At 33.0% G+C, this 72,089-nt stretch overlaps 3 protein-coding genes across 4 annotated transcripts; all 3 read left to right on the forward strand.

The window, feature by feature from the left end:
- Positions 1–19,273: 19,273 nt before the first annotated feature.
- LOC141695256 (TMV resistance protein N-like) lies at positions 19,274–32,158 on the forward strand. Of its 2 annotated transcripts, XM_074499511.1 has the most exons (6): positions 19,274–20,045; positions 27,211–28,306; positions 28,519–28,806; positions 28,907–30,691; positions 30,899–31,446; positions 31,882–32,158. In XM_074499511.1, the coding sequence occupies exons 1-5, from the start codon at positions 19,540–19,542 to the stop codon at positions 31,349–31,351; spliced, it is 4,128 nt and encodes a 1,375-aa protein (XP_074355612.1). In that variant the 5' UTR covers positions 19,274–19,539; the 3' UTR covers positions 31,352–31,446; positions 31,882–32,158. The 2 variants fall into 2 exon arrangements, with proteins under 2 accessions (XP_074355612.1, XP_074355613.1); XM_074499512.1 differs by lacking the exon at positions 30,899–31,446.
- Positions 32,159–34,010: 1,852 nt separating this feature from the next.
- LOC141696403 (TMV resistance protein N-like) lies at positions 34,011–46,317 on the forward strand. The gene is made up of 8 exons (XM_074500548.1): positions 34,011–34,653; positions 35,055–36,150; positions 39,189–39,673; positions 41,038–42,133; positions 42,716–43,003; positions 43,090–44,028; positions 44,546–45,182; positions 45,994–46,317. The coding sequence occupies exons 1-7, from the start codon at positions 34,148–34,150 to the stop codon at positions 45,008–45,010; spliced, it is 4,875 nt and encodes a 1,624-aa protein (XP_074356649.1). The 5' UTR covers positions 34,011–34,147; the 3' UTR covers positions 45,011–45,182; positions 45,994–46,317.
- LOC141697668 (disease resistance-like protein CSA1) lies at positions 36,443–38,093 on the forward strand. The gene is made up of 3 exons (XM_074502159.1): positions 36,443–36,655; positions 36,745–37,380; positions 37,487–38,093. The coding sequence occupies exons 1-3, from the start codon at positions 36,461–36,463 to the stop codon at positions 37,922–37,924; spliced, it is 1,269 nt and encodes a 422-aa protein (XP_074358260.1). The 5' UTR covers positions 36,443–36,460; the 3' UTR covers positions 37,925–38,093.
- Positions 46,318–72,089: the final 25,772 nt, after the last annotated feature.

The raw sequence follows: 72,089 nt of genomic DNA on the forward strand, positions 1-72,089 counted from the left end.
TCAGATATTCACTTCGGGGTGATCAGAATTTATTTTGGGTAACGATTTCGAAATTCCGCCTTCGTACTTGTGTATATTATAGCATTTTAGTGTTTATATATTTATTTCGTAATTTTCAGAAGTTGTTATAAAAGTCGCTTTTGGCCGTATTTTTCATTTCTGGCGTGTTTATATGGGCAAATATAAATTATTGTGTGTTTTAAATTTATTAATTTTATTAGAATATAGTTTGATTGCATTGTTTAGGATTGATTTTGAGGGGTTCTGACCTCAGGAAAAGTCTGTTTTATAAAGATGTTATTTCAAATTTTTTTGTAAAATGTCTATTTTAATTTCAAATCATTATCATTTATTATTTTCGAAAATCATAATTTGAATTAATTATTTATAATTTATTTTGATTAATAATATATTCATTTAATTAATTGATTAATTTATTTAATTGATTAATTTTATTTATAAATAGTTGAATGAAGTATAATTATTTATAATTAAGCCAAATAATATTCTAAAATTATTTTGAGCTTTTAAAATTATATAAAGGTATTTAAAATTCAATTAATATTATTGTTAATTGAATTAATCTTATCTTATTCATAATAAATAGACCGTTCATCCGTTTAATACAAAACGAACGTGTCTAGACTCAGAAAAATATTCCGCTTGCATTAAAAATACTTTCGAGATATAAATTCTTTTGTTTCGAAAGGTCGCTTGAATTGCAAGTCTGTTCTGAGTCGTGTATTTATCGACATGTCGTAGTTTGACTCAGTTTCAGTTTTAAACTACCGAGTCGAATATTTTGTTGGATTGAGTCATGTATTATTGAATTATATGATACGTAAATTATGTGTTTACTGCAAGTCAAGGCAGATTTTCTTATGTGTTTACAACAAGTCAAGGCTGATTTTGTTTACTATATAGTTGATTATTGATTGAGATTGGAAATAGGTGGATAGTCCAATAAATAGAGGAAATGCTGCCGAATTTTTGGTAGATTTCATATCCATTTATTGGATATGAATGAGTTTGTTATATAAATAAATTATCAGTTTATATATCATTGGAACATGTGTACGTGCGTATATGAGTCAAGAGCCTTGTGTCTGACTGTTTTCTTTATATGTGGGTTATCCATTGGGTAGACGATAGAGTTTTGACGCGCAGTTTGTCGAGTAATTATGGTGTAGACAATTAAGAGTGTATCTTTTAATTATAGATACGAGTTGTTCAAGACGATCAAGATGAAACTTTGGGATCCAGAGTAAAGTTGAACAGTAATGCCTATCAGGCTTTTAGCAATCGCTGGAGCAGCATATCAGTGAATTAGCGAAATAGGAAGACGGTGATGCCATGAGAAGTCAGGATGAGATATTTTGTGTTACTGCGAGTGTGCTTAACCGCTAAAAACCAAAGGCAAGTATTCCTATACTATTCTAATTCCAGAATAGTTTAATGTTTTACTTATCAAACTGCTTAGATTTTTAAATGTTTACATACTCGAAAATTTAGAGTATTTTATAAAAAAAATTGGAGACATTCCAGGCATATAATCATTGGATTATTGAAATCATGCTATTCTAGAAATTGTTCTGCTAGAATATAATTCATTTCCAGATAGATAGTGAATAACTATTCTATCAAGATTTACTCTATACAGTGGAACTTGATATTGATATTTAGTGAATAACTAATCATTCTAGTTATTTCGCCATCATTTGTTGAGATTACTCCGGACCATGTGAAATGGGGAGTAGATTATGAAAGGATATTGATCGATTCGATTCCTTTATAACGGAAAATGATTTTGTTTGGAAGATACGTAAGTGGCCCGGGCGCACGGTCCAGCATTTAGGGCGTTGTGCTAACTGAAATATGTTAATATAATTTTGTCCTTTGGCCACAGTGTGCTTTTTTATTAAAGTATATATCATAAGTATATATCGGTTATGACCGGTATGTAGCTCTTTTGGAGTACTCATTTTCGGGATCTAAATTCTATGAATTATGATTCAGCTCTATCACAGTGGTTCATCAACATGTGATAAGGCATCCGCCGGAATTTTGTGATTTCCAATCTAAAACTTATCGCTTACTGTTTTATAAGCTTATTATTAGCTTCACTTATTATTCAGATATCATTGATTATATGTTGTTCTTTCTTTATCAGCATAATACTGTTGTTGATAATCATATATAAATAATTTATCTTGTGCTTCTATTTTGAATAAAAAGGAAAAATGCAGTTTTGATTTAGTTTCTTGTTGATGTTGATATTTAGTTTGTTGTTAAATATCAAAGGTGGTATTAATATAGATGATTGATGTTGACTTCAGTATGGGATGTTGTTAGCATCAAAGTTCGTATTAATATCTAATTTGATATGACATTAAAATGAGTATTAATTTCAAGAGTTGGGTTTTGAATGAGTTTATGATTCAGTCTATAATCACTGTTTCATATTGTGGTTTACGATATTTCTGTAAACATTATTTTATGAGTTTTATTCTCATCGAGATTTAAAGTATTGCTGAAGCATTTTCGCTCAAAAATATCAAAATGGTTTTGAATACATTCAAGGAACCAATTCTGGGGTTCCTTAACAAAAAATTTCTGATTCAGCAGTTATGATTTTAAATGTTCTGCTCTATTGCAGATATCGGCTTTTATATCAAAAGACCATATATATGCTATAACGAACTTGCTGAGCATTTCTTTCGCTCATACTTGCCTGTTTTCAAATTTAAACTCCAGAGAGGATTAGCTTGCGCTTTTTAGCCGCGTAATTCAAGGAAGCAAAGAAGAAGCTTTTGGAAGGTGGTTGGTCCAAGGTTTGCGGACTAGTGTAAGTTTATTGTTTAAAGTTGTGTTTATATATATGTATTAGCTATGTATTGAATTGTGGGTCTAGTATACTTCTTTTCGAAGTTATACTAGCGGGTTTAGTTTTGACTTTGTAAATTATTGAGAAGAGTTTTAAAAGAAAGTGAAAAATTTATTGGTGGAATTTGGAATTCTTGTTTCTAGAACTGTAACCTTAAAAGATCTTGGATTGGTTTGGGGTCATAGATGTTAAATATCTTCTGCTGGCATTTGTTTATTAATTTAACAGGTTAATTTGGATTGAGGTTTCATAGTGACGACCAAATCCCTTGACCGCGGATTTGGGGGCGTTACACCCCTGCTGTGATGCATTCATCTCTGCCACTGCACGAGCCAACTCCTCAGGATCTAAAGCTCCTAAATGGCCTTCAAGGATACGAAGAATCTCCGGATCTCGACATATAGCCCTCGCACAGTCAGCCGGAGTGTGAACAGATGGTTGGCTCGATGGCTATGAAGACTGTGTGTTAAATGAGGAGCCACAGATGGATGGGCGTCGTCGTTGTCCTTGACCTTTGACATAGTTCTTCTTCACATTGGATACTGTCTCCCACAAGTCCTAATCAAAATATGGACGCTCAGTGCCCTCACGATAACGCTCATCAAAAAGACGCCGATAATCTTCCTGTCATCATCAATTAAAAAAAAAATTAAACTACTACTAAATTAAGCATGAACGACGCTAATATTACTATAGTGTAAAATATAAATTAATTAATACATTGATAATTCGAAAAAATTAATAATTTTTAATACCTAGAAGGAACAAGGAAATTTACCAAGATTTTTATTTAGTTGGTATATTCTTGTATTTTACATGTGTGGAAAAACAATTAAAATGTAATCTCTCATGCTTCGTAAGATCATGGTTTCCTAGTTTCTAAGGTCTATGTGTCAAAATTTAATTTTCATAATAAAGGAGTAGGAAGATCAAACTTCCATGAGGTTTATTGTATAAGTTGGGAGAACGCGTTTATATCGGCAAAATCATTAAACAGAGAAATTAAAAACGGTATATTTGTTCTTTATACACATTTGACTTGAATATATTAAATGCCTGAAAAAGATTTTGGCAACATGTTTTTCTATACTTGTATTAAAATTATACCTTTAGCCGCATATAATATTCATTATGTAGAGTGAAGACAAATGAAAGGTGACATCACAAGTTAGAATTATATTTAAGTTATATTGATTTGATTTCGAGCTACTAATTTTAGTCTAAATCTTACTAATTATTACATTACTATTAAATACACTAAGGAAAAAAAACTTCAATTTAGATACAATAAAAAACAAAATATAAATCTTATTACCGCTATAGCAACAGACTATATAATTAAAATCATTAAAAATATTATATTTTACCATATTTTCCACTATCTTAAATTTAGACTACACAACCAAATTTAATCGTATGCAGATTGTCATTACTGTACCTGCGTAAAAACTATTTTGACACCAACCCCATTAATTTTACAGAAAAAAACACCTGAACAACTTCCTGTAAGCTGCAGAGTGTATGTACTCTTCAATACAATAATGTCAATGTATGCAAATTAGAAGAGTCACATATACAACATACTAAAAAGTACTAAATATTAAACTATTCTCCTTTGATATTCCAGCCTGTATTCTGATCAACATACATGAACTAATTAGAGAAGATTAAACACACAAGTATTACACAAGCATATCATATATATTTTGAAATTGACACAAGAATATTACAAGTATTATCAAGTATAACACAACATACACATATATTACACACACAGAGGTTGTAATTGGTAATCAAATCGGTTGTAATCTACATAAATACGTATTGATTACAATAAAATATAGATAATATATATAGAGAGACAGAGAGATATATAGAGACAGAGAGAGGGACACTTAAATAAAAGATTACATTACAAAAGCAAGAATCGAAAGAACGATTACCTGGAGTGAGAGTTTGGAACGGTGTTGTGTGGGTAGGTTTATAAGTAGGAGCAGATGAGATAGATGAGATGATCGAGAGTAAGGGTTTGGAACCGGCGTTTGGAAGTGGGAAATGAGAACAACAGAATAAATATTTAGTAGCTATGGGCCAATTAAAAGTATATGTTCTATATATTATCTAAAATTTATACTTTTATAATTTTCTTTAAATTTTTGGAACTAATAATATTTATGTATACATATATTCATAATCATAATATAGATATATCATTATTCACAATAACGTGAAAGTTGTAATATTTAAAAAATATTATTTATAATTAAATAATTCAATTTTTAATATTCAGTATCTCTAATATTTGCATTCGGTCGCAGATGTTCTTTGGTCACTAAAAAAAGTGTCTGCGGTTCAAAACTTGAATTGGCAGTACCATTTTTTTCTATTTAAAAAAAATAAACTTTAATTATTTATTAAATTTTTTTAATATATATTTTAATAAAAAATTAAATTTCAAATTAAAATTATGTATTAATTTATTTTTATATTATTTTTAATCCTTAGTATCTAAGAATGCATTCAGTCGCAGATGTTCTTTGGTCGCTAACAAAATCGTCCCAAATTTGTATTTTCAAATTAAAATGAAGTGAATTTTAAATTTTTTTATCAAGAACAAATTCTAAGATATATTTTTATTAATAATATAATTTTTTTGAAATAAATACTATTTACAATTAAAATATTAATATTTTCAATACTTGGTATCTATAACTCTATTTGGTTGCATATACTCTTTGATCATTAACAAAACTGCGCTAAATTTTTTATTTTTTTACTAAAAAAATTTAAGATATATTTTGAATAATAATTTTATTCAAAAAAATAAATATATATATAATATAATTTATAGTTAAAAAATAATATTTTTAATACTTTGGTGTGTATGACTAGATTTAGTCACAAATGGTCTTTAGTCGTTAACAAAAGCGCACCATATTTATATTCCAAAATATAAAAGAAATAATATTAATTTAAAAAAATTAAATTTTAAAAAATATTTTTAATAATAATATGATTTATAAAAATATATTTAAACAAATAATTTTTATAATTAAAAAATAATATTTTTAATACTTGGTATCTCTCAATGCATTCGGTCACAAATGCTCTTTGGTCGCTAACAAACTTACGCCAAATTTTTTCCCATATTTAAAAGAAAAATAAATTTTTAATTTTTTCATTAAAAAAATTTAATAAATATTTATAATAATAATTTCATTTAAGAAAATTATATTTAAATAAAATACTACTTATTATTTTAATATTTGATATCTGTGACTACATTCAGTTGTAAATGTGGCTCGATCGCTAAAAAAAGTGCATCAAATTTTTTTCAAAATTTAAAAGAAATAAATTTAGCCTTTTTAATTAAAATAAATTTGAAGAATTTTTTAATTATAATTAAATTAAAAAATAATATATGAATAAAAAAACAATTTATAGTTAAAAAATGGTATTTTTAATATTTTGGTATTAGTGACTAATGTCGGTCGCCGATACTCCTTGGTCGCAAATTTTATATTTGTTTTAAACTATCTGCGACCGACTGCGGTCGCTGACAAAGACATTAGTCAGTTGTCGGTTTTAGCTATGGACGTCGGTCGCGGTTTTTATTGCTGATGTGGCACATTCTGCAACTACACTCGGTCGCAAATAAGATTCAGTAGCTAATCAACTGGCGCTAATTTTTTCCCGCATTTTTTCATGAAAAAACAAATTTTCCTACCGATTAGCGACCAACTGCATTCGCTAACTTTAAATTAGCGACGACTTCAACGGCGGTCGCTGAAACCCGTCGCTGATCCAAAACAATAGCTACTACTTTTGCGGTCGCTGATAAACTTGTTCGCAGATAGGCATTTTTCTTGTAGTGTTTATTAAATCTGAAAAATTTATTCTGAACGAGTAAAAATTCTGAACGAGTAACACATCTGAACGATACCATTAATATCATTTGATAAAAATAATTAAAATTTTTGAACCAAAAAGTTAAAACATTTTAAATTGAAGCATAATATCTATTTATAGAATGTCTAACCAAATTAATTGTTGAAATCATATTGTAAGTATTCCTATTTTTATTTCAGCTCCATAATTCTATTTCTGATACGACTCTATATAACGCTAAAGTACTTTTAAATAAAATAAAAAAACTTTATATTATTTTATTTTTAATGAAATAACTAAATTGTTAAAATCGTATTGTTATTATTCCTCCTTTTATTTCAGCTAAATAATCATATTTCTATTTAAAAATTATTTAAATAAATTAACTCGGCCCGTACTTTGCACGGGTTATCAACTACTACCTTTGTCCTATAGGGTTCTATATGTTAACTGTTTGCACGTATTTCGAGTCTTCTATAAAATATAATTTCATAATGTTTTTTTAAATATTTTTTTGAATAAAGTTTAAACATAAAACCTTTATTCAGAAAAAATATTGTGGAGTTATGTTTTAAAGGAGTATTGAAAAGCGTGTCAAAAAGTAATGTATAAAATTTAATGGGAGAGAGGGAGTAGTATCTAATAAAACATACGTTCTACATTCAATAATTAATAATTAAATTTTGTGATTTGAAGCATAGAGGGTGATAATAATATAGGGTTTAGATTTTAACTAAATTAATAAAAAATAAAAGAAGCTCTCAAATATATCTATAAAAAGTTATTATGTCAATATAGGAATGGAAGGGACATGTGGGCACAAGAAGCTACATGAAATTCTGGATGGTTCTGTCAAAAAAAATAATGACTGGTTCATGAGATTTGTGACTCGTCCAGCAATAATATGTTTTAAACAAACAATCTTAACAAGGAACTGTAACCCATTCAATTCACCCATTAACAAATGAGGTCTTACAGTTTTGCGTTTGGGTAGGGTTTGAATTTCCAATTTGTATTTTTGTTGAGTATTTAAACGTGCAAATGTGAAGTTTGTCAAAAATAAAGAATGTAGGAAAAATCAACTAGTTTCAATATTTAAACCTTAAAATATTGCTCTTATTCAAAATATATATTGAACGATCCAACCATACAGATGTAATATAAATTTCATTGAACACCGCTATTGGTGGAATTTATTTTAAAATCGAGAAAATCAGATTTCAAAGTTTGTAATATAAAAAGTTAGAAATGTGTGCAAAAGATTATATTTTTCCAACATTTATTTTCATAGAGACCGTAGAAAATATAAATTTATACAAAATAATATAATGGGATATTATGAAAATATGTATATATACAACATAATAATAACATTCATTATAACTACAAATTTATTTGGCACAAAAATATTTGTGACAACAGAATTTTGATTTTATTTTATTTTATTTGATACTTTTTCAAAATTCATATATATGTTGTTAATAAAAAATTTACGATAAATTTATCAAAGTTGTACGTCCACCTACTACATTTACTATTTTTTTTGAGAGGGAATTATTGAGTGATAATAAATTCTTTCTTAAATCGCTACACTAAAGTAAAGTAGACAGCAGATGTGTACACACGAACCGCTCAACCGCTCACAATCTAACCGCATTTTGAGGATAATCGCAAAACGCAGATTGGTTGCGGATTTAACTTTTAATAATCGCTTATTCGCGGTTTGGATGCGGTTTTAAATTTTTTAAAATCACAACCGCAATCCCAAACCGCCACATATATTTATAATAAAATATATTTTTAAAAATATACTCGATATCATATAAATAAAACATTTATTTTTTTATAAACGTTATTCTTTAATATTCTAAGATTACCTAACCTTTGTTAATACTTAATTGTCATGACTTCAAAAATTCAAACCTAGCCCAATAATTGATACCAAATTAAGTCATAACAGTACTACTAAGTACCCAATAGTCCAGTTTGTGCATTTAAATGTAGATGAAGACTTGAATTGCTGATATTTAACGCATAAATTGAAGTCCCTCGAAAGTTTTATTTTAGATGCATATATGAAAGTTTAACTTGTAATTTAACTTTGCTTCAAAAAAACTTGTAATTTAACTTCAGTCCAGTCTAGTCCCGACATTTATCCAGTTCAGTTGACAATTGACTAATTTAAGTTTATAATTTATTCAGTTTTAGTTTAGTCGCTAAGATGCAAAATATGCGACTTGATTTTCATGTTTCATAATTCACTGATTTTAGCTTTGAATGTAAACTTATCAAGTAACTTAAACTTAAATTTATTAATATTCAGAATTTATTTTTTGAGAAATTATTAATTATTTTATAGTAAGTGGTTGACAGCAAGTCGATCCGCAATAATCGTAAATTTACAACCGCAATTGACGCAGTTAACCACAAAAGCGGTTGCGGTTGACAATTGTCTAAAATCGCTTTTCGCGGTTTGTTCAAATTTTACCCCAAAACTGATCTGATCTGAACCGCGTAAACCCCAAGTACATAATATAGTTACATATGTAGTTTAAGGTTAGGAGTTATGTGTTAAAGGTTTAGGGTATGGTTTAAGGTTTGAACTTTCAATTTATATTGCAATTTTTTTACATAGTCCAACCGTACGGATGTGAAAATTATCAAAAATAAAGAGCGTATAGAAAAGCTTAATTTATTGAAATATTTACATCTTAATTATTTTTATAAAAGCGAATTTAGGGTTTGAGATCCTAACCCTAGAATGTTACTCCAATTCAGAATAAATCTTAAACGATCCAACCGTACGGATGTGAAAATGGTTAAAAGAAAGTATTATATACAAAATTTCAAGATTTTTTTAATAATTAGACCTTGATTATTTTAACAAATAAAGCATAATTAAACTTAATCATAAATTCTACTGCATACTCTTATTTATGAAATTTATGATAAAGTCGACCAAAATAACAATTTTAAACTTTTAAATAAAAAATGAGATGTTAAAATAAATTATAAATATATAAAAATATAATATTTGTAGGAAAAAGATTAATAAATTATAACATTTATTTCCTAAAAATTATAAGAAATTTTAATTTTCATAACATAAAATGGGTGATAAATTTAACTGAACTCCGTTGAATATATAAATAACACTCCTAAATTCGACCAACTATGATTGAATTTAGTGTCATGTCAGGATGGGAGTGGTTGAGGAAGGTTCTAAGGATCTCCTGGAACGTGCCCTGATTGTGCTCATGATTGATGAATGACAGTTGTCCCTATTATGCGCTTGGGGATGTGCCTCACGTGCTGGGACTTCCCAAGGTTGGGTTGCCAGGACTAGACTAGTCTGAACTAGTGATGTGTGGGACTGGATGGAGTTGGGAGTCCGGACCTGGTCCTTCTAGGAGTTACATGTACTATCATCCTCATCACACAACCTACAATGATATCAATAATTCATAAGTTGTTCATCAATTTCGTCAACAACCAACAAAATTCAAATAGCTCGAATTTTTCATAAACCAAAATCTACCCAAAATTCTAATACATAGTGATAAATAACATCATATGACTCTATTACGCTAATTTATACTATATATAACATCAAATTATGCAGGTGAACAAAGAACATTGGCGGCACAAAAAATTTCCAACAAGGCTAATTTGAAAAATAAAAGTTGTCTTTTATTATTCGGAACTTTAAGAAATATTTTTGAGAGTTAGTTAATATTTTATATTTTTTTAAGATGCCATGTCATAAAAAACTAAATGTGTTACATAAAATTCAACGTAAAACTGCGATAAAAAAATTCAAAAATTTAATTACTTATAAATTTAAGTCTATAATTTAGGGACCTAAAAAAATATTTAATTATAATTCAGGGACGTTGAAATTAATTTACGCCATCTTATAATAACCTTTACTATAGATTCGTACAGGCTATAAACATGTGCCTATGCATGTATTATATATATTTTTAAAAGTACAATAATAACTGAAAAATATCTTCATTTATATAAACTTATTTTAATTGTTAAAATTATTCTATACATGTCCAAAAAAAATAAATTTGTTAATTTCATCTAAATTTATTATAAAAAAAATATTTTTCTTCAACTTGTAACTTTTTTTGTTATCCAAGTGTCTAGACCAATTTATGTGCACCTCAAATTTATAATTTATTTAATATAACTAGTAATAGACCTGAAAAAATGGGTTGGGATCCGAAGAACTGAACCAAAATTTATAAAAACGAGATCTGATCCTAGATTCGAATCATAAAATTCTAGAATGATCTGTATTCAAACTGATCTGAAAATTACCCGAATCGAAAATGATTAGAACTACTAGATTCGATTATAACTTATAACCGATCAAAATTGAATAATATAATATCCAACCCGAATATGACCCGAAGTATGCGATATGATATAAATCCCAATTAGAAAAATGAGAGAATTGATTTTAGTCTACTTAATGTAGTTTAACGGGTCATAACTTCTTCCATATACATTACATGTTAAGAAAAGTAAGAATGCCCAAAATACACCACTTTTGGCCTTAAACTGCCCAAAATACCCAGACGCGCGCGGACCGCCCAAAATACCCAAGGAATACACATTTCAGGAATGCGTATTCACTTTTGCTTATTCACTTTTGCTTTTAAGAAGAATGTGCATGTTCAATATGCCTATTCACAAAAAAACAAAATGTGAATACGCATGTTCAACATGCGCATCCTTTGTTAATTTTTTAAAAGTTGAATACGCATTCCCCACATGCGTGTTCCGTGGGTATTTTGGGCGCACGGTACCACCAATTGACATTTTGGGCATTTCTCCCCAAATGGCGGGTATTTTGGTTTTTCACCCTTAAGAAAATTCTAATTTTATAAAAAAGTTCCACACTTATGACAATTTTTTAGGGTTACAAATGAATAGAGTCATTCGTGAATAAAACTCGGGATCGGCTCATTTGGTTGAACTAGGTTCGGTTACGTTCCTTAAACGAGCCGATCTTGAAAATAAAAATAAGTTCGGATGACTAGACGAGCTGAACAAGTTTTTTGTCTATTCAGCTCGGATTCGACTCGTTTAACTCGGAATCGGCTCAGACTCGGATAACTCGAGTCGGCTCAGATAAAATTGTATATATATATAAATATTACAAATAATAAATTCTTACTAACTACTTGTATAAAAAATTTAAATTATTTTTTATTAAAATTGAACACATATTTATTCCAGGATAATTCTAAAAAATTATACTCCATCCGTCCCACTAGATTATTTACATACTTTTTCCTTATGCTTGGCACGCATTTTAACAGTACTATAAAATTTAGTTTTATAATATATATTTAGAATTTTCTTTTTCTGTATAAAAGTTTAAACATTAAATTTTTATTTAAAAGAAAAAAATATTTAATATTATTTAGGAAACCATGTTTTACGGGAGCCTTAAAATCCCCCGTCCCCCAATGTAAAGAATCCAGTGGGACGGGGGAGTAATAATCAAAGTATAAAAAATAAAGAAAGAAGTAGTGAAGTTCAAACCTCATTATTAACGAAGTATTAACGAACTATAGATATGAAATTGTGATATAACGGAGGAAAAGATGACATTTTCTGATATGCTCCAGATTTGATGAAGGGAAAGTGTGAACCGAAACTAAAGAAAGAACATAATAAGAAAGTAAAGTGCAAAGTTTATGTACTTTGATTCAGGGGGAATGGTAATATCCGGGAAAATTCTGTAAATATTTTGTGATAAATAATTAGATATTTTGTGTTAATATAAGTTTAAAATGTTTATTGTCATGATAGGTCATGCGGTAGTTGTTATATGTGGTCCCGTAAGGACCAAAAAATTTTTTGATTATTTGTTACGTATTTAAATTGCAATCGTATGAAAGAATACGCGATATAAACGCATGTTTATTAGCATCTTTATCGAGATACTTGTTTTATCTTGTTTTGTGTGTGTTTGCATACATTATATGTGTTTTCGGGGTTTTTTGTTAATTTAGGAAATGTTTCGGTTTCTCAACAATTAACGGACCGGAACCATACCGGGACGTCAAATCCTACAAAAATCGTATTTTCATTTTTATAAAATTGTGGAACTTTCAAATATTTTTATATTTTTGCATTTTTGAAACATTCATAATTTTTTGGCAATTTTGGCATATATATTGTATTTAATTAAAAATATTATTTTATAAATTATTCCTCATAATTATTATTTTTGGGCCTAATTATTATAATTAAGGGATTAAAACACCATTAATTTATTTTTGGGGTATTTATTTTAAGAAAATATAAATAGCTGGATTTTTCTTTTAATTTTCATAATTATCCAAATATTAGGAAAATAATAGAAAATCCAAGAAATTGATTTTGGGGGTTAGGGTTGTTCTTGATCTTTGATCCAATCGTTTAAGGTGCTAGAGGTGTTTGTTTGTGAATTTCAAGTAACGAAATTGAAGACTCTGATCTGTACTATCCTATTCCACCATCAATTTCATCCAAGGTTAGTCAAATCGAATTTTTGATTTTTGATTATAATCGATTGAATTTGGGTGTTTGATTTTTAAGTTGTTTTGATTATGTTTGATGCTATATATAGTTTCCTCATGTGTCGTAGAATCGATTTATACCAATATAATGATTGTTTGATTATGGATTTGTATAAACCGAGTTTTCGGTTTTTGTTTTGATTTTTCTGGTTAATTCATAGCAGGGTTGTTAATTATGAGTATAGGAAATGATTGAGCGTAATCAGAGCTTTGATTTTATGTATAACTTGTTGAATTTGGCTTAGAAATCAGGGAATTTATGTTTTGGCCGGATTTTCTTCGAGCTCGTCGGCGGCTGCTTTGTTTGTGATCGGAATTAACGATTCCGAGTTGTTGTAGCTATGCTGAGGTTGCTGGTAGATTATTGAAAGGACTAGGATCGGTTTGTATAAAAATCGAGTTGATTGGTGTGTTTTTGGCCAAGAAACGGGGATGGCCGGAGTTGTGGATGGCCGGATTCTGGGAAGAAATCCGGCAAGTTCATCTTGACCCGGTTTTTATTTTTACCTGACCCATTTCCTTTAGTTAATGACCCGGTTTTGATTCTGATTTCCCCAAATTCCAAAACCAAAAACTGTTTCTGCCTTTTATTTTTTTTAAAAAAATCAAAATTCATTATTTTAATTTCAAAAATTGTTTTTAATTCAAAAATTAATTTAGTTAATTATTTTAAATAATTAACTGAATTATTTAAATTCCAAAAATTATATTATTTTATTATTTTCAAAAATTCAAATTTGATTTAATTATTTATAATTTATTTTAATTTATTATTTATGGATTTAATTGATTGATTAGTTCATTTAATCAATTAGTTTAATCTATAGATAGTTAAATAAAATATAATTACTTATAATTAAGTCAAAATTCTTAAAAATTATTTTGAGCTTTTAAAGTTATATTCAGGTATTGAATATTCAATAATATCATTATTAATTGAATTGTTCGTATTTTATTCAAAATTAATAGACCGTTCCGTCCGTTTAATACGAAACAAACGCGTCTAGACTCAGAAAAATATTTCGCTTCCAATAAAAATACTTTCGAGAAATTAATTCTTTTTTATCGAAAGGTTGCTTATGTTTCAAGTCGTTCTGAATCGGTTATTAATCGATAAATCATATTTTCAATGCGATTTTAGTTTTAAAAGTACCAAGACCTATCTTTTGACGATCTGACTGATGTGTTACATGAATTATGTGTTTACGTACTATGAGAAGCATGTTTATCTGTTTTAACAGTTTAAATGCCATGATTAGATATAAAAAATCGGGTAGACATCGAGACGTTTTGTTTCGTCAACTGAGTTTTGTTTTGTTAATTTAAATAGTACTTTTGTTTATAGAATCGAGTGGAAAGGATTCCAGTTAGGTGTTAGACTGAGTTGGTAGCTAGCAGTTATAAGCTGAGGTTATAGTGAGGAATTATTATGCATACCAGGCAAGTATCCCTACTCTATTCTAATTTCAGAATAATTAAACATTTTACATATCAGATTGCATAATTATGACCATGCCAGTTTTTCTGCACTATTCTAATTCCAGAATAGTTTAATGTTCACATATTCAAAATATTAGATTTGTTTATAAATATTCTCGTGATGCATTACATACAGACAATCAGTGATTTATTGAAATCATTTTATTTTAGTAATTGTTCTGCTAAAACAACTTTTTTTTGATAGATAGTGAATAACTATACTATCCTGATATACTCTATACATGGGAACTTTGTTATGAGATTAGCCAATAACTATTATACTTGATTATAATACCTTGCTAGACCAATGTGTGCCTTGGGTGCCCCTTTATTTAGTTGGCTATGCTTCGGGATACTGGTGTTGCTCCGCGGCTGATCACCGGCGGCAACACACCATCGTTCGAGGATTCCAATCTAAAATATAAAAAGTGTTGTTTATCATTAAAGGTTATATTAGCTTGGGGTTTTAATCTGATATTCTATTTAATTCTGCAAATATATTGTTGTTGTTGTTTCAAGCATAAGTTATGTACTGTTTGGTGAGCATTTCATTCGCTCATACTTGTTTATTAGTCTGATCTTTCAGCTAGGCCGGAGTGGGTATGAGTTCCAGGTTTGATCAGGAGTCGTGTGCTTGTAATTATTTTTTGGTGTGCCTTTCCAGGTAAACTGTTTTGAGACGATTGACTAGTCTAATGGTTTGTAACAAAATTTGAATAGTTTGTAAAACTAAATAGACTCGTGTGTTGTAATAACTTTTCGTTTGCAGTAGTGTATATTTCATACTATAATCTATGATCGATCCAGTTGCATACAATGGGTCATATTTATTATACTATTACATTATGCATATTATAGTATTGTTTATCAGTTAGTGACTCCCAAATCTAGACCCCGGATTTGGAGGGCGTCACATGAATGAAAAAGTTATCTCCCGCTTAAAAATATTAATATTTTTAGGGTGCTGATTTATGCACACCCTAAATTTATTATGCACACTCTGATTCATTTTTGGACCAAGATACCCCTATTTGAATTTTAGCAAAACAATAATTAATCATCTTGACAAATAATTTTTTCCAATATGCTCAAACAGTACCTGTGTAAAAAAAATTAAAATTTGCTGGAAGATACCAGTCTCTGCTAAACATACATCATAAATATCAAAAGAACACATGAGCTAGATCAAACTCACAAAACTTAAAATAAAGTATAACATCCAATATTTCACTTAAGAGTGCATCTCTAGGTCTCCAAAGTTATTACAAAAGTCCAATTAAAATGCAAAAATAAATTCTGAAAACTCCAGCAATATAATGTCAATGGACAAATCAACTTTGTCATCCAAACTCATACATCTATATTAAACAAATTAAATATAGTAAGTTTGATTGTAGATCACCTGCATTAAAAAATAAAAATATATTATGTTAAGAAATATATGACAGGAACAGTTTAATATAACTTAGATATTGGCTTTAGAAATATTACAATATGCAGTAACTTACTATTATTTTTTGCGTTTATGTTGAGTATTCTCAATAATTTCAAAAAGTGAAGGATCGCGAGTTGTAGAACTCTCATTTCTTCATTTTAGCGAACCAGTTAGCCTTCCATTGTGTGGATAAGTCCTAGGTTCAAGAGTCGGTGGAATAGATAGATCAACAATCTTGAAAATTTGTTCCCTCGCGTCTTTCTTTTGTGTCAGAGGCAATCTTTGATATTTATCATAAAATCTTTCAAGTAGACTTTCTATCTATTCACTTTTGTTATTACCTCTTACAAGACACCTTATGTCAAGTCTTTATTGCGGATGTATGTCATCAAGTTGTAGGGGTTGAACTCGAGCTGTAATTATGTGAGCACACGGAATCCCCATTGAACTCATAAAGTTACCTCTACATGGTGGTAAGATATTAGATTTTTCCAATTCGCATTGCTTCAAAAGTTCTTCAAGTGCATAAGTAGATACATGACCAACTATTTACTTAAACAACAGAATCTGAAATTTATTTGATATGTGTATCTTATTGGATGAAAGTTGGTCCTTGATTTCATGAAATTCATTTTCCATAACTAGACATATTTTTTCTTTGAGCTAGCCCCTCACCTGTGGAAGATGTTAGGGCACGCCCAAAGTAGGAAAGATGGCTTGGATGGAGCTTCAACATGGTTACTTGGATGGATTCTTTGGATGATTCAAGGAAGGAGGAGACAATTATCGCTAACCTATTTTTTTCCGGTACTGTATTGAAGGACTCCTTCCTATAATGCAACCACAGGAAGGTGGTGTCCGTGGTCAGAGACCTCCAGGGGTATGCCTGGACCGAAGGACTCCTCCTGTAGTCAACGAGTGTCCTCATTGGGGATGCGGGGTAAACTCTGGTGTGTACTTTAGGAGCTCTATCTCTGTAGTCAACGGGTGTCCTCGTTGGGAGACTTTGGAGTATCCTACACTTTGCACCCAAAATCTTGAGATCACTTGTCATGCAATCTGGTAGGGGCTCCTTATCCGGGGAACAAGGATGCGTCCAACATTTGGGGTGAACCACGGCTATACCTGCGTCCACGGATTAGAGAAACAGCTGGTAGCGGAAGGTTATCCTTGGTCAGGGAGATGTCTTATCCGTAAAGTCTCAAAGCCGCGGACGAGGCTTGGGCCTTTGTGGTTGAGCCTCATCGGCGGACATTCCTAAGCTAATTGAAGACGGTTTCCAGTAGGTTTCCTACTGGCCTCGGGACAAGAGATCTAAGCCCGTTAGGTTTCTTGTTCCCCAAGAACTACGTTGGCTTGATTTCCTATTAATAGGGATATGTAGGCAAATTGTAAGGGATCAGAAGTTGAGAGCACAAAGGAGCCACCACTAACCCTAAGCAATCTCAACCACCAATAATCACCACCACTGAACACTGTTCACGTTTTTCGATGAAGAACCTCCATCACAAATCTTGTTTCCGGCTACAAACCTCAAATTTTATTGCTACCAAATTCCTCAGTCAACAGGCTGAATAGTTCTGAAAGATTCTCAACACTATATGATTTGATCAAGTCAATTACTTCATTTAATTCTAACAATTCTCTATCTATAATTTGAGCTTGGAAATTTTCTCCTTCAGAACTCTCCATTGATGCAAGGGTTTAACCCTGGAAAAAGTGGAACAAAAGGGGATACTAAACGAATACTAAACGAATATTGTAAGACCTACAACTATTACTTAATTATTAGTAATAAAAATGATAATAAATTGAGTGAATAAAAGAATCTTGGTTAAAAAATAAGTGTATTTTGGTCCAAAAATGAATCAGGGTGTGCATAAATAAATTTTGGGTGTGTATAAATCAGCACCATATTTTTAATGTTAGGTATTTGTACAAATCGTAGTGGTGACTTGCGTTTCATTTATAATTAAATTATTTTTCATTTATATTTATATAAAACAAGTGTAAACTTTGAGTGTGTGTATATCATTGAAAGATAGTACTAGTATTTGATCTCGATATAACTTGTAAAATTATAAATTATACTTTAAGGTTTGGTTGATTAAAAAATATATGCGAATTATTAATGGACAACTCGACTTTTTTCGAACTCGGAACAGCTCGATTGTTCATGAGCAAGCTCGTGTTCAGATTTGGTTCGGCTTATTTATTAACAAGCCAATCCGGAACATCACTGTCGGCTCGGTTATTAAACTCGGCTCCGCTCATTTAAAAAAAAAAAAGCTCGACTCGGTTTGGACATAATTCGGCTCGCATCTGTTTGTTTGCAGCTCAAATTTTTATGTTTATTACAACATAATTTTTTAATCATAATTTTATAAAAAAAGTACATTATATTTATATTAAAAATACTATATTTCATAAAAAGATATTTTTAAAATCTCAAAAATTGAAAATATGGATAATTTATGATCTGAAATATCCAAACTCAATTTAATCTGAACCGAGTTTTGTCTTATTTTAATTCCAATTTCATCCCATTTTAATATGTATTAGACTCAAACCGAATCATATCTGATACGAACAAATTTCGGATATACCATAACTCAAAAATGGATCAGATATGATTATTTGAATTGCGAGGTTTACCTAATAATGTCTTCGGTTGAGCATGCTTGGGCTATCCTATGTGTCTTCCCAAATTGGGTTGGACTCTCAATCATTTAAAAAAGAAAATTAGAATAGATAATTAAATTTAAGTGTATAAAACTATAAGGTATAGCACTAAAAAAGGGCCCAACTACTGTATTTGATATGTGTACGTGTACGTGTATATGATCGGGGTGAATCTAGAAATATATTTTTTGAAAGACATTTTTATAATTTTAAATTTTATGAAATCACTTTCATAAAAATTTTAATAAAAAAATTATAAAAAATTTGATTTTAGGTGTCCACGGCCCTGAGTGATCCTTATTTACTCTCGGGCATTGATTATCTCTCTATCTCTTGTTCTGTTGACTAATTGCAAGTATAAACAACGCATCTGATCACCTTCCAAGTGGCCAAAATATTTAATTTGTGGGTGTATACAGGTCCTCATATTTTTTCCCCTTTTAGTTGTTTGTGAAGCTCTTAATTATAATTTTGGCGCAACTGATGGCTTCTGCAAGTCATTTTCCTCATTAATATTCCTATTAGTTGTTTCAGATCTTCAAATCTTGATATTTGAAGCTCTTAATTATAATCTTGTGTCACAAGTGATGGCTTCTACAATTCATGATCAAACTCTATCTTCTCATGCTTCAACTTCAACAACTTCTCCTGGATGGGAAGTTTTCTTAAGTTTCAGAGATATAGATACTGGGTATAGCTTTTCAGGTCATTTGTATGCCGCCTTAGATCGTCATGGAATTCGAACATTTATGAATGATCCCGAGCTATGCAGCGAAGAAGTAACCTCAGATGCATGGCGCCAAGCTATTCAAGAATCAAAGACTTACGTTGTTGTCTTCTCCGAAAACTATGCTTATGCACCTTGGTGTCTCGATGAGCTTGTAGAGATCCTTGAGTGTTGCAAGTCAACGGGAAGATTAGTTGTTCCATTATATTATTACATTGATCCATCCGTTGTGCATGACCAAAGTGGAAGTTTCAGGGATGCTTTTGAAAAACATCAAACTAGTTTTGATATTCATACATTGGAAAAGTGGCGTGTTGCACTGACGGACGTGGCGAGCCTTCCAGGACATCAAGTCTGTAAGAATCTGTAAGTAATAACAATTTCTATATTTGTATTTTGGTTGACGAAGTGGAATTTTTATGCAGATTTCAGTTTTTGTTTTGTTAATAATTAGGCTTATATGTCTCTGTTCTTGTTTCATTAAATTTTTTTTGGTCAGAATTATTCCATTTATAAAATAACTTGAAATTATACCCAGAAATGTAGGGATCACATGAAATGTGAATTTCAAATATAACAACGAAAATCAAATAAACTGCCACATTTAAAGCAATAACATTAATTATTTAGAACTGCGGAGTGAATAAGAAGTATTGTCCCCAACGTATATTGTTGAAAGTAAAAAGACTCAAACTTGCAGTCAGTTTTACATGCATTTTGATAAGATCTAAAGCAATAACAATAATTATTTAGAACTTCAGAATGTGAATAAAAAGTATTGTCCCCGACGTATATTGTTGAAGGTAAAAAGACTCAAACTTGTAGTCAATTTTACATGCATTTTGATAGGATCTAATGACACATATGATATTTTAGACTGAATTTCATGTTCTCATATCAATTGTGCCATAATTGGCAATTGGTGTAAAAATGAATCGAATAGGTGTGGATAGTACTACGATAAGATTCAGCTGGAATTTACAAACACAAACTCGTTCTGATATGGTCCAAATTCGAATTAATTTTTTTTACATTTTGTTCGGATTCGACTCGTATACAAATATGAATACTTTTCGTATTTGACTCGATTGAATACTGAATTACTCATATCGTCGAGTAATACCAAAAAACTAAGAATGCTCGAATTATTATTTAAACAAAACTAAAATGTGACCATTTTGTAAATATTGTTTTAATATATATATTATACATTATATATATAATTTACGAATTCGAATCACATATTTTTAATAAGTACATGTTTGAGTAGTTCTAAAATTATACGATTACTCTATATATAATTATGACCGCCGAATGTTAGAATGGTAAGATTCGACTCGATATTCGATTGAATTATAAAGTACGTAGGATTCGAATTTGCACATATTTTGAACGAATGCGAATTATATTTGTTTGTAACGAGGGGAATCTGGATTCGAACCCAGATTCAGTTTCAGCCCAAATTGACAATTCCATCAAGGCAAGAGCATGTTTTTATCATTATGCAGATCAACATTGAGATAAAATAATCAAGCTACAAATGAAGAATCATATAGCCACATGTAAGGTGGCAAAGACGCAATGCCATCAAACAGCAAATTCATTCCCCAGATCCCACTATTGCATTGTCTTTAGCCCCAATCATCTTTAAGACTATTAAGAATAGTAGTTGTAGTGTTGGAGAATTAGAATTACAATTAGAAAAAGGATAGAGTAATTCTTGTAATTTCTATTTTTCTTTATTTTCTTTTACAGCTGGCAGTTAGTTATAACTAACTTTGCCACCAAATAGTTTGTATATAAGCTGTAGGAAACAATCACATTGTACAGTTCTTAATTTTCTGCAATATACAATCATTTTTCATTCTTCTTCTTCAATAGTTAACATGGTATCAGAGCTTGCAAACCTAGCTTTCATGGTGAAATCTGAAAAAGGATGATTACGTACTGATCTCAGGTGTTATCATCTTCGTTTATCATCTTCGTGTCTTCCGTTTTAATCGTTTTTTTTGTTGCTTGTTTTGTAATAGCTTTAACGATTTAGTTCGTGGAAATTGTTGCGTAATATTCGTATATACATACATTCTTCATCTGTGTGTATAGATTCTTCATTGTTCTTCTACAAACACCGAGTTCTTAAGTCGAAATTCTACTCGAAATATTGTCAATTGCTATTTTTTTCTGATCGTATCTTGATTCTTCTAAAATCACTTTGTTCTTGATTGAATTGCTAAACAGATTTCTTGTTGTGATTTGCTGATTGTTTAGAAGTCAAAACTGTATTCTAGTTTCTGATTATCACTTTCTTCCATTGAGTCAAATCATCAAACAGTCTCATGGCATTACAAGGTAATCAAGATCCGTCTAGTGTTTACTATATTCATCCTTCCGATGCTAATGTTACGCAATTTGTGTCTGCTAAATTCAACGGAGTTGGATTTCATAACTGGAAAAGGTCTATGATTTTAACACTATCTACTAAAAATAAACTTGGATTTGTTGATGGAACAATAGCAAAACCTGAGATCACGGCTGCTGAGTTCAAATACTGGGAACGGTGTAATAATCTAGTGATTTCATGGTTGTTGGCCAATCTTGATGAATCTATAGCTAAGAGTGTGCTGTTTTATCAAACTGCTGAGGAGATATGGAAAGATTTAGCAGACAGATATGGTTATACATCAATGGCTCAAATCTACTCTTTTGAACAACAATTGTTGGAGATCAATCAAGGAACTGATTCTGTTTCAGATTTTTTCACCAAGATTAAGACTCTCTGGGATGGATTGAATGATGCAAATCCATTGCCATACTGTACTTGTGAATTGTGCACTTGCAATCTATCTCAAAGGCTGGTTCAAAGACAACAAGAACAGAGGGTGTTGCAGTTCATGATGAAGTTATCAGAACAGTTTGCCTTGGTAAGAGGTAATGTTTTAATGATGCAACCTTTGCCAAGCATAGCACAAACCTACAGACTATTTGCTCAGGAGGAGAGGCACAAAGAAATCTCTGCTGCTTCTACAGCATCTGACTCAATGGCATTTTATGCTGATAGAAAGAAGTTTAATCCTTCATACCAGATTAACAGAAATGTGGCTTCTAATACAGGTTCAAATGCAAACTGGCAAAAGAATGGTGATCAAGGATTTACAAGAAAACCAGCATATTTTTGTAATCACTGCAAGATACCAGGTCATAGCATGGAAAGGTGTTTCAAATTGAATGGTTATCCACCAGGTTTTCAGGACAGGCAGAATAGAAAGTTTGCTGCTATGACACTTCAGACTCCTCGACAAGATTATTCTGAGAATTCTGCAACTGAAGAAATGAATAGAAACTCTGAAACTGTAACTAAGGAACAGTATAATCATTTGTTGAACTTGATCAATCAGAAGAATAACAATACTACTGGTCCATCTGATTCTGATGATGGTAAACATGCTCTACTTGCAGGTAAATTTTGCTTATTTTCTGCTTTCAATGGTGACTGGATAATTGATAGTGGCTCTACAGATCATATATGTCCAAGTATTGAGAAGTTTACAACATATAAAATTGTTAAGGATACAAATAATTCCATTACAATTCCTGATGGTAAGAGAGTAAAGGTTTTTCACATAGGATCTGTCAAAATAAATGATGAAATTGTTCTGAAGGATGTACTTCATGTACCTGATTTTCAATTTAACTTGATATCAGTGGCTAAATTGAGTAAGGATTTATCTTGTCAAGTGACATTTACTGATGGCAAATGTTTTATTCAGGGCCATTCCTTGAGAAGGCCTCAGATTCTACTTGGTAACTTGTCAAATGGATTGTATACAATGTCTAATCATGGTTCAGATTCTAGTCTTTCTGTTGTCAAAAGCTGTTGTAATGCTGCCATCTCCAAATCTGTGGAAGAAGCTAAGCTGTGGCATCTCAGAATGGGACATTTGCCTTTCACTCAACTGAAAATACTCATGCCTTCCTTATCTGTAAAAGATTGTTTAGATTCAACAGTTTGTCAAATATGTCCTGCAGCTAGACAAACTAGAAAACCTTTTCCGGTCAGTCATGTAAAGTCTAATAAAGCATTTCAGCTATTGCACATTGATGTTTGGGGCCCTTACAGAACTAAGTCTCTTACTGGCTGTAATCAGTTTATCACAATAGTTGATGATTTTTCCAGATTCACATGGGTGCATTTGATCAAATACAAAACTGAGGTATATTCTGTTCTGCAAAGTTTTCTTAACTATGTAGAAAATCATTTTCATACTACTGTTCAGTTTATAAGATCTGACAATGCAATGGAATTATCTGCTGGGAATTGTGCACAATTATATAAAGATAGAGGGATAATTCATCAAACTACTTGTGCTTACACTCCACAACAGAATGGTGTTGTGGAGAGGAAGCATAGACACCTGTTAGAAATATCAAGAGCAATTTTTTTACAAGCTCATTTGCCACCAAAATTCTGGGGGGATGCCATTTTGTGTGCTAGTTATATCATAAATAGAATGCCTTTGCAATCCTTAGAAAATTCTTCACCATACTTCAAATTATACAATTCTGAACCCTCTCTTGATCACATGAAAACATTCGGTTGTTTGTGTTATGTATCAACATGTAAAATTCAGAGAACAAAATTTGATCCTAGGGCAAATGCAGCTGTTTTTTTAGGTTATCCTAATAATACTAAGGGATACAAAGTTTTTGATCTTAAAAATAATGTAGTTGTCATTTCCAGAGATGTTACATTTCAGGAAGATATATTTCCTTTTCACATCATCTCAGAAACATCAAAGTCTCAATTTCTAAATAGTATTTTTCTTCCCAAACAGTATACAACTGATGCTGTAGATTTGCATTTCCCATCAGACATTGATCTTAATTCTAGTATTATTGATATGTCTGATGATCATATATCTGATAATCATTCATTTGGAGCTGACACTTCAGCTCACACAGATGATACTGCTAATAATTCTGATGTCAGTATCCCACTCAGGTCATCTAGTAGATGCAAACAAGTACCTACATATCTCAATAATTACTACTGTAATCTTTCTTCTACACCATCTGTTTCTTCTCATTGGTGTAATTTAGTCTCAAGTACTCACTTCCCTTATTCTCATTACACTTTTATGGCACAACAATCTGCTATTACTGAGCCATCATGTTATGTTGAAGCATCACATAATCCACTTTGGATTTCTGCAATGCAGAAAGAAATTGAAGCTTTACAGAAAAATAAAACCTGGGATTTAGTGCCATTGCCAAAAGGTAAGAAACCAATCGGATCAAAGTGGGTATATAAGGTGAAATTACTGGCAGATGGTTCCTTAGATAGATGCAAAGCACGGTTGGTGGCCAAGGGATTTAGTCAGAAATTTGGTATAGATTTTAATGAAACATTTTCACCAGTTGTCAAGATGAGTACAGTTAGGTGTATTTTATCTGTAGCAGCTAGTAGAAAATGGAAGATTTATCAACTGGATGTTAACAATGCATTTTTGCATGGTGATTTAGTGGAAGAGGTGTATATGACAGTTCCTGAAGGGATTCCTAATCCACAAGGTTTGGTTTGTAGACTCAGGAAATCTCTATATGGTCTTAGACAAGCTAGTAGACAATGGGCAGCAAAGCTTACATTTGAGTTGATAAATCAGGGATTTGTTCAATCCAAGAGTGACTATAGCTTGTTTATTTATAAAAATGGTGAAGAAATTACTATTTTGGCAGTTTATGTGGATGATATAATCATCACTGGTAGTAATGTACAGCATATTCAGCATATCAAGGAGTATTTGGATACTACATTCACCATTAAAGATCTTGGTATTCTTCACTACTTTCTTGGCATTGAAATCAATTATCTTGATGATGGTATTGTCATGAGTCAACACAAATTTACAAAGGAGCTGCTACAAGAGTGTAATATGGATGTTTCCAAACCAGCTATTACACCATTGCCTTTGAATTTAAAACTTTCTGCTGCAGATGGTGATCTTGTTTCTAATCCTGAGGAGTATAGGTCTATTGTTGGGAAATTGAATTTTCTCACAAATACAAGACCTGATATTAGTTATACAGTTCAATTGTTAAGTCAATTTATGCAATCTCCAAGGACTTCTCATTTTACAGCCTTGCACCATACTTGAGATACTTATCTGCTACAGCTGGTCAAGGAATCAAGTTACAGAATCCAGATAATTTGATCTTACAAGCCTTCTCAGATTCAGACTGGGCATCATGTCCAGATTCTAGAAGGTCTGTTACTGGATATATCTTACTCTTAGGTGGTTCTCCAATTACATGGAAGTCAAAGAAACAACCTACAGTGTCAAGGTCTAGTTCAGAAGCTGAATATAGAGCTATGGCAGGAGCAGCATCTGAGGTTACTTGGGTTGTTCAGTTGTTGAAGGAACTAGGAGTGGATAGTTTGCAGCCTGTCACTTTATTCTGTGACAATCAATCAGCCTTACACATAGCAAGGAATCCAGTGTTTCATGAACGCACAAAACACATAGAGGTTGATTGTCATTTCACACGAGATAAGGTTCTTGAAGGACTTTTGCAATTGTCTTATTTACCAACCAAGAATCAACTTGCAGATGTGTTAACGAAAATTCTTCCTTCACACCAGATGATTGATTTATGTTCCAAGTTAGGCTTGACTGATTTTCATCTGCAGCCTCACTTGAGGGGGATATTAAGAATAGTAGTTGTAGTGTTGGAGAATTAGAATTACAATTAGAAAAAGGATAGAGTAATTCTTGTAATTTCTATTTTTGTTATAACTAACTTTGCCACCAAATAGTTTGTATATAAGCTGTAGGAAACAATCACATTGTACAGTTCTTAATTTTCTGCAATATACAATCATTTTTCATTCTTCTTCTTCAATAGTTAACAGACATATCAAGAAATCTCTCTATTTAACCATTCAGTAATCTATTGAGAGTAGTTGTTTACCGGTATTGCATCTTCCTCGTATTAGGCTAGACTTGGCACCATACATGTGGCTACATGACTAAGTTGTCTGAGGTTTCCTTTGTGAATACGTGGAATCTATGTGAAGTAACTGTGGGATTAAAAGTTAGTAACATGATTTCCTTTGTGAGATAAAAGTAGGTAGACGTAAGTGCACTTCTCAACAGAGCGTTCAAGGAGAATCCCCCAACCTATCATATAATCACAATATCTGAACGTATAGTGCTGTTTCATATAAGCCAAAAAAAACTTGTTCATCTCAAAGATTTGATATATTAATTGGGTTTGGATATTTACTGTTTATTGTGTAGATTTCAATTCATAAGTTCCTGTTTATTGTATCTATGTACAGATTAGTACATAATGTCTGCATTTTTCATATAATTTATTTAAAAAATATATACAGCTAATTAGAAAAAAGATAAGGCATGTATTGTCATCAGACGGCATTAAAATTTTCTTTTCTTCCAAATTTGTATAGATAAATCATTACTATGTTAATGATTGCATTGCTCTAGTATGGTGTCTGACAATGATTTGGTTGCAGGTCTGAAGCTGATATTATCAAGAATGTTGTTGATGGGGTTTCACCCAAATTAAATCCCATGCCTTTAGATGTTGCCAAAGATTTAGTTGGATTGGATTCTCATATTGAGGGCATAGCATATTTGTTGAGCAGTGACCAGGAAGATGTCATTAGAATCGGTATACATGGTATGGGTGGAGTTGGCAAAACAACTCTTTCCAAAGCTGTGTTTAACCAAAACTATCAGCGCTTTCAGGGAAGCTGCTTCCTTGAAAATGTTAGGGAGGTTATAGGAATAGAAAGAGGCCTGGAATGTTTACAACAGCAACTTATTAATGATGTTCTTAAATGTCAGAACATTGAGATTGACAATGTTGACCAAGGAATCGAGATGATAAGAGCTAGAATATGTCCGCTAAAAGTTCTGATTGTTATTGATGATCTGGACGACCCAGTACCACTTGAATATTTAGAAGGGCCATTTGCTTTTGGGAGCATAGTCATGATTACAACAAGGAATGAAGATTTACTGGATTTAGTTAAAGTAGAAACCAGATACAAGGTAAATGAACTAGGTGATGCTGAGTCACGTCAACTTTTTAGCCAACATGCATTTGCTGATAATAAGATATCCGATACATTCATGGAACTTTCCCAAGAAATTCTGGAACATGCTGGAGGCCTTCCATTGGCTCTTAAGGTTTTTGGCTCACAGTTGCTAAACCAATTTGAGGGAGGACAGAGATGCATCAACAAATTGAAACAAGCTTCCATTGACGAAGTTGAGGCGAAACTTTTGATTAGCTTTGATGCGCTGAAATATCTTGATCCTATGCTGCAGGATATTTTCTTAGATATTGCTTGTTTTTTTATCGGATGGAAGAAAGAAGAAGTTGCTAAAATAATGGAAACTTGCTATGCATTTGTAAATCGTAATATTGACATTCTAAAGAAGCGATGTTTACTAACAATCAATAATAGAGATGAGTTGGGGATGCATGATCTACTTCGGGATATGGGAAGGAGAATTGCATGTAACAACTCTCCAAATGAGCCCGGAAAACATAGTAGATTGTGGGAATCAAAAGATATACAGGACGTGTTGAAGGAGGAAAAGGTGTTTTCTTAACTGGTTGTTTAACATGATGTTTTATGCTACAATATCGCCTCATCAATTTATTTTTATTTTTTTTGTAAATGCATTTATATAATTGATTAGAAGATAGAATTATGTGTTGAAGGCAAGGTAACTCTGTACCTCAAATTTTCTCTCTTTCATCTGTTTGTACAACATTTATCATCAACTTTTCTTCTTGATATATGTGCCAGGGTACAGAAGCAATTGAAGGTATCATCCCTCAAAAATTTTACTACCAGGATGAACTGGAGGGTGAGTCATTCGCTGCGAGAACGTTTATAACGATGCATAAATTAAGATTTCTTTACCTTGGAAAAGTAGCTCTCACTGGAAGCTTCAAACACACATTTGAGGATTTGAGGTTGCTCTTTTGGGAGTGTTGTCCTTTACATTGTTTACCTTCTGAATTTCACCCGCAAAAACTTGTTATATTGTCATTGCCTTGTAGTAAAATGAAAACAATGTGGGAGCTACACATGGTACGTACTGTGAGTATGTTTCTTGCATACATGACACATTTTATGAATATTTCATAAAAACTTCTGAACTAGTTTCTCCCTGTTGTACTTATTTTAACAGGTGTCAGAGGTTTTTGAAAACTTAAAGACTTTAAACATGGTGCATTCACTGGATTTAATGACAACTCCAGACTTCACTAAATTTCCGCGCCTTGAAATTCTAAATCTTGAGGGATGTAAAAGCTTGAAGGAGGTTCACATATCAATTGGAAGTTTGGGGAGGCTTGTGTTCTTAAATTTATTTGGTTGTGTAAACCTGAGAAGTCTTCCGGGCAGCATTTGCAGCTTGACAGCATTGAACGTTCTAAAAGTTGGGTACTGTAATAGTCTAGAAGCATTGCCTACAAACCTGGGGAAAATTAAATCCCTTAAAGAGCTTAATGCGGAGAGTCTAACTTTTTCAAGATTCCCTGATTCAATTGGACATCTTAGTAAGCTTGTTGAGCTGAAATTAAGTCATAACGAGAACCTTCGCATTCTTCCAAACACCATTTGTAACTTAAAAGCATTGAGAGTTCTTAATATTAGTTGCTGCAAAAGTTTGGAAGCTTTACCCACAGAATTGGGGTGTCTTGAATCCCTAGAAGAGCTCGATGCGAAGGTACTAAGTGTTTCAGAGTTACCGGATTCAATTGGACGTCTTAGTAAACTTGTTACTTTGAGGTTATCTTACAACAAGAACCTTAGAACTCTACCTGACACCATTTGCAGCTTGAGAGCATTGGAAGTTCTTGATATAAATGGTTGCAAAAGCCTGGAAGCATTGCCCATACAATTAGGGAACATTGAGTCGCTAAAACAGTTCAATGCTGAGTGCCTTACTGTTTCAAAATTACCTGATTCTATTGGACGTCTTAGTAAGCTTGTTGAGCTGAGATTAAGTTTCAACATCAAACTTAAAACTCTTCCGGACACCATGTCCAACTTAAGAGCATTGGAAGTTCTACATATTCAAAATTGCTACAGTCTGGAAACTTTACCCATAGAATTTGGCTACATTGAATCCCTGAAAGAGCTCAATGCAGATGGATTAATTGTTCGGAAATTACCGGATTCGATTGGGAAACTTGGTAAGCTTGTTGAGCTGCGTCTAAGGTACAACAGCAAACTTGAAAGTCTTCCAGACAGCATTCGCAACTTGAGAGAATTGGAAGTTCTAGACATTGGGTATTGCAGACTGGAAGTATTGCCTTCAGAATTCGGGAACATTGAATCCCTAAAGGAGCTTAATGCAGAGGGACTGATGGTATCGAAATTGCCTGATTCTATTGGACGTCTTAGTAAGCTTGTGGCGCTGAGACTAAGTCATAGCAAGAACCTTGAAACTATTCAAGATGCCATTTTTAACTTGAGATCACTGGAACTTCTAACTGTTGATAGTTGTACGAAGTTGGGAGAATTGCCGGACCAACTGTGGAATATTACGAACCTTAAGAAGCTAGATACAACTGGTGCAACTCTGTTAAAAAATGGTCCTGGTATATCAAACCATGTTGCATTATCATTGAAAAAGTTGGATATATCTAAAACTGTTCTTGCTTTCCTTCCATCTAGTATGAGTCAGCTCTTAAACTTAGAAAACCTTGATCTTAAAGATTGTCATCATTTGTTGTCTATCACAAAACTTCCGCCTAGTTTGAAATGGATTCAGGCAAGTGGTTGTACATCTCTGATAAGGTTACCAAATTTATCCAATTTGAAGCAGTTGGAGATACTGGAACTTACAGATTGCAGTGGTTTGACCGTGATTCAAGGATTAGAGGAGCTCACTTCTATTAAAATACTTGGTCTGAGAGGTTGCAACTCGTCTGTACTTGCATACATCTTCACGGAACGTTTCTTTCAGGTTTGATTTATATCAAATTTTTCTATGATTATATTTAGTGTGCCAACCCTTCTTTCTATGAAATATTAGTTTCCTTTGGTTGTAAAGTAAGATTTCAAATTTTCACTGTCCATTTTATTACATATTTTTTTTAAATAACAGTATAAAACATCGACTTGGAACCAGAATATATTTTCTGCTTAACCTACATGATTTGATTTCAAACAGATATACTCTGAATTTGGGCATCAAATTAAAATCTACACTGGGGTAGGAGAGTATCCGGATTGGATCAGTTACTCAAGTAAGTTACAGTATCTAGATTTTCCACAATATGGGGCGCATAAGTTTTTGGCAATGATCCTTTGCTTTGAATACTGGGGGGATGATACGTTTTATTCAACCACCGTTAAGGATACCTCAAGTGATTTCGCATGGAGCTACAATTGTTTTAGTTCTTGCTATGAATCATTGATTGTAATAGTACCAAGATCGATTTTTTCAATCAGAAACGGTGATAATAGAATTGAGTTAACAACAACATACCAGGAAGTTAGTGCGGTTCATCTACTGTACAAAACGGAGATGATTGACCTATACAACAGCACCACTGTCAGAGGTGGAGATGAAAGAAGCTACCCCTCCAAACGCTTGAAATATTTAGAAAGTGACAGCAGATGATTGCTCTCTCACGAGAAGTGGCTGACCTGGAAAGTGCCTAGCCTGATGGACGCAAGTCATTTTTATCCACCTACAGTCCTACACTAAAGAAACAGGTCAGCCAAAACTATGTTCAAGAATTTAGGATGCCTTATCTTCAACAAAACATGGTTCTTAATAGCAAACACGACGGATTAATTAGATATTATTCATAAATAATTTACCAAGGAAAACATTCATCTGAGTTGGTCAACTTTCTTATATCCAAGCTCTTCATGGATATTGGACTCTGGAGGATTTGATCACATGACATGTGACAAATATTTATTCCCTACCTACACATCTTGATAGATAAATCAAACTGTATGCATAGATAATGGGTCACGGTCTCTGGTGGATGGATTTGCGCAATCTGTATCTCCAAAAATATTGACTCATTATTCAGTTCTTTATGTGTGTGACCTTGATTGTAATTTAATATATGTGTGTGTGACTATTTGAGCATCTATATTGTGAAACTAAGTTTTTTGCTAAATCTTGTCTTTTGTCAGGGTTTGGTCTCGGCGAAGATGATTCCAAGTGTTAATTGTTGATACCTCCTCAATGTAAGCCATTCAGTTTCCGACTTCCAGTGTTGATCCACCCCAACTAGTAAGTCTATAAGTTAGTCAAATACTGATGGTACTATCATGTTATAGTGTTCCATTATGTTATTTATTAACGAAAAAACACAAATTTATATCAATGTAAAACTTGTTAATTTGCAAAGCACACTCGCACCATTTATTCACCTCAGTTGTACAAACTAAAAACTCCATTTTATCTTATCCATACTAGAATTGCAGACTTTCTACTGCATGATGGTTTGTTTTACTAGTTGATTACATTTGATTGAGTTGCCTATTCTGAATGAAAGAAATATTTATAACTGATAATACAGGAGATTACACGATGTTCATGAAAGTTCATATGAAAAATATTAGTTTTTGAAATTTAACCTATGCGGAAAATGTTAGTTTTTTATTTACACTATTGTTAACAAAGTAAAATTAAGTTATATGTACGTGTGTGTTAACATGTAAATTATTGTATGTTACATATTTTAGTAAATTATGATGGTTTCAATTATTTATATGCTAAATATCTGATTTATGTACATGTATAATCATTATTAATATCTAGTGAGATAATTGATTACTTAAATAACATGCATTTATAATTATTTAAAAATTAAAATTATGTAATAAATAAATTGCTATAATTTATATATGATATTCACATTATCACTGACAAACAATCCATATCTATTTTTTACGCAACCGGGTATCAATCATGGTTGTAACATAAAAATGAATTATATATTTTTAAGACTTATTATTGATATTCATGATTTTTTTTAAGAATTCGAAAGAAAATTTGTATTTATATCGTTATTTAAACCGTTTTTAAGTTTCTTTCATTACGACTCTAATATTTCTTCATATAATAATTTGATAACATTTTATACTATTCTTCTAAAATTAAAAAATTTCAATTCGATAAAGTTTTATAAATATCAGTTGAACTGGTTAATTCCTTCAAATTATTGAACAATATATGTTTTTTCCTTAAATAATATAAAATGCATTGAATCAAATGATACAATATAGTATAGATATAAATTTTATTTGAATAATACAAAATTTTAAAATAATTCAAAATATTTGTACAATATTATCTTGATCAATCAATAATTGTTTTTAAAAAGTTAGTTTTTTTTAAAGTGAAAAATGAAAAATAAATCGATTTAATATATAATCGTAATTTTAACAAATCTAGTGAAATTTCATTTCAAATTTCAAATATTCTTAAAATTGGGACAAATCGCAAAAATAATAATGTGTTACTAGTGAAGTTAGTAATTTTAATATAAATAATCAATTGACTTGATCCTATAAAAACCTCAAGCACATTAATTTATATTAACATAAGATATTAAAAAATTCGCATTATTGGTAAGATATTCTCGCCGATCTTGTAATTTAAATTTACTAAACGTAGAATGTGACGATATTTTTCGGCCGGGTCATGTAGTCAAATTTTGAGTATTTTTTGAACAATGGGCCAAGTTCTAAAATGCATTGACTCATTATAATTCGAACTTATCTAAATATGTAATATCAATATAGATTATTTATATATAAGAGATTTTTATACAATATTTTTTAAAAAATTATATATGTACATTTTAATTATTTTTTATAATAAAAAATATGTTAAAAATATATGAGATATATTTACAAACTAAAAAATGATTAATAAATAAGATAACAATTCATTTATGTACTATGCCTAATTTTATATCTGGAATTCAATTTTTTAAAATTAACTGTACAAATATTCAACTAACTATCTTTTTTTTGCGGAGTTCAAGTAAAAATCTTTAAAGTTAAATAAAATATTCATTTAACACACTTACATTATGTGTATGATAAAAAACACATATAACAATTGGTGTAGTGATAAGAGGTTGTATAATTCAATGAAATAACTTGAGTTCGATTTCTCCAAAACACATCTTTTATATAAATATTAAAAACATGAAACGACGGTATCAGGTAATAAACATCGACTAACTCTGTGCTTATCATATATAGAAGAGATAATTTGTTTTTTTATATGAATCCCGAGAGCCACACATTTCACACGTTTTCTCCCAACACTCTTATCTTTTCTAGTACTTTCTAGTTCACCATGTTAAAAAGCTAAATATCTTTCCCTTCTGAATCCTGCAACTTTTTTCATTATTTAAATCTCTTGAACTTGTTGTCTGAATTAATGGCTTCTACAAGTTACAATCAAACTCAATCTTCTTCTGTTTTAAGCTCACCACCTCCTACTGAATATGATGTTTTCTTAAGTTTCAGAGGTAGAGATACACGATATAAATTTACTGATCATCTATATAATGCCTTGCATCGCATTGGTATTCGAACATTTAGGGATAATCCTGAACTATGCAGCGGAGAAAGAATCTCACGTGCATTGCCTCAAGCTATTTATGAATCCAAGACTTACATTATTGTCTTGTCTGAAAATTATGCTACTTCGAAATGGTGCCTTGACGAGCTTGTAGAGATTTACAATTGTCATAAAACAATGCAGAGATCAGTTATTCCTGTGTTTTACAATATTGATCCATTGGTTGTGCGATATCAAGTTGAGAGTTTTGGAGAAGCTTTTGAAAGACATCGAGTTCGTTTTGAAATGGAAAAAGTGAACGAGTGGCAACATACACTAACTGAAGTTGCCGACTTTTCGGGATATCACATTTCTGAAAATAGGTAAGTTTAACATTTTTATGCAAAGTCACACAATTTGATTTTGTGTACTATTATAAATATTACTAATCTTAATCTATGTATAATTCAGTTACTTTTTTTTTTTACAAATATGGCTTATAGCCTTACAAATGAGTATCTGTTCTCGGAAATTCTCGGAGTAAGCCACGATAAATTTCTGTATAGTCCATGAAGGCAAAAAAACATGATATATGACTGGAGATAGGTTGAAAATAGAATTTAATAAAGAAGTTTAAAATAGTTGAAGTTGATTGTGTGTTAGCTTGATTAACTTATCTCAGCAAGGAAAATAGAAAATTATTTATACTCTTTTAATAATTACGAAAAAAATAAGATTAGGATTCTGCTCTAGCTTATTCATAATTTAAAGAATGGCATTGCAGGTATGAAGCTGATTGTATCAATGAAATTGTTGATAGGATTCTATATGAAACAAATCCCAAGACTTTAGATGTTGCCAAATATCCAGTTGGGCTGGATCCCCGTGTTCACAACGTAATGGCATTGTTGAGACGTGGCACAAAAGGTGTCATTAGGATTGGTTTGTATGGCATGGGTGGAGTGGGTAAAACAACTCTTGCGAAAGCTGTGTTTAACCAATATTATCACAGCTTCGAGGGCAGTTGCTTCCTGGCTAACGTTAGGGTGGTTTCACGAAAAGAAAAAGGCATAGTGAGTCTTCAACAAAAACTTGTTAATGATGTTTTAAAACGTAAGAGCATTAACATTGACAATGTTGACCAAGGAACCGAACTGATAAGAACCAGAATTTGTTCAAAAAGAGTTCTGATTGTTATTGATGATTTGGATGACCGAGAAGCACTAGAACATTTAGTAAGACCATTTGCTTCAGGGAGCACAATCATAATTACAACAAGAAATGAAGATCTACTGGATGCAATTAAAGTAGAAGCCAGATACAAGGTAAATGAACTAGATGATGTTGAGTCACTTCTACTATTTACCCAACATGCATTTGGCCATGATCAAATGCCGGACGCATTCATGGAATTGTCCCAGGAAATTCTAGAACGTGCCGGAGGGCTTCCTTTGGCTCTTAAGTTTTTTGGTTCCAACTTGCATAACCAACCCGAAGAAGGATGGAAATGGTTCATCAATAAATTGCAGCGAGTCCCTGTTAATGATGTTGAGAAAAATCTTTTGATAAGCTTTGCATCCTTGGAGTTGGATTATCAGCTGCAAGACATTTTCCTAGATATTGCTTGTTTTTTTACAGGGCAGGAGGAAAAAGAGATCATGAAAATAATGGAAACTTGTTATTCATTGGTCAGTTTTAGTATTAATATTCTAAAGAAACGAAGTTTACTAAGGATCTGTGATAAAGATAAGTTGGGGATGTATCATCTGCTTCGGGATATGGGAAGGAAAATTGCTCGTAACAACTATCCTAATGAGCCTGGGAAACATAGTAGATTGTGGATACCGAAAGATATATGCGACGTGTTGAAAAATCAAGAGGTAATCATAAAATGTAGTAATATATATATACATATATAATTTAAATTATATATAATTCAAAATTTGTTTATTTATCATATGCCTTTATGTGACACATCACTCATCATTTTTCCTTAAAATATTTGTAGACAATATTGATTATTGATAAAGTTATGTGTTGAGGAAGCACAAGGTAACTATCTACTTCTTGTGTCTTTCTTCCTGGCATATTTGTCAGGGTACAGAAGCAATTCAAGGTATCGTCCCAGACAACCTTTACCATCAGGACACACATGAGGGTGTATAATTTGCTTCGGAAACATTTGAAAGGATGAGTAAACTAAGACTTCTTTACCTCGAAAATGTAAATATCACCGGAAGATATGATCGCGCATTTGAGGATCTGAGGTTGTTCTTCTGGAAGTGTTGTCCTTTGAAGTACTTACCTTCTGAATTTTACCCGCAAAAACTTGTTACTCTGTCATTGCCCTGTAGTAAAATGAAAACAGTTTGGGAGCTAAACAAGGTAAGTTCTGCTGAGTATGTTTCTTGCATATATGCAATTTATACAAAATAGTGCGTTCAGTTTTTTTCTAAATGCACTCGGCCTCGCAGGTATCGCAGGTTTTTGAAAAGTTAACGACTTTAAACATGCCATATTCTCTAGAATTAACTACGACCCCAGACTTCACCAAATTACCACATCTTGTGACGCTAAATCTTGAGGGATGTAAAAGTTTGGAGGAGGTCCACATATCAATTGGAAGTTTGGAGAAACTTGTTTCATTAAATTTGTGTGGTTGTGTGAATCTAAAAAGTCTTCCGGATACCTTTTGCAACTTGATTGCATTGGAAGTTCTATGTATTGCTAATTGCAGTAGTCTTCAAGTATTTTTCAAAAAAGTGGGTAACACTAAATTTTTAAAACCAGGAGAAGTTACAAGGGTGATGGAGCTAGATGCTGGTGGTGCTGCTCTGTTTAAGAAGCTATGCAGTAGTCAGTTCTTAAACAGAACTTCCATTTCGGAACTTCCTCCTAATCTGAAGCAGATAATGGCAGATGGTTGTGTGTCCCTGAAAAGATTGCCAAATCTATTAAATTTGAAAAGCTTGGAGGTTTTAACCTTGAAAGATTGTAATGGTTTGACAGAGATTCAAGGCGTGGAGGAATTGACTTCTATTAGGAAACTTCACGTGGGAGGTTGCAGCTCATCTCTTCTGCGAAACACATTAACAGAATTTATCTTTCAGGTTTGGTTAACACTAACGCTTTTGCTTATTTTCTTTAACCCACTTATTAGATGCTTAAGCCCCGATATAATATTAGGCTAAAATATTTTTTTTATATTTACAACAGATGTACGCTGGATTTGGGCATCAAATTCAAGTGTACACTTCGTCAGCAGAGTTTCCAGACTGGATTCATCAATCAAATAATCTAGGATTAACAGTGCCTTTAAATTTGCCGTCGCACAATTTCCTAGCACTGATCCTTTGCTTTAAACAGTGGGAAGATAAATTAGAGTATCGTGTTGAGAATATCACAAATGATATTGTATGGAAAGACAGTGTTGGCTTTGGTGACAATGAATCATTGATAGTATTACTACCAAGAACCATCTTTTCTGTTAAAGATGGTAACAATAACATTACAATAACTGCAACTGCAGAATTTTGGGGGATTCATGGATTGTTCAAGACAGAGTTGAGAGATGAATACAACAACACAGATTTAGGGGATGAAAAATGCTGCCCTTCCAAAAGGTTGAAACATTTATACAGTGGCAGGAAATGATTGCAGCAAGGCTGAACCAGAAAGTTCAGTTGGTTGTCCTGAAATAATTTCATTTTGAAATTCTTTTTTTATTGCTTTCCCCAAAAAATGTTTATCACTAAAAATTTTTGTATGAAAACTTTTTGTGACAAATCAAAAAGAGATGTCCTTAGCAGACCCTTAATGTGCATACAGCTTCTTGAGCTAGTTGTCTAAACTTACACTCTGCAATCTCTGTAAAATCTCTCTCGAGGACAAAAAACAGGGAATTTAAATCTCATTTTGCATTCCCAGTTTATGGCAATTCTTAAATCTAATACAACAATTAGATTTTAACTGAATTTTGGTGTTATTTTCATTCAGCTTTATAAACACTTAAATCCTGCTACTTAAACACAAACATGTTCATTCTGTATGTATTTGTTAATCATATTTAACAAATTATCATTTATATAAATTCAATAGCCCATCATGATTGAGAAAATGTCCAAAATACAAAGAGTAGGTAATATGGAGATAAGTGTATAATAAATACTCCATCCATCCCATTTTACTTGTCACGTTTGACTTTTACCCAGTCAAATTGACTAAAGTTTGACCAAAGTTTATTAATACTTTATAATTGAATACAATAAAAAAAAATTAATCACCAGACTTTAATATGTAAATTTAAGTTTTTTGTAATAATATATAAGTAATGTATAATTTTTAGTCAAAAATTTGTCAATTTGACTTCTATAAAAGGAAATGTGACAAGTAAAATGGGATGGAAGGAGTACAAAGATTAGGTATTAGTTTTGAAGCATTTTATAGATATGTATCCCCTACCTACCATGTATTATTATTTATTTATTTTTACTTTTTTTGTTTTCACCTGGAAAAGAGAATCTCAAATACAGTATGCATGTGAAATTTTCAAAGAAATATTTTCAATTTTTTTAATTATATAAAATTTATTTTAAATTTTAAAAATAACAAAAATATAAACTAAAATTGTGTTTCTATAAAATGTTCAAATAAAATTTATTTTTTATGATATAAAGGTCTTTCGGCATTTTATAATGTTGGATTATTTTTGTTTAAATTGCTGCATAAAGGTTTTATTATTCCTTCAAAAAAAGCCAGACCGTTTAAAACCGGCCCTGTAGGCTTTCTTTGCATCTTTCGTAATCTTATCTTTTTTCTAAAGTGTGTTGACTTGGACACAAGACACAGATCTTATATTCATTTTACATTAAATAATCTTATCACTTGTTTTGGAGTTTTATATCTGTGGTCTGAATAAACAATGGCTTCTTCTTCGAGTTATCATCAAACTTTTTCTTCTTCTGCTTCAACTTCACCTACTAGTTGGGATGCTTTCATAAGTTTTAGAGGTACAGATACAAGATTCAAGTTCACAAGTCATTTGTACGCTGCTTTGGATTATGCAGTTCGAACATTTAAGGATGATGCGAAGATATCAGACTCATTGCTCCAACCTATTCGGAATTCCAAGACTTACATTGTTGTCTTCTCGGAAAACTATGCTTCTTCAACACGGTGCCTTGATGACCTTGTTGAGATCCTCAAATGTTGCAAAACAATGCGAAGATTTGTTATTCCCGTCTTTTACAATATTGATCCGTCGGTTGTGAGAAACCAAAGTGGGAGTTTTAATAAAGCTTTTGAAAAACATGAAACTTGTTTTGATACGGATAAATTGGCAAAATGGCGTGCTGCTCTGAAAGAGGTGGGGAACCTTTCAGGATTCCAAGTCTGTGAAAATATGTAAGTCATGCCATATTGCCATTTATATTGTATTTGGTTGATGAAATGAACTATGGGGTGTATTCATTTCAGATTTCAATTCTTCTTGGATTTTGATGGAGTTATTCAAAATCTTGGAAAGTCTTGCAGATTTTGTGGAGTTTTTTAGAAATACATCAAAATCTCATGTATTTTGAAAAGATTTCAAGATATTAAAAATGTACTAGCAAATCCATCAAAATCCACAACTTTTTTAAATAAAAGAAAATCCATGGACTTTTGAATACAATCAGATTTTGATGGATTTTTTAAAATCCAAATTGAATACCACCAAATTTTGATTGACTTTTTAAAATCTAAATTGAATACACTCAGATTTTAAAAGATTTTTTCCAATCCTTGTTGAATACCTTCAGATTTTAAAGGATTATTTAAAATCCAAATTGAATACCCCATAATTTCTAAAATCCATAAAAATCTTTCAAAATCCCAATTGAATACACACCGTATGTTTATGTGTTTCCATAATTTGAAACTCAAATGCTAAAATTTAATTAATTCGAATTAGTTCTATACTTGGATGCATATATGTATACTTCCATAGTTCTATGTCATAGGAACCTTAAATAAAATTTAGGAGGGAGGGACAAAGAATTAGTTAAATTTGGAATTATTCAGATGTAAAATGCAACTAACATTGGAGTATTGGAGTTGAAATTCTTGCGGTTGAAGTTCTATTTTAGCAACAAAAAGTATTTTGTGGTACAAAATTATAATAATAGTTATAGCTAATTTGCATTTTATATTGGACTTGCTCTCCTACGGTCTCGTACCCTTGGGCGGTTGTGTTAATATATATATTTACAGCCTAGCTAATGTCACGACTCACGAATATAAAAATTGAAGATCAAATTTTTATTTTCAAAAAATAATGTCAAATAACAAGGTCGAATATAAGCTTTATATAATTGTACAATATTATAAACACATAAAATTATCATATATTTGATATTTAAATATAACAAATTTAAAACTAACAAATAACTTTCCTAAGAAAATTAAATATACTGCCAGTTTAACTCTTAACTTAATTTTAACAAAAGAATTCAATTTAACTAATAAAATGGGGCATGTATAAGTAACTACTATGCTGTTAGTTTTTCAGATGTAAATATAAATTGTTGAAGTACTAACGTAGCAAGTCTTATGTGCATCGTCATTGGACTACATCAAAACATTGCTTTACCTGATTCAGAATCAGTATGTTCAGAAGAAACCTCAAGTTTTGGTGTCCTCTGTTTCACTCTTAACCTATGGTTTTGTATCCATGTGGACCATTCAAACTCTGATTCTCTACTTCAACTGTCAAAATGATTGCATTGCAGGTCTGAAGCTGATATAATTAATAAAGTTGCTTATGGGGTTTTACTCGAAATAAATCCTATGACGTTGGATGTTGCTGAATATCCAGTTGGGTTGGATTTTCGTGTTAAAGGCATAACATCATTGCTGAGCAGTCCTATAAAGGGTGTCACAAGGTTTAGTATATGTGGTATGGGTGGAGTGGGCAAAACAACTCTTGCCAAAGCTGTGTATAACCATATCTATTACCGCTTTCAGGGAAGCTGCTTCTTAGCAAATGTTAGGGAGGTTTTAGGAACAGAGGAAGGCGTGGAATGTTTACAGCAGCAACTTATGAATGATGTTCTTAAATGTAAGAACTTCAAAATTGACAATGTTGATCAAGGAATTGAGCTGATAAGAGCTAAAATTTGTTCGACAAAAGTTCTGATTGTCATTGATGATTTGGACGACCCAACACAACTGGACTTTTTCGAAGGACCGTTTGCTTTAGGGAGCATTATCATCATTACAACAAGAAATGAAGATCTACTAGATTCAATTAAAGTAGAGGCCAGATACAAGGTAAACGAACTGGGCGATGCGGAGTCACGCCAACTTTTTAGTCAACATGCATTTGGCCTTAATAAAATATCTGGCACGTACATGGAATTGTCCAAAGATATCTTAGAGCGTGCCGGGGGACTTCCATTGGCTCTCAAAGTTTTTGGCTCGAATTTGCTTAACCAATCTCGGGAAGGATGCATATGTATCGACAAATTGAAAAGAGATTCTCTGCATGATGTTGAGAATAAAATTGTGATTAGCTTTGATGCTTTGAAATTGGTTGATCCTGTCCTGCAAGATATTTTTTTGGATATTGCTTGTTTTTTCATTGGACAGAAGAAAAAAGAGGTTGTTAAAATATTGGAAACATGCTATTTGTTTGTCAATCATTATATTGACATTCTAAAAAAACGATGTTTACTAACTATCAACATTCTAGATGAGTTGGGAATGCACGCTCTGCTTCGAGATATGGGAAGAAAAATTGCATGTAACAATTCTTATGATGATCCTGGAAAATACAGTAGATTGTGGATATCAGAAAATATTAGTGATGTGTTGAAGAATAACAAGGTAACTTATGTATAATATTTATTTTTTCTTATATTGTTTTAAATAGAAAATAAGTATGAGTTAAATTTAATTTGTATCCCTTAACTCTTAACAAATGACTTTTGATAAGTGGTTCAAAACATTTTGTTTTTGCATTCCTTAAATTTGAAAAAGAATTTCATATTTCAACCCACCAACACTCACTTCACATTGGAAATAATCCATTTTCACTCTATGTTGAAGCACAATTAGAACTATCCTTGAAAACCGACATTCAGGTCTTCATCATCTGGAAAATATGTATATCAAAACTCATTCTTTTTAAATGTATATTAAAACTCATTTGTTGGGATGTTAGGAGATGTAAAATGGATTTAGCTCTCTCTCTATATAGATATATTATTATGATAAATGAGTTCATATGATTTTATATGATACGTCATAAGTCATCAACTTTTATTTCTCATAAATATATGTAAATAAAATTACCTGTAAAATGAAATTATGTGTTGAAGAAGCACAAGGTAGCTTTTGGTCTCTTTTTCGCTCTTACATTTGATTGTACAACATTGAACCCCCGCCCTTTTTCTTTATATGTTCCAGGGAACAGAAACAATTGAAGGAATTATCCCTCACAACTTTAACAACCAAAATGCACTTGAGGAAGTATCATTTACTACAACAGCATTTAAAAGGATGAGTAAGTTAAGGTTTCTTTACCTTCAAAATGTGAATCTTCGTGGAAGTTTTGAACACATATTTGAGGATTTGAGGTTTTTGTGTTGGGAGTGCTGTCCTTTAAAGTGTTTACCTTCTGAATTTTACCCACAAAAACTAGTTACACTTTCATTGCCTCGTAGCAATATGAGAACAATGTGGGCGCTAGACATGGTAGGTACTATAAGCATGTTTTGTCTATATATAACAAACAAAACAATGTCTGATTTAGTTTCTCCCGATTGTACTAATTTTAACAGGTCTCAAAGGTTTTTGAAAAGTTGAAGACTCTTAACATGTCATATTCTCTTGATTTAACTACAACTCCAGACTTCACTACATTACCGTCTCTTGAAACTTTAGATCTTGAGCGCTGTGAAAGCTTGGAGGAGGTTCATATATCAATTGGAAGTTTGGCTAGGCTTGTTTCCATGAATTTGGGTGGCTGTTTCAAGCTAAGAAGCCTCCCTGACAGCATTTGCAACTTGAGAGCATTGGAAGTTCTACACATTGCACATTGCTCTAGTCTGTATGCTTTACCAATTGAACTGGGGGGCATGAAATCCCTAAAAGAGCTCAATGCAGGGTGTCTGACTGTTAGGGAATTACCAGATTCGATTGGTCATCTTAGTAACCTTGTTATGCTAACATTAAGGTATAACAATGAACTCAAAATTCTTCCCCATACCATTTGCAGCTTGAGAGCATTGGAAGTTTTAGATATTTCTGGATGTGGAAAACTAGAAATATTACCGGATCAGCTGTGGAAGCTTACAAGGTTAATGGAGCTAAATGTGGGTCGTACGAAACTGTTAAACAAACTTCCTGACATAAAATCAGGCCAGGTTGCATTATCAGTGAAAAAGTTGGATTTATCTAATAGTAGTCTAACTTCCCTGCCATCTGGTATCGGTCAGCTCTCTAACCTAGAATATCTTAATCTTAGGGATTGTCATCATTTGTCCTTCATTGAAGAACTTCCTCTAAATCTAAAACATATAACGGCAGATGGTTGCACGTCTTTGAAAAGCATAATAGATTTAACCAACGTTAAACAGTTGGAGATATTGGATATTACAAGTTGTTGTGGTTTAAGAGAGATTCAAGGCTTGGAAGAACTCACTTCTATCAGAAGTCTTAGTTTGGGAGGTTGCAATTCATCTCTTCTGGAAAACATTTTCACAAAGCACTTTTTTCAGGTTTGGTAACTCCAAACTCTTATAAATATAAAATGCTATGATTGTTAAATTGTTCCAGTTACATGTTGTGTGATTGTTAAAATGTTAGAACTATTATAATATTACTTTCGATATTTGTAATATATTGCTATTTGAATGATAGTATAGAAAAATTCGTTAGACGCTATATTTATGAGATTCAACAAGATTGCATTCCAATGATAACTTCTTTAAATTGAGAAGCATGAAACGGCGATTTTTCAAGTTGAAAATGTTGATTTTTTGAAAAGTTGAAATTTCGAATTCGGAAAATTAGTGATTTGTTACAAACCAAGAACTTTGATTTTTGTAAAATTTATCAATTTTAACTACGCAAATCACCCGTTCTCATGGTTCTCAATTTAAGAAATTCCACAGACCTATATAGTAATAGTACTGTACAGCAGGGGTTTAAATTTGGAGTAGAAGATTTCAGTAGTACTAGTTCATTGGATATATATGAATTATTTTGGACCTAATTCAAATTATTTTACAACAGATTTACTCTGGATTTGGACGTGTAATTGAAATTTATGCTAAAGAGGCAGACTTGAACCGGGTAAATGAATCAAGTGATTTAGGGTCAGCAGTATCTTTAGATTTTGAGACCAACACCGAATCAGAGGCGCTTGTTAACAGTTGCACAGGTGATTTGCAGCAAAAGGCGGCACACAATTTTTTGGCGATGATTCTCTTCTTTACACCGCTGAAGATTTTTAATTTAAATAGGGTCGGTTATCACGTTAACATTACTACAAGTACTTTCACAGGGGAATATAGAGGGCTTGATGCTTCTTATAGACGTGAACCAGTGATGGTAATAGTACCAAGATCAATCTTCTTAATCACTAACGATGACCGTACAATTAAATTACAAGTAAGAAATGCAGAAATTCTCGGCATTCGGCTACTGTGCGAAACAGAGTCAGAAATACTTGACAGTACATCACTCCGGTTGGAATAAGAGGGCATATCCATTGCATAAGATTAATTTGTAGAAGAAGAAAGAAGCAACCCCTACTAAACCGTTGAAACATTTGGAAAGTGACAAGAACTAGTTGTTCACTCTTTCAAGATTTTGCTCGACCAGAAGTGCTTTGTTTTGTGGACGCGAGCCATTTGCTTCACAGAAACAGGTAACTTTTTAAATTAAAATCATACGTATGGCTTATTAGAGCATCTCCAACCATGAAGACCTCTTAGATATAATGTCCATGTGGCATCAAAGTAGTGTCAATTATACAAATCCTTCAAAATTTATGTCAATTCAAGGGAGAACTCCAGCTAGCAATAATTTTGGATATTTTAGAAGACCAACTTAGAATATCTACAATTGTACCTAAACACGTTCACGTCATTTCCCGCCAAAAATTTTACTTATTATTGATCAAAGTCCATCATCACTCTAAAACAAATGAATAAAATATTGTTTTTGAATTATAGCTAACACCATAGTGTATACCGCCTAACAGGTTCAACACATTTAAGGTAAACATTAGTTTATATTTTTTCAGCTAATCATTTTAGCTACTTCACTTAAAGATGCTCTTATGACTGCTTGCACTTCCTGCTAAATAACTCAAGGCAATAAGACTAATTAATTTATCAAAAAAAAAAAGGCCTACTGTATAATGCAACTCAGAAAGTGCTGCTGAGTCTAACTCAAATCATTTATACACGAGATTATTGTCCCTTTTTTCTCTCTTTTATGTTCGTAAAAAGAAGTCATTACTTACCTATTGTAAATTTGTAAATTCGTTGTGTTCGTAATTTATATAATATTAGGTGGGAAGTACTTGATTCTTTTTTGCTGTAAGTGAGTTTCAGATATTTGGAAAAAAATCCAGATGGGTGTACCAAGCTATCATGTGGACTGTGCGTTATCACACTGTGGGTTTACTGTCGGTTTAGTTAATAACTGTCTTCCTGAGCCTGTGATATTTACAGGTGAACTCAAGTAGAATAGTATTGAAGGGGATCTGTGATGGCTGTGTTTAGAACAGACTGCTCAGTGAATGATGGTGAAGCTGAAGGGATAGGTATTTATTTCTAAAATATAATTACAAACCATTTTTTGGTGGTTGTATCTATATTGTATTTTGCAATGAACATTTTTCTGTTGATTTTGGAAAAAAAAAACCTTATAATAGTGTTTGTCTGTTACAGGCTAGATACATTCTTTTGTCCTATGTATACTTTGATAGGAATCTTTAGTCACTTTGAAGAAATGTAGTGTTACTCTTATGTATTGAGTCTGCAAATTTATCTGGATTTTCTGTCTATGTGGGCAGGTTGCGAGACAAATGGTCTTATAAAGGATCTTGACCATAGTGCTCTGCGCTAAGCCCTTTCGTATCATGTATCAAATATCAAATATTTTGTAATTACCCTCTAGGGTCGCACTCTATGGAGAACATTTTTAGCGTGAGAATACATATTTTGAAATTACCATACTCATTTGACGTCTTAGTAGGCTAGGTGAGCGGAAATTAAGTTTTAACAAGAACCTTGAAACTATTCCAGACACCATCTCCAAATTGAGATCATTGGAAATTTAAAAATTAATAAGTGTGAAAGTCTAGTGGCTTTGCCAATAGAATCCTTAAAAATGCTCAATGTGGAGTGTCTTAATCGTTGGAAATTACTTGATTATACATTGGACATCTTGTTGAGCTGAGATCAGGTTAAAATTTCAAGCTTGAAACTCTTCAATGCACTATCTGCGACCTGAGATCATTAGAAATTCTACATATTTCTGGATGTAAAATCAAAAACTTCTGGTTAAACTATACCAGACTACAATACCACTAAAAAATTGTATATGTGTAATAACATTATCATTGCCATGCCATCCGGTATTAATCAGCTCTCGAATCTAAGATTTATTGATCTTAAATTTTGTCATCGCCTGCTGTCGATTCCCGAACTTTCTCCTAATCTGAAACAGAAAAGGGCAGATTGTTGTACGTCTCTGTGTAAAAAATGAAGAGGCTGTTTCCCAAAGACCGGCTTGTGTGCATGTGGACAATACATAAAAAGTGTAACAATTTTAAATAAACTAAAGTTTGATAGCATAATATAAATATAGGTTAAGATAAACCTTAGCTATGACGTTGTTCACAGGACTTACCGAAATTCAAATGCATTTTTCTCTTGACCACAAATTATTTTACTTCCAGGTTGATGATGAACTTAAATTGCAAAATAATTCAATTATTTTATAGTTCTTTTAAAAACTTTAGGCAAAAATCAGTCGTGTATTCAATCAAAATTTTAAAGGATTTTTAAGGATTTTCAAAGTCCATGGTTATTCAATTTAAATTTTGAAAAATCATTCAAAAATTGGAGGTATTTAATTTGGATTGCAAAAAATCCAAATCTGAGTGTATTTAATTTAGATTTAAAAAAATCTATCAAAATCTTAGGGTATTCAATTTAGATTTTAAAAATTCCACTAAAATATGATGATATTCAAAAGTACATGAATTTTGATGGATTTGATAGTACATTTTTAATCTTTTGAAATCTCACATTTTGAAGGAATTCCAAAAAAAAATTCGCAAAATCATACAAACTCTGCAAGATTTTTTTTATCAACTCCGTCAAAATCCGTAAACATTTAAAATCAACGAAAATCTTGTAAAATTCATGGATTATTATCAATCCTTCAAAATCTCAATTAAATATACGCTGCTTAATATTTTCCATTTTAGAAATAGATGCCTTTTTATTGTGTTAAGATAAGATCCAAATTACTAGTTCATTTTATACTTAAATTTTGTTATGATTATTTAAAAAGTTCCTTTTTGTTATTTAGTTTTGTTAGTTATTATTATCCTTAGTTTTGATTGTTGTTATTAGCTGTGCTGGTCTGCTGTTTTGGAATGATGTGGGTGTTAAATACACCACTTGAGTCCAACAATATTTCTATAATCTTAAAGTATTTTCATTTAGTTTTAAAACTACGAGGCGTGTATTCATTTCAAATTTTAAAAGACTGATAATAATTTATAAATTTTAAAAGATTTTCGTTGATTTTAATTGTTTATGAATTTTGACGGAGTTGATAAAAAAATCTTGCAAGTCTAGCTGATTTTGTGAAATTTCTAGAAATCATTCAAAATCTCATGTATTTTAAAGAAATTTCAAAAGATTAAAAATGAACTAACAAATCCATCAAAATCCACAAGGTTTTCAAATAAAAAAAATCCACTAATTTTTGAATACCATCAGATTTTAATGGACTTTTAAAAATCCAAATTGAATACCGCCATATTTCGGTAAACTTCTTAAAATCTAAATTGAATACATTAAGATTTTAAAAGACTTTTTCTAATCTCTATTGAATACCATCATATTTTAAAGAATTTTTTAAAATCCTAATTGAATACCTTTTGGTTTCAAGAATCCAAAAAAATCCTTCAAAATCTTAATTGATTACACCCTTACGTATTTTCAATAGTCACCACAGTTTATGACAATTTAAAAATAATAAATCAAATTATTTTTTACTGGAGAAGACATGCAGAAGTTGTTTAATAATCGGAAAATGGATTTTTTCGTCACCCAATTTATCGTATTTTTAGAATTTACCATTCAACTATAATTTCTTTCTTTTACTCACTAATGTTATGTTCGTATTTGTTTTTAGTCACTAATATTAGTTTCGGATTTGATTATTAGCATTATGTCAATTTTTGGTAGCATTACTAAAATATAATGGTAGTCTGTAATATTTTAATGATTTGATATATGTCCATATCTTTATATATAGTACTTTCATATGTCCCCAAAACGTTTACCTTGGTGATTAGAATTTGACAAGCATTTTTAGGCTCCTAAAAGATGTAGTTTCATGAATTGTTTTTAATTTTTTTTCTTTTAAATAATAATTTAATGTTTAAATTTTTATATATAAAAAAATCTTAAAAATAAGTTATAAAACTATGTTTTTAAGATAAATATCTTGTGAGAGTTGTTTGATTTAATACTAAATTCACATTATTACAACATTATTATATTTTGTGTTTGTATATATACTTGTTTCACAATTCTGTTAGAATGAATGAGTTTATAATTCTGATTTTGGGTCGGTAAGAGTTGCATGAAGGAGTTGTGATTGGTGATTTCACTGGGTTTTTGAAAATGTCGTTTGGTAAAATATTGATATGTAATTTTTAAATTTTTTTATAAGTACTTTATGATCAGTTTGCTAATTTGATTATATTGAATTTTTTATTTTTTTATTTCCCAATAATTTTAGTACAAATTGCGATGCCTCATCCTAATAATTTTGGTTTTGAGTTTAGTTACCCACCTAAAAAGTAACAGACGTATACGAACTGATTTTATGCGTCTGTTTACAATGTATATACATCTGTTTAGACCAAATGTTTAAAACAATATGTGTTCTTCATATAACATACATATATAATTCAGATATTATACGACTCCTCGATATACATTTAGCAAAGTTAGACACATATAAGCTTTCTTATAAGACACATATGACACTTTTTGTACTAGTTATCACTATATTTTAATAATACTATAGAAAATTGACAAAATACTAATAATCAAATCCGAACCTAACGTTAGTGACTAAAAAAATCCGAATCTAACGTTAGTGAGTAAAACAAAAAAAATTATAGTTGAGTGGTAAGTTTCTAAACACACAATAAGTTGGATGACGAAAAAATTCATTTTCCCAAAAATAATAATAGATAATCAAACCAGTATATATTTATTAAATTTTGCAACGGATACACTCCGGATTTGGGCATCAAGTTAGTATTTACAGTCGTGGTTCCTGATTGGGTTAGTCTATCGGTGGGTTAGTCGTAGTGGTTTCTTGTGCATAATTTTGTTCATAGATCCTTATATACAGTACCGTCTCCAGGCGGAGCGGGCCTAGGCCGGTGTCTAGACCTCACAGTTTTAGGAGCCTCCAAATTTTTTATAATATTATATTTTAATATGGATCAAATTAATTATAATTAAAAAATTAAAAAACACATCCTATAAACAGGAGCCAAATATTACTATACAAGTGTTTTATTTTAATAATAATTAAGTACTACTTTTTGGGCTTCAAGTTTCCAATTACCCAAACATTCACTTAAAAGTTCTATCTCATTCTCACAAAAGTTATACTCCTCCGTCCCCCTCAATTCTTGAAAAAATGACAAAAATAGCCGATTTTTGAAAAAATTAACAAAAATAGTCTTTCTGAAGAAAGTGGCCAATTTTGGCCGATTGAATACTCCACTGTCAGTTGGGTATCCCAATTTGTATAAGATACTCCACTGGTAGTTGGGTATTTCATATATGGGATACTCCACTGCCAGTTGGGTATCTTGTATAAAGTGGATACTCCACTGACAGTTGGGTATCCCATCGGCTAAAGTTGGTCAACTTTTCAGAAATTGGTTATTTTTGTTAATTTTGTGTAAAAACAGGTTAAATTTGTCCTTCAGCCTCAATTCTTTACATTGGGGACGAGAACTCGGCACACACTTTAATGCTCTTATTAAATTTAGTTGCATAATTATTTTTAATTTTTTTTTTCTAAATAAAAATATAATGTTCAAACTTTTATAAAAAAAAGAAAATTTTAAAAATAAATTACGGAAGTATACTTTATAATTGCCTTAAAATATGTGTCAAGCATGTGAAAAAAACTGTAAAGAAATGAGAGAGACGGAGGGAATATATATTAGCTGTGTTCGTCTGCTAGTTATTTATTTACTGGTTTTGGATATCTCCCCTACTGGCGACAACTACAGTTGAGCCTACCAAGATATTATGTGGACTCTGCGTTATCATTATTACCTTCATGTATTCTATATAAGTAAAATATTTAAATCCCATACTTGTGTATAACTTCTGATGCTTGTTTATGATTTTGTTGATCCATTGTGTGCTGCATAACTTCCATACTTGTGTATATAAGTTTTGTGCAAATTGTTGTACTAGTCTAATATTCACCTCGTGTTGAATATTTTAGCTTCTTAATGAACAAATAAGATACGATATATTCTAATCAGACTCAATAAAAAAAATTGTTGCTTCAACCCTATTGTGGACTTACCAGAGAGTATATTGGTGAGGATCCCGTTGGATTTACAGGTCCCTAGCAAGGCTACTCAACACATGATGTTGCAGACTACAGAGTAGTTGTTTATTTGACGAATCTGTTATCAATAATCTGTGCAGAAACAAATATACGTATAGGTGTGTGTGCGAAACAAATAATCGAATTACAGAAAAGGAACGGAGATAGGAAGCGTATTGCGAACGATATAAAAACCCGAATTCAATGCGAAATTGTCTCCTTAAAGCTTATTAGCCCTCACCGTACTGTGCGAGCAAAAAGCCTCCCAGGATAAAACGGATTGCAGGGGCGACGCCGAAGGTCAGCACTCTCAGCGAGCTTGAAAACGAGCAAGAAACTATCACGTGTTAGAGAGTAGGTGTTTAGGAACGGCTGTGTATTTGTGTATTTAACCCTAACGCCCTAGAGGTGTTTATATAGAAAGGAAAAACTTGTGCGCTACACAATTGCCATAATTAATTAAAACGCGTTAATTAATTAGGTAGGTGTAATTAGGTCGGTGGTCAATTAATTATTATTAATTAATTAATTCGACCTGACACAAAAACAAAAACGTAAGTCAATTTATTTGCACCCCCTGCGCGCAAGCGCAGGTGATGGAGCTACACATAGTGCCTGCGCAGGTGATGGAGCAACACATAGACAACAAAAGTGAACACTACATATGTGTGTTGCTATATAAAACTAAGGAAATCTCTTTTCCTTTTCAACGTGGAACTTGAGGTTTTATAACTCATTTTCTCATTTTCCACTCTTAATGGACCATCTTTGGATAATCATATTTCACTCATCCCTTAATCATTTTGGGTGATTCAAAGTGCTTCGGAAAGCTCTCGTGAAGGAGAACACATTTCAAGCATAACTCGTAGCACACACGCAACAACCAACCAATCAAGCGATGTAACACCTCCTTCTTAAACTAGAAGGAGATATTACATATAATCCATAAACCTGCAAACAGAGCACTAATATATTTCTAAATAAAAATTAAACAGTCTAAAATCTTCAAAAAAAATATTAAATCTTTAAACTGTCTAAACCAATAATATAAATTCCAAATTCTCTAAATAAATAATTAAGTCCAATTAATGATAAAATTCTGAAATCCTAATCAACGAATTGGGGTAGCTCTCCATCACACAATCCCAGATTCCCCTAAGCACCTGCCAGAAAAAGAATACGGCATGAGCCAAACGCCCAGTACGGATTTGGAATACAGTTTACAAAACAAAGAGATCAGAAATAAATAATCTGTAATTTATAATAAATCAACAATTTTTAAAATAAGTAAGGCTGAAGCAACGAGGGGTTAGGATTTTTCATACCGAGATCAGAACAGATACAAATACACACATCATAGGGTACCTAATGCGTGCAACAGAATGGATAACGTGTATGACATATACAACGTCACCATAAATCAAATCACAAATCAAACTTTGGGTGCACCCACGTATCCTGAACAAATATCAAATGGCCAAAAGCTCCTCCCAAGAGCTAACAAAAGGATACGCCGTGACCAATCACACTGTCACGGAAGTGTCATGTCACTGGTGCCGCAATGACATGGCTGTAGTACCCCTACAGCTGGTTAACTCGGTATACCCTAAATCACACTAAGGGTTCAAAATAAAAATATTCTCGCAAAATTTAAAATCAACTGAGACAAATAATTCAGATTTCCAAAACAAAGAGTGTCATAAATAATTTTTGAAAATCGCATAAACAGATATCTAAAATTTTCCAAATCAAATTTTAAAATAATTTTCGAAAGTCAAAATGATCAGATAATATTAACGGAGCAAATAAAATATGGAATTGAGCGAGTCAGAGATATCTAATTTATAAGAAGAGTGGCGCTGAATAAAAAGGGGACAAAATCTGTACCTCGAATATCGCAACTAAATTACTAACAGAATCTGAAACGATCCGCTAACTCCCTGACCCGCGATCTAAATACAAAATTTAAATTTATCAATTATATACATTTATATATTGATTTGTTAGTTAATTATTACTATTTATAAATTATATATATATATATATATATATATATATATATTGCCCTTTAACACATGATCGAATCAATAGAACTAACCAAACCGGACACCAAAAATCAAGTCCCTGAACTTGACCAATTATACTAACTTAACTTACAATTTTTTTTATATATAAAACTAACAGTTGTTATTTAAAACCTTTACACTTCCTGTATCATGTTAGCACATTCTAGGCACCACTGTTGATTACATGTTTGGTAATGGAATAGTAAATAACTTGGCACCTTAAACTAAATCAACGTCAGGCTACCTAAATTCTATAACTACAATTTAAATAAATACAAATATTATACTAACATGTTAACGCAGGAGCCTTAAACATAATAAGTAATTAACACGTAATACTACATAACCATAAATATTTACACAAGAATGTATCATAAATAATAATATTATTAAATTCACTTTGAACTAGATCTAATTAATTCAATTAACACTGCGAACAAAATAAACCCTCAACCAGGAATCTACTACATCATTAGGTAATTTGCACAACTTTTGTAATCAATCACTAATGATATAATAATAGGTAAAGAAATTGTCTTACTTGTCCGTGCAAATTTTCTAGACTGCTTCAGTTGAATGTCTGCGGCTCTGTTTATTTTTGTTTTCCTCTACCTATGTTCCTCCCACTCAGCGCCTCTCAAGAATAGGGCTTATTGGTAGATTTATAATTTGATATAACACAAGTATAATAAATATATATAATGACATAATAAGTCCTCCATTATGCTTAGGATTCTCAAAATATATTCCTAGCTCTTCTCTTATTAGTAAATTAATCCTTATATTATTATTATTATTATTATTATTATTATTATTATTATTATTATTATTATTATTATTATTATTATTATATTCACGTACATTACATATATACCCCCTTAAAAGGATTCCGTCCCCGGAATCAAACGAAACTAAATACTCGTACCTGATTCGAACAAATGCGGATATTTCTCACAAATAGATTCTTCCAACTCCCAAGTGGCCTCTCTCTCAGAATGATTTTTCCACAAAACCTTCACAAACGGAATGGTGTTCTTCCTCAAAACTCTCTCCTCTCGAGCTAAGATAGCTTCAGCTTCTTCCTAACAAGAAAGATCCTCTCTAATCTTATGTAATGAATATTGAACTACATGTAACGGATGATATTTATAACCCCTCAAAACAGACACATGAAACACATTATACACATGAGATAGTTGTGGTGGCAACGCAACTCTATAAGATACTTCCCCTACTTTCTCTTTAACGTCAAATGGGCCAACATATCTGGGACTAAGCTTTCCTTTCATACCAAAATGTTTAACACCCTTACAAGGCGATACCTTCAAGAACACATGATCACCTGGCTGAAATCCCCCAAACTTCCTATATTGGTCAGCGTAACTCTTTTGATGAGATCGAGCTTCCTTCAAACTTTCTTTAACTTTCTCTACCTTCTCATTAGTGATTCTAACTAACTCCGGCCCTTCAATGACTCTCTCGCCAACCTCATCCCAACAAGATGGTGCCCTACACCTTCTACCATATAAAGCCTCAAATGGTGGCATACCAATACTCGCGTGCCAACTATTATTGTACGCAAACTCAACCAAATACAGGTACTTGTCCCAATCACCTGTCCATTCTAACACGCAAGCCCTCAACATATCCTCCAATGTCTGAATCGTCCTCTCTGACTGTCCATCGGTCTGCGGATGATAAACTATACTAAAATTAAGCTTCGTACCCCAAGCCTGCTGGAATCCCTTCCAAAAACGCGATGTAAATCTCGTATCCCTGTCAGAAACTATCGACACCGGCACACCATGAAGTCTAACAATATCTCGCTGAAAAATCTCTGCCAACTCATGAACAGGAGTAGTCTCTTTAATAGGCAAGAAGTGAGCGGACTTAGTAAGTCTATCAACCACCACCAATATGACATCATTCTTCTTGAAAGTTCTCGAAAAATGAGTCACAAAATCCATAGTAATGTTTTCCCACTTCCAAGCTGGAATATCTAGCTGCTGCAACAATCCACTAGGCCTCTGATGGTCTATCTTCACTTGTTGATATGTAAGACATTTCCCCACAAATTCTGCTATATCTCCCTTCATTCCACTCCACCAGAAGTGCTTCTTCAAATCTACATACATCTTGATGGAACCTGGATGAATAGAAAATGAAAAACTATGAGACTCCTTCAAAATTTCCTCACGAATCGTCGGGTCTGCGGGCACGCACAATTTTCCACCCAACCATATCACACCCTCATCATCAACACGAAAATGTGTTTGCTTTTCACCTGCCACCTCGGATCTAATAGCTTCCAAACATATATCATTCTTCTGGGCTTCCTTAACCTTTGAAACAAGATTTGGTTCCACTTTCAAATTTGCAATGCTACCATTCGATCCTCTAATATACAACTAAATACCCAAGTGCTCCAAATCTGAAATAAGGTGCGGATGAGTAATTAGAGATGCAACACTCCCCAAGTTCTTCCTACTAAGAGCGCCTGCCACTACATTCGCCTTCCCTGGATGGTACTGAATATTTGCATCATAATCCTTAAGAAGTTCAAGCCACCTCCGCTGTCTCATATTAAGGTTTTTCTGAGTAAAGATGTATATGAGACTCTTGTGATCAGTAAAGATGTCACAAGTCTCTCCATAAAGATAGTGTCTCCAGATCTTCAAAGCAAATACCACAGCCACTAACTCCAAGTCATGGGTAGGATAGTTCACCTCATAAGGTTTAAGTTGCCTAGAAGCGTAGGAAATCACTTTCCCATGCTACATAAGAACACACCCCAATCCTCTCTTAGAAGCATCACTATAAACCTGAAAACCTCCACTCCCTAATGGTAACACAAGTATTGGAGTAGACACCAATCTCTTCTTCAACTCTTGAAAGCTCTTCTCACGATCATCATTCCACTCGAACTTAACGCATTTCCTCATTAGTTGAGTCAACGGCAAAGCTATGGAAGAGATACCCTCCATAAAGCGCCTATAATAACCTGTTAAACCCAAGAAACTCCTCACCTCCGTCACATTGCTAGGTCTGGGCCAATTAGTAATAGCCTCGACTTTCGCAGGATCCAACTCAATGCCCCTACCAGACACAATATGCCCCAAGAATGCCACTTCCTCCAACCAGAATTCACATTTGGAAAATTTCACAAACAACTTCTTCTCCCTCAAAATTTCAAATACAGTACGTAAATGCTCCTCATGCTCCTCTCTGCTCCTAGAGTATATCAAGATATCATCGATGAAGACCACAACAAATTTATCCAGATAATCATGAAAGACTCGATTCATCAAATCCATAAATACCGCTGGTGCATTCGTCAACCCAAAGGACATCACGAGAAACTCATAATGACCATAACGAGTGCGAAATGCAGTCTTCGGAATATCCTCTTCTCTTACTCGTAACTAATGGTAACCAGATCTCAAATCTATCTTCGAGAAGTACTTCGCCCCTTGTAACTGATCAAACAAGTCATCAATGCGTGGGAAAGGATACCTATTTCTGACAGTCACCTTATTCAACTCCCTATAGTCAATGCATAATCTCATAGAACCATCCTTCTTCTTCACTAAACAATACAGGAGCTCCCCACGGAGACACACTTGGCCTGATAAATCCTCTATCCAACAACTCCTGCAACTGCTACTTCAATTCTTGTAACTCAAGTGGCGTCATCCGGTAAGGCGCCTTAGAAATAGGCTTAGCACCCGGAACAAGTTCAATAGTAAACTCCACCTCCCTATGTGGTGGCAAACCTGGTAGCTCATCGGGGAACACATCTTCATACTCCCTCACAATTGGATAATCCTCGATGCGAGGTTCATCCTTCGATGTATCCTTCACGAAAGCAAGGTAGCCATCACAACCCTTAGACAACAATTTACTCGCCTTTAGAGCAATAATTAACTTAACATCCCCCTTCGGCTGAGACCCTTGGTATACAAATTCTGGTTTATCTGCATCCTCAAAGATCACCCTTTTTCCTTGACAATCAATTGTGGCACGATGTTCACTCAACCAATCCATACCCAAGATAGCATTAAAGTCATGCATCTCCATCGGAAGCAAGTTAACCTTACAATTTCTATCTCCAACAGCTATCGGACACTCTCGATACATATCAGAAATAACAACAGAATTCCCCATCGGGGTAGAAATAGACATATGAGGATATAATAATGAAGGTGCGACTGCCAAGATGATGAACATTTGATAAAGACACAACATAATGGGTTGAACCAGTATCAAATAACACATAAGCACCACGTCTACCAATAAGAAGTGTTCCCCAAACGGTACCTGAATTAGCTGCTGCCTGATTTGCAGTCAATGCAAATACTCTGGCTGTAGGATTCTGCTGACTGCCATTGCCACTACCACCGCCAGCTCCTCCTCCACCAGGGTTGCGTGACACTGTACAATCCTTTGCTCTATGGGACATGCTACCACATAAGAAACAAGCCCCAGTCTGTCTGTAATAAGCTCTACCTGGATGATGTCCACCACATGTAGCACAAGGAGCCACGGGAATCATATTGGGGTTTCCCCCATACACTGAGTAACGGCTCTGCCCCTGTTGACGATTCTGCCACTGCCTAGGCTGCTTCTGTCGCTGAAACTGCTGATTCTGATTCTGACCAACATATTGATTCCGGCCGTAAAATGACTGACCAACCCTATTCTGATTCTGTCCGCGCCACAGTCCCTGCTGACCACTCTGACCTCCATACCACTGTCTACCCTGTGCAAAACCCTGATCATCCCTAGTCCTCTTACTACCACTGTTAGACCTGGAAGTCCTGAAATCTATGCGCTCCTTCTCAACATCCTTTGTTGCATCCACCGCCTCTGCCACATTATCAAATTTAAAAGAAATTATGGAACCCCTCAGATAAGACTTCAACCCCCATTTAAATTTATCAGCCTGCTGCGCAGCAGTCCCTGCAACTGTCCCAACAAATCCAGCCAACTTATAAACCTCGCCATATAATCAGTAATGCTCTCATCATGGTGCTGCGCAATAGAATGAAACTCCCTCAAATAAGCCTCCCTATCAGCATTAGAGAAGTACTGCTCATAGAATACCTCCTTGAATCCCTGCCATTCCAAAGCCTCTGCATACTGCTCCCCTCTAGTAACTTTCACTCCTCTCCACCATCTCTGAGCATCACCCTCCAACTTATACACAGCTAACCTGACCTTCTGAATCTCATCACAACCCAGTGCATCAAAAATCTTTTCGAGATGAACAATCCAATTTTCAGCATCAATAGGAGTCGGTGCTGCACTAAAAGAGTCTGGTTTCTGCTTCACAAACCTCTCCAACCATACAAACGGCTCCGGCTGATGGCCCTGACCATTCTGATTCTGATTCCCATTGCCATTCTGATTTCCGTGTCCATTTTGATTTTCCTCTCTATTCTGATTTCCTTCTCCATTCCGATTTCCCTCTCCATTCTGATTTTCTTGGTTTGCCAAAGCCTGCTGTACAGCCTGAGCCACTGCTTGCCCTATCATCTCAGTAAGCTGAGCGGGGTCAATATGAAAATGATCACGTCTAGGAGGCATCTACAATACAAGATAACGAGCGAATGAAGATTACGAGAACAAATATGATGAAGCAGTTATAAACAGATTTCAAAATGATGAAGCAAAATAAAATGATAAAGAGTAGAATGAAACGAAATTAAATAGAACACCCATCCTATCGTCTACCCAAACTCACAGGTCAACCTAAATAAGTTTTCTACAAGAAAGAACCTAAGCTCTGATGCCATCTCTGTAACACCCCCTTCTTAAACTAGAAGGAGATATTACCTATAATCCATAAACCTGCAAACAGAGCACTAAGATATTTCTAAACAAAAATTAAACAGTCTAAAATCTTCAAAAATAATATTAAATCTCCAAACTGTCAAAACCAATAATATAAATCCCAAATTCTCTAAATAAATAATTAAGCCCAATTAATGATAAAATTCCGAAATCCTAATCAACGAATTGGGGTAGCTCTCCATCACACAATCCCAGATTCCCCTAAGCACGTGCCAGAAAAAGAATACGGCATGAGCCAAACGCCCAGTACGATTTGGAATACAGTTTACAAAACAAAGAGATCAGAAATAAATAATCTGCAATTTATAATAAATCAACAATTTTTAAAATAAGTAAGGCTGAATCAACGAGGGGTTATGATTTTTCATACCGAGATCAGAACAGATACAAATACACACATCATAGGGTACCTAATACGTGCAACAGAATGGATAACGTGTACGGCATATACAACGTCACCATAAATCAAATCACAAATCAAACTCTGGGTGCACCCACGTATCCTGAACAAATATCAAATGGCCAAAAGCTCCTCCCAAGAGCTAACAGAAGGATACGCCGTGACCAATCACATTGTCACGGAAGTGTCATGTCACTGGTGCCGCAATGACATGGCTGTAGTACCCCTACAGCTGGTTAACTCGGTATACCCTAAATCACACTAAGGGTTCAAAATAAAAATATTCTCGCAAAATTTAAAATCAACTGAGACAAATAATTCAGATTTCCAAAATAAAGGGTGTCATAAATAATTTTTGAAAATAGCATAAACAGATATCTAAAATTTTCCAAATCAAATTTTAAAATAATTTTCGAACGTCGAAATGATCATATAATATTAACGGAGCAAATAAAATATGGAATTGAGCGAGTCAGAGATATCTAATTTATAAGAAGAGTGGCGCTGAATGAAAAGGGGACAGAATCCGTACCTCGAATATCGCAACTAAATTACTAACAGAATCTGAAACGATCCGCTAACTCCCTGACCCGCGATCTAAATACAAAATTTAAATTTATCAATTATATACATTTATATATTGATTTGTTAGTTAATTATTACTATATATAAATTATTTATATATATATAGGGTAACACTCTATGAAGTACCCTTTGTGAAAACAATCTGCGATTAATACAAATAATCAAACAAGTGTGTGTGTGAGTAAACGAAATCAAACGGAGGAAGAAAAGATATAAACAGAAGAGAGATCCTCGAGTCCAGTTGAAACTGTCTCCTTAAAGCTATTTCGCCTCTCACCGTATGTGCGAGTCGATAGCCTCCCAGGATAAAACGAGGTAGCGGCGGCGTTACGGATAACGAGCACCTTCAGCGAGCTTGAACGGGCACGAAACTATCACCGAGAGAGAGAGATTTGTGTTTAGAGGCGAATATGTTTTTTTTGGTGTGTATAACCCTAACGCCTTAGAGGTGTTTATATAGGTGTAGATAGACTTGTGCGCTACTCTTTTCCATAATTAAATATCATTAATTATGGAATCGGTGTAATACTTGCAAGCTACTCTATTCCATAAATAATCTGAAACAGAATCAGATTAAATATATCAAGACATACACCATATCAATTAATCTGAAACAAAATCAAATTAATTTATGCCATAATATTTGAGCCAAATTCTAATGGAAAATAATAATTTCCATTATTAAGAGAATATCATCATATCTCACACATCTTTTAGTCATAATGCTCAAAAATATGACTTACCAATATGGGACTTATACCCATATTTTCCAACAATCCCCCACATGGGTGAGATTGGTGATCTTAGTAGCACACCCCAGACAGACAGACAGACACGGAGTTTGACTTGGTGATAGTTTCTTCGATCAGATATAGCATACGATAGGTAGAGAATGCTCCTTGAACCTTCGCTCGAGTAAGCATACCGACTTTACTGGTAGACAGTAGACGTGCTTGTCCTTGAACTGTTCGACCGTTTATGTAAACGATGATATACTTATCACTATATCGTTTCTGACTCGTTCAGCTCTCATGAGTATGTCCATTTTGGCCATGGAACATCGTCCTGGTTCTGCAGAAGTTTCTAAAGAATTGTGCCTCACAATTCTCCTTTGAAGCGGCCCCACTTCTCTCCCACATAGGTGATCTTTATCTTATAGAGTAACCCGCGTTTACTCAACTGAATTTCATGCGTTCACTCCTGAGCTCCATGTATTCATCAAAGATCATTAAAGGCTCAAAGCTTAACCTCGTACCTTACGGGTCTCACTGTTTCCTCATCATAGGAACAGGCCAGGGGTTACCCCCACAGTGATTTGGTCATCATGATTTAGTTGTCCCATTGAACCAAGTTCTTGGGATCTCCAGTCAGCAATGGTTGGGTGTCCACCATGATGCCGTTAAGCAATAGGCTTAAGGCCCATCCCTCTCGATGATTTCTCAACCACTTCTCTTGATAACCCTTTGGTTAGTGGATCCGCGATATTATCCTTTGACGGTATATAGTCAATAGTGATAATTCCGGTTGAGATCAATTGTCTAATGGAACTGTGTCGTCGTCGTATATGACGAGACTTTCCATTATACATCGTGCTCTGTGCTCTGCCAATAGCGAATTGACTATCACAGTGAATCCCTATTGCAGTTACAGGCTTTGGCCATCTTGGAATATCCTCCAGAAACTGACGTAGATATTCAGCCTCTTCGGCGCATTTATCTAGTGCCACAAACTCAGCTTCCATCGTGGAATGAGTTATCACCATTTGTTTTGAGGATTTCCATGATATTGCCGCTCCAGCTAATGTAAACACATAGCCACTCGTAGACTTAAGTGCTTTCTTGCTAGATATCCAATTTGCGTCAGTATATCCTTCTAATGCTGCTGGGTATCTGCCATAGTGCAGTCCATAGTCTCGAGTTCCCCTCAAGTACCTTAGTACCCTTATAATCGCTTTCCAGTGATCAGCTCCCGGATTACTCGTAAACCTACTCAACTTGCTAATTGAGTATGCAATGTTTGGTCTTGTACAACTCATGAGGTACATCAGACTACCAATTATCCTCGAGTATTCCAATTGGGAAACAGCTACACCTTTGTTCTTGGATAGGTGCAAAGTCATATCCACAGGTGTCCTAGCTTTCTCAAAGTCATCCTTAAGAAACTTCTCAAGGATCTTGTCAACATAATGTGGTTGACTTAATGCGAGACCCTCTGATGTTCTAGAAATTTGAATTCCCAGAATTACATTTGCTAGTCCCATATCTTTCATGTCGAACCTTGATTTCAACATGTCCTTTGTAGATTTGATAACTTTATCATTGCTTCCAGCAATAAGTAGATCATCTACATATAGTATCATCATGACATAGCCATTGTCATTCTCCTTGACATAGCTGTTCTCGTTATCCTTGTAATAGGCACAGCTATCACATTCATTGATTTTGAAACCATTGGCCAGCACGACCTCATCAAATTTTTCATGCCATTTCATAGGTGCTTGTTTCAAACCATACAATGATTTCACCAATCTACACACTTTCCTTTCTTGTCCTGGGACAACAAACCCTTCAGGTTGTTCCATATAGATTTCTTCATCTATGTCTCCATTTAGGAAAGCTGTTTTCACATCCATTTGATGTACAGTTAGATTACGCATTGCAGCAATAGCAAACATCATCCTTATGGACGTTATTCTCGTTACAGGAGAATATGTATCAAAGTAATCAAGGCCTTTTTGTTGCTTGTATCCTTTAATTACAAGTTTGGCCTTATACTTATCAATAGTGCCATCAGTTTTCAACTTCTTCTTGAAAACCCACTTGCTACCTAATGGTTTGCAACCAGTTGGCAAGTCCACTAATTCCCAAGTATGATTTTGCATAATTGAATCAACTTCATTCTTGATGGCCTCTTTCCACATAGGCCCATCAGGTGAGGTAACCGCCTCCTTATAAGTTTTTGGGTCACCTTCTTCGAGCAAATAGGTCATAAAATCAGACCATAGGATTTCTCCGTTCGTTGTCTTTTACTCCTTCTCACTACCCCCACATTTTCGTCTTCACTTTCGTCACTCTCATTATCATCATCTACAGACTCATGAGATCGTTTAGACGTCGTAGGTTGTTGGTTTCCTGGATTACAGGGAAACATCGTCTCAAAAAATAAGGCATTCCTTGATTCCATAATGGTATTCTTTTGAATATCAGGAATCTTGGATTCATGAACAAGAAACCGATATGCAGTGCTGTGTGGAGGATATCCGATGAAGACACAATCCACAGTCTTAGGACCTATCTTCACCTTCTTCGGTGTAGGGATCAGTACCTTTGCAAGGCACCCCCACACTTTCAGGTGTTGGTAACTTGGTTTCTTTTTCTTCCACATTTCATAAGGACTTACATCCTTATTCTTGCGCATCGTAATATTTAAAATATTATTTGCGCTTAAGATGGCTTCTCCCCACATCGATTGTGGGAGCCCAGAGCTTAACAACATCGCATTCATCATCTCTTTCAGAGTGCGATTCTTCCTTTCAGCCACACCATTTGACTGAGGGGAGTATGGTGCAGTGACCTCATGGATTATACCATGTTGTGAACAGAATTCCCCAAACGGTTCAACATATTCACCTCCACGATCACTTCGTATCGTTTTGATTTTCTCAGTTTGTTGTGTCTCAACTTCTTCCTTATAGATTTTAAATTTATCTATAGCTTCGTCTTTGCTTTTCAACAAATATACATAGCAATATTTTGTACAATCATCAATGAATGTAATAAAATACTTGTTTCCTCCTCTTGTTGGAGCGAATTTTAAATCACATATGTCGCTATGTATTAGGTCTAGCACTTTGGTGTTCCTTTCCACACGTTTAAATGATGATCTCGTTAATTTTGCCTCAACACAAGTCTCACACTTATGTTTTGGATCGATAGTAAGTTTAGGTATGTATTCTTTTGCACTTAAACGTCGTAAAGTGTCATAATTTACATGTCCTAATCTAGCATGCCATAAATTAGGAGACTCAAGCAAGTAAGCAGAAGAATTCTTCATTTCATTATCGTCCTTAACGGACATTACATTGAGCTTAAAAAGCCCATCAGTTAAATAACCCTTGCCTACAAACATACCACTCTTAGACAAAATAACTTTATCTGACTCTATTACAATGCGAAAGCCATGCTTATTCAACAGAGAACCAGACACAAGGTTCTTGCGAATATCAGGCACATAAAGTACATTCTTCAAAGTCAGATTCTTCCCAGAGGTCATCTTCAGGATCACCGTGCCTTCACCCTCAATGGTAGAAGTTGCTGAATTCCCCATGTAGAGCTTCTCACCAGCATCGGAAGCTTTGAGGCTAGAGAAAACCGCCTTGTCTGAGCAAACATGCCTAGTAGCACCAGTATCAATCCACCATTCACGTGGATTAGAACCGACCAGGTTCACTTCAGAGACCGTAGCACAGAGGTCTATGTCACCCATCTCCTTGGAGATATTCTCTACCATGTTTGCTTCTTTCTTCTTGTTGATCTTCTTGGGCTTCTTGCAGTCAGAAGACCTATGACCAACTTTATCACAGTTGTAGCACTTCCCTTGAAATTTCGACTTCGAAATCCCTCCCTTGGGTGTCAGCTTTGCCCCTTTACCAGAATTAGCCTTCTTGGGCTTGGAGCTTTGAGCATGCTCCACCATGTTTGCCTTCTCAGTGGCAATGTTAACTTTCTTCTCGGACCCTCTGTTGTCTTCTTCAATACGAAGTCTAACAATAAGATCCTCCATAGACATCTCCTTTCGCTTGTGCTTAAGGTAGTTCTTGAAATCTTTCCATCCAGGTGGAAGCTTTTCAATAACAGCAACAACTTGGAAAGACTCACTTATGACCATTCCCTCAGCATGAATGTCATGAATGATCACCTGCAGTTCCTGCACCTGACTGACCACAGTCTTAGAGTCTGCCATCTTATAATCAAGAAAGCGGCCAACAATCCACTTCTTTGCCCCAGCGTCCTCGGTTTTATACTTATGGTCAAGTGACTCCCATAAGACCTTAGTTGTTGGCTTCGCGCTATATACGTTATACAACGAGTCAGACAAACAATTTAACACATAGTTCCGACAGATGTAGTCGGAGTGCTTCCAAGCATCAGCAGCATACACAGTCTGCATGTTACTCTCAGCAGTGAGCAACGGTGGTTCTTCCTTAAGGAAGCGATCCATATGCAACGTGGTCAGATAAAAGTGCATCTTTTGTTGCCAACGTTTGAAGTTCGTTCCGTTGAACTTCTCAGGTTTTTCAGCATGTGCAGCAGGCACAGTTGGCATAACAGGTGCAGCAGGCACCACGGGTGGAACAGATGGTACGTGCGTCTGTACTACATGTGTATGCACACCAGTAGGCACCGCAGGTATGATCGGAGGAGTGAATCCTGCCGATATCTGTCCAAGAGGAACACTAAACTGTCCAATGACAGTGTGTCCCACAGGCACATGTCCCGAAGGCACATGTCCAACAGGCGTTTGACCCCCATCAGATCATACGATCCGTGCGTTAGGGTTAATCGGCTGCTGGTGAACCCCATCAGATCCAGTGATCTGTGCGTTGGGATCAGTCGTCATGTTCATCGAATCGTTCACAGTTTGGTTCTCCATCGATCTGTTACTCAACAAAACAAGCAGATACAGATGTATCAGTCACAGATGTATATAAAATAATTAGCTTTAAGATTGTGAAAACAATCTGCGATTAATACAAATAATCAAACAAGTGTGTGTGTGAGTAAACGAAATCAAACGGAGGAAGAAAAGATATAAACAGAAGAGAGATCCTCGAGTCCAGTTGAAACTGTCTCCTTAAAGCTATTTCGCCTCTCACCGTATGTGCGAGTCGATAGCCTCCCAGGATAAAACGAGGTAGCGGCGGCGTTACGGATAACGAGCACCTTCAGCGAGCTTGAACGGGCACGAAACTATCACCGAGAGAGAGAGATTTGTGTTTAGAGGCGAATATGTTTTTTTTGGTGTGTCTAACCCTAACGCCTTAGAGGTGTTTATATAGGTGTAGATAGACTTGTGCGCTATTCTTTTCCATAATTAAATATCATTAATTATGGAATCGGTGTAATACTTGCAAGCTACTCTATTCCATAAATAATCTGAAACAGAATCAGATTAAATATATCAAGACATACACCATATCAATTAATCTGAAACAAAATCAAATTAATTTATGCCATAATATTTGAGCCAAATTCTAATGGAAAATAATAATTTCCATTATTAAGAGAATATCATCATATCTCACACATCTTTTAGTCATAATGCTCAAAAATATGACTTACCAATATGGGACTTATACCCATATTTTCCAACACCCTTTTATATAGAAAATCGTGGAGAACCATTATCTAAAAAATATATAATATATAATATATTTTATTTTTCATCATATATAGTTATAAATTTTAATTATCAAGTTAAAAATCGAAGTTACACAATTTTTTATTTAAAAAATCATTGAAATTATTAAAAAAGTTTAAATCGGTTCTATAGCAGAATCACAGTAGAATCACACTTATTAAAAATTATTTCACTGTAGAATCAAATTTAAAATCAAGTAATTTTATCAAATTTTAATTTTTAAATTTTTAATTATATTTTTTATTCTAGATTAGCATCGAATTTTATATTTTATAAAATTAAATTTTACAATTTATGATGAGATTCCATAATAAAAATAATGGTTCTCCACGGTTCTTCATATAAGATGATTCTCCACGAATTAAATGCCTATATATATATTGCCCTTTAACACATGATCGAATCGAATCAATAGAACTAACCAAGCCGGAAACCAAAAATCAAGTCCCTGAACTTGACCAATTATACTAACTTAACTTACAATTTTTTATATATATATAAAACTAACAGTTGTTATTTAAAACCTTTACACTTCCTGTGTATCCTGTTAGCACATTCTAGGCACTACTGTTGATTACATGTTTGGTAATGGAATAGTAAATAACTTGGCACCTCAAACTAAATCAACGTCAGGCTACCTAAATTCTATAACTACAATTTATATAAATACAAATATTATACTAACATGTTAACGCAGAGCCTTAAACATAATAAGTAATTAACACGTAATACTACATAACCATAAATATTTACACAAGAATGTATCATAATTAATAATATTATTAAATTCCCTTTGAACTAGATCTAATTAATTCAATTAACACGCGAACAAAATAAACCCTCGACCAGGAATCTACCACATCATTAGGTAATTTGCACAACTTTTGTAATCAATCACTAATGATATAATAATAGGTAAAGAAATTGTCTTACTTGTCCGTGCAAATTTTCTAGACTGCTTCAGTTGAATGTCTGCGGCTCTGTTTATTTTTGTTTTCCTCTACCTATGTTCCTCCCACTTAGCGCCTCTCAAGAATAGGGTTTATTGGTAGATTTATAATTTGATATAACACAAGTATAATAAATATATATAATGATATAATAAGTCCCCCATTATGCTTAGGATTCTCAAAATATATTCCTAGCTCTTCTCTTATTAGTAAATTAATCCTTATATTATTATTATTATTATTATTATTATTATTATTATTATTATTATTATATTCACGTACATTACAAGCGCGGCTCAAAATGACTCGATAATGTGGGGTGTAATACCCACATTTTCTAACAGTATCATCACAAACCCAGTTTTGATGTTATTTGTTCATTTCATATTGCCATGAACCCGATTTTGGGTTTAACGAGTTCCGTGTTTGTGTAGAAAGTACTTAAAACAACGTGTGTGTATTATGTTAGATGACAATGAACTTCTGTGAACTTACAATGAACTTTCTCAAACGTTTATTTTGATATGAACATTTGGTCACATTGCAAAAACATGTTGCCCTTTTAGAGCTTGCACGCAGAGCCGTGCCTGTAATTTCATGTGCCCCTGTGCAAAATTAAAAATACGTGCTCAGAATCTTAACTATCAAAAATAATATTTGCAAATAATACAATAATAAAAATGAATCAAAATTTATATTTTTAACATAATATTAACTATTATAAAATTTAAAAAATATTACAAGTACATAACAATAAGATAGAGTAATTATAAACAATAAAATAATCACCTAAAACATAAGGAAAATGCTAGAGGTACAAAATGAGTTACTAAAATAGTTACAAATGACACATGTCATATGTTGGTTGGCTAAATATAAATGGACCCTGCAGTTACATTAATAGGACCAATTGAATTTTTTCATTCTGTCACATCACTCATTCCATGTCATTTTGTGACAATTTTTTGTAATTTTCTTTTGTACCTCTAACATTACTCAAAACATAATTCATATGTAAACTTATTTAAGTCTATATATAAACATTAATTAATTAAATATTATTTTAAATTAAATTTTTTATTTAATATATGAATATTACTATATTTAAAATAAACTAATACCTAAAAACTATATTATTTAGAAAATGATATAATGTACACATTGTTTAAGAAAAAATAATATTCCCGTATTTTATTATCAACATCAGTAGTTTATAATACTTATTAAAAAAAATATTCTTACTCTCCTAGTAATTTTTTCCTAATTTTTTGTTACTTATTTAATATTTAGGATTTTTTTTAATAATTTTATTCTAGATAATAATTTATAATTATTTCAATTTATTATTTTAACCTTTATTCTATTTGTATATTTTTTATTAGAAAAGAAAGTTATACTTCGTTTTTATTTTTTCAAATAAAGAAAATATATATCGTAAAAATGTGTCCCTCAAATTTTAGGTCATGTTTGGTCGAACAATTGGAACACCCTCGGGTGCCCAGCAAGCCCAGCAATCTGATCATCTACGCAAGTGTTTGCATAAGAAGCATACAAAAACAGTAGTTTCATAATCCATTTGTGCTTTTAATTGCTATACGTGCTGTTGCAGCAGACTCGTTACGACATTAAACAATGAGCAACCACCATTCAACAGTACCATACAATTTGCAATCACTGACCCCAGAGCCATGGAGCAATGTATAACAACACTCATATTAATTGGAAGTAAGGTTCTGTTTATTTTCTCTAATCATATTTTTCGATTTTTCCAGTATTTTTTGGTTTCGGGAAAATATTTGATCTTGGTATTCTAAACATAGTGCAGAAGAACTAGTATAAAGAACTTATTGTATAAAATGTATAGTGTGTGAACTCTAACCCCTTATGTGTGGTTGTGAAGTAAATTTAAATTATCTACCAATCATACAATACAAAATTTTAATTGCATTTTAACATGTTTCATTTTCAATCTGAAGTTTTAAACTTCATTCAGAGCTTAAAATGAACAAACCAAATTGTCCCACCTTAATTGTCGCCATGTATGGAACTTTACCCCTTTGTCTACACTGACCGCCTGGAATCTAGAATCCATATGTATATTGCCTGTCAACTATCATCAACAGCTTTACCTCCAGTTTAATTGCATTTTAAGGACTTATAATTTAAAATAAATAAGTAATTTATAAGTGATAAATAGATGAATAGTTAATTTAGCAAAAAAAAAAGTAGATGAATAGTTATAAGTTAAATAAGTGTTTGGATAATTTTACAGGTTTTTTTTACTTAAATAAAATATAATTTTTTAAAACATAATTATCTTAATTCATAAACTTTTAATTAGAAAGACATGTAAAAACATAAATTTTAAAACTGAAGTTAGTAAAAAAAGTGAAAAAACAAAATAAGTCGAGAAAAAGTACGTCGTTGCTAACATTAAATTTATCAGCTTATAAGTTGTAAATTTGACTTATAAGTTGAGTTGACAAATAGTCGTCAATAAATAATTACGGGTTTATAAATGAATAAGTAACTTATATGATATCAGCCAAACAGGCCTTAAATATTCTTTCCATCAAAAAATATTAGTCTATTTTGAGAATTTTTTTTGTTTAATAATATATATTTATTTTTAATTTTCGATTCAAATATGTTGACATTATCTTAAATTTACCGTTCTTGTAATTTATATAACAATTATTGAGAATTAAATAAGAGTCTATATGCATGTATTTATAAAAAAATTATGATATTTTCTTAATGTGCATGATATTTTTTTTTAAATAGTTTTATAATATGTGACATTTTTACCTTCTCTTTTTATGAGAAATGTTAGGTTCTCAAAAATCGTTTTCGAAACGATTCCTGAATAATGAATTATCATCGTGATATTGGATGTTTAATTATAAATGAGGTGGACCTCAGTATGTTAATATGAATCACTCAAATGAAAAGAAGACAAGTGTCATTTAAAAAAAAGATTGGGAATTTTTTTGGATAAATATCTCTACATTTTTTTGCTGCTAGACAAATACTATTGCAATTGTTCTTAATAAGACTATGTCTTCTCTCTCAAAGATCAACGGCTATGGGGTTGCTGATAACGTAAAGAAATTTCAAATTAGGAGGACTAAGGAAGGCATTTGAAGACAGCTAAGAAGGGCATTAATGCTGAAGCAAGCAAGAAGGCCAACAAGGTGGATGGAGAGCAGGCTCTTAAGGATTTTATTTGGGCATACAAGGATCATTTGGATTAAGAAACAAGCAAAAGTTTTTTTGAAGGAGATAAGCAGGCAATCACGGAAGCTCTAAATCAGATCCATCGGAGAAGTTTGAGAGCGAGGGAAGGGTTGGAATGGAAAGAGAAAAGTAGAAATGTAGGAAAAAGTCAGTATGTAATGGGGAATGCTAAGACTTACGCGCAAGCATTACAAATTGAGAGAGGCAAGCCTAAGGATGACAAAGCTATTGTGGATAAGGGGGAGTGGCAAGTGGTGCAAAGGAAGAAAAAATTAGGGAGGGCAAAAACAGATTCAAGTTTCACGATTTTTTTGTATAACATTCCGGAAGAGTGCAAAGGTAGGGAAATTTGGAATTGCTTTAAGGGTACAGGTGATATTTTGGATATAATTTTTCCTAGAAAAAGGATAAAAAAGGGAAGAGATTTGGTTTTGTCAAGACAATTTCGGAGCTAGAAGCTGGTACAATTATTCTCAATGTTAAGTAAAAGGGGCGTTTAGGTTCTAGTGTAAGAATGAGTCTTAATGAGAAGAAGGCTGATAGAGAACAAGGAAGAGGAGGTAGTAGAGTGTATAAGGATAATGTGGTTGTGGAAAATCAGAAAGGGATTAGGGAAGAATATAATAGTATCAAGAAGGATATGGTAAAAATGAATACTGAAGATAAAAAAAATAAGAAAAAGGGTAAGCAGGAGAGGGAATTGGGAGTTGAAATGTTTGAATACATTGAAGCAGTAGTAGATAGAGATGTAGATGAGGGTCTTTATGATACCAAGGTGGCTATTTCAAGAGTTGATGAATCTGCAAGTTCGCTGCAAAGTAAGCTACGAGATGAAGGGATAAATCATATTAATGTAGTGGGCTTGACTTCTCGAAAGTTCTTACTAGCTAGTATGTGTGAGAAGGGGTGGGAAGAATATGAAGATAAGCTTTTTGAAAAATGGTTTGGGAGTCTGAGAAAATTTGATGACAAGGACTTGATTGTTCCTAGGACAGTGTGGTTACAAACCTATGGGATTCCAATGGATGTGTGGTTGAAGGAAAATTTGAAGGGATATACGAGATGGATGGGGGATTGGATTAGCTGGTCTTATCAGAAGGATAATGAAAGTGAGTTTTTTAATCCAGTTATTTGTACATCTACTGAAAGAAGGGAAAAGATTGAAGAGTCTACGAATATATTAGTGAAGGGCAAGCTTTATCCAATTAAATTTGTTGAAATTTCAAATGGTGAAAAGCTGAAGAATAAAATGGGTCCAATGAGTTTAACTGATGGGGAGATTATATCAAAAGTTAGGAAGGAGGATAGTAGAATGAAATCAAAGGATACGGATTTAAATGTAGTCAAGGAAGTGGATTCTAGACATGACGAGGAGTCCAATTCAGTAGTAAGTAATGGGAGTAAAGGTTGCACTAAGG

Source organism: Apium graveolens, chromosome 11, assembly GCF_009905375.1.
Source record: "Apium graveolens cultivar Ventura chromosome 11, ASM990537v1, whole genome shotgun sequence".
NCBI classification, from domain to species: domain Eukaryota; kingdom Viridiplantae; phylum Streptophyta; class Magnoliopsida; order Apiales; family Apiaceae; genus Apium; species Apium graveolens.

Excerpts from the sequence above, each read along its gene's own strand:
- LOC141697668 (XM_074502159.1), top strand. The coding sequence starts at position 36,461 with ATGAGTAAACTAAGACTTCTTTACCTCGAAAATGTAAATATCACCGGA. Across the intron at positions 36,656-36,744 it reads CAGTTTGGGAGCTAAACAAG|GTATCGCAGGTTTTTGAAAA; the intron begins GTAAGTTCTGCT and ends TCGGCCTCGCAG. Across the intron at positions 37,381-37,486 it reads TAACAGAATTTATCTTTCAG|ATGTACGCTGGATTTGGGCA; the intron begins GTTTGGTTAACA and ends TATTTACAACAG.
- LOC141695256 (XM_074499511.1), top strand. The coding sequence starts at position 19,540 with ATGGCTTCTACAATTCATGATCAAACTCTATCTTCTCATGCTTCAACT. Across the intron at positions 28,307-28,518 it reads ACGTGTTGAAGGAGGAAAAG|GGTACAGAAGCAATTGAAGG; the intron begins GTGTTTTCTTAA and ends TATATGTGCCAG. Across the intron at positions 28,807-28,906 it reads CAATGTGGGAGCTACACATG|GTGTCAGAGGTTTTTGAAAA; the intron begins GTACGTACTGTG and ends TTATTTTAACAG.
- LOC141696403 (XM_074500548.1), top strand. The coding sequence starts at position 34,148 with ATGGCTTCTACAAGTTACAATCAAACTCAATCTTCTTCTGTTTTAAGC. Across the intron at positions 34,654-35,054 it reads TATCACATTTCTGAAAATAG|GTATGAAGCTGATTGTATCA; the intron begins GTAAGTTTAACA and ends ATGGCATTGCAG. Across the intron at positions 36,151-39,188 it reads ACGTGTTGAAAAATCAAGAG|ACAATGGCTTCTTCTTCGAG; the intron begins GTAATCATAAAA and ends TGGTCTGAATAA.